This window comes from Salvia splendens, chromosome 19 (assembly GCF_004379255.2).
Source record: "Salvia splendens isolate huo1 chromosome 19, SspV2, whole genome shotgun sequence".
NCBI classification, from domain to species: domain Eukaryota; kingdom Viridiplantae; phylum Streptophyta; class Magnoliopsida; order Lamiales; family Lamiaceae; genus Salvia; species Salvia splendens.
In genome coordinates, this window is record NC_056050.1 from 3,712,691 (window position 1) to 3,784,779 (window position 72,089).

The window sequence follows — 72,089 nt, forward strand, 5'->3', positions numbered from 1 at the left end:
TAATTTTATAATTGATGTGAGAATGAACTTTTTCCAAATGAGGAAATGTGACATCTCTTGTGGGACAAACTTAAAAGGAAAGTGTGACATCTACTATGGGACGAAGGGAGTATATATATTTTGATAACCGATCTATCATAATAATTGAAACGTATGTTCTCTTTTAATATATAATTTATTATGAGTATATTCATTCTCAATTATTTTGTCAGTGGTGTTATTCTCATAAATTATTTTGTCAGTTGTGTTATTGATAGGCTAGGAAAATCTTGAATTGATTTTCCAATCTGCCTTTCAAATCGTTCAAAATTATAACCATAAACATTTTTTCATCTGCAATATCTATGTGTTAATATGGAATATTGTTGATTTGAGTAATTAGTTTTGTGGATTTGAGTAATTGGATTTGGGAGCAGTTAAAGCACATCACAGAAAGACTTTAATTGCAGCAACAGTAAATTAATGCTAAAAACTCGGTTTATATAATAGGGTAAATATGAATGAGATTCAAACTTATAATTTATGTCATAAATAGTGGTCGGTCTTCCTTATCCTTACCCATTTGACCTACATTCACCTCTTTTGTATATTTATTTAATTTTCATTAATAAGGTTGAATTGATAATTTACAATTTTTATTGATGGTTTAAATAAGTTTTAATTTAAACTAATAATTTAAAATTTTCTAATAAATTGAGCAGCTTTTTCTCATAAATGACTATATCCAGAAGAACGAAATACTATATTCCGTCTCATTAATTTTGAGACACTTCTTTTGAACATTAAAATTAACAAATAAATATTAGTAAATTAAGCGAGAGGAGAATAAGGCTAGAGATAGAATAAAGTAAATATAAAGAGAGAGGATAAAATTAGAAAAAGCAAAGCAATTCATCTGTTTGCAAATAATTGTCTTATATTTAATTTTCCAACTGTACACAAACAATGTTCTTATTACCTTATAACTATGTTTAATAGTCATAAACCACACAATCTAGTACTCTATCTCATTTCATTCACATTTACGTACTCTGTATTAATATATAAAAATATGACTCATATTCCACTATTTTTTTCACTCAATTTCCATCACTTCTTATAATCATAAACCAAATTAAAGTATATTGTTAAAAACATAACTAGTTAAGGTTAGAGTTATTAATAAATTAAATATATTATTAACACCATTTAATTATAGTGTTTACGACTTTTTAACCACCTTTTGCAACCATTAATTTCCTATGTTTTTTAATCCTACACGAGGAGCTTGGATTATTCCAGTACGCAACAACTACTTTACCCCTTTCTTCCGTATTATCATCCTCAAATCCAGTTCTTTCACTCAAGAATATTTAAATGACAATCATTGAAAAATCAAGAATAAACATAGAAATTAGCACACACATGAGTTTGACTTTACCTAAATCCATGCAAGAATTTCATGCAAATATCACATCAATTTCTTCAACGCCGGCCCCACCACTTCCTTTTTGTCTCATCTTGACATTAATTTCATAAACTTTAATTAGTAAATAAAATTTTCAATTTTTCTGTTTACTTAAATCGGACTCCATTTTCGGATTTTTGACCAAAACGACGTCACTCGCTTCTCCCTTTGACTCTCTCTCTCTCTCTCTCTTATAAAACTCGCTTGAGAAAACCAGAGAGATTTGTGCGAAAATGGCGAGAGAAAAGAGGAGGGAGGAACTGCACGTCACTGTACCGAATCTCTTCCGCTGCCCGATTTCCATGGATGTGATGAAGTCTCCGGTGAGTCTCTGCACCGGCGTCACCTACGACCGGAGCTCCATCGAGAAATGGCTGGCGCTCGGCCACAAAACCTGCCCGGCGACCATGCAAACCCTTCCGTCCACGCTCACGACTCCGAATCTCACTCTCCGCCGCCTTATCCACCTCTGGCTCTCCCACACCGACCCCGCCCAGGCGCCGCCGCCGCCGTGTGCCGTCTCCAGGCACGAAGCGGCGGTGATCATCAAAGGCGAGGTCGACGCCTCTTCCTTGCAGAAGCTCGTCGATTTCATGAAGGCGTCGCAGGGGAATCTGAAATTCGTCGCGCATTCCAGCTCCGCGATTCCGAGATTCGTCGAATTATTCTCGGAATCCGACGAGATTCGGATTCGCGAGCTGATTGTTGAGGTTTTCGATCTGATCTCGTCGGAGAACGCCGTGAGAGGGAGGCTGAACGAGCTCATTCTGAGCTCCGCCGATTGCCTATCCTCGTTCGCGACGGTTTTGCGTAAAGGAAACACCGAATCGAAGGTGAAATCAGCGAAGATTTTAGAGCTAATCGCGTTAAATCCAGAATCGGAGAAGAAAATCGCTGATAAAGCAGATCTACTTCTAAATCTATACAACCTAACCACATCAGAGAGCGATTCATCGGCGGTGGAAGCCGGATTATCAGCTCTGGCAGCGGTCGCAACCACCAGGAGGGCGAGGAAGGATCTGATCCGGTTGGGAATCATCCGAAGCGTCAGCCGAATCCTATCTGATGGATCCGCGAATTTCTGATGTTAGTAAATGCTGGTAGAGAATAAAGACTACGACACAAAGAATTTACGTGGTTCGATTTACTGAAGTAAATCTACGTCCACGGGAAGAAGGGAGGGCAAGATTGTATTGCTTGATCTGGGATTACAGCTTACAACACAGACTTGCTATATGATTTTATCTCTAGAGAGCTTAACCTTTTTCTATCTGATCTAAGTTCTATTTATACATTGAACTAGGATCGTGGTTTGCAGCCCCACTAACAAGATCGTGGGTGAGCAATAACTGCTCAATAACTGCTTCGTACCACTAAATAGATCGTGGGTATAGCGGAGGTCGTGGAGGCCTTTCATGAGTCCACTAACTCCTAGTTCGGTCGAATGCTGAGACCGAACTGCTGGACTTTACCGATCAGCTCTTGCCGATCTGAGAGGAGAGCTTGACTGGTCGGCTTTTACCGAGCTGTAGGCTGAGTCCGAACTCTTTGGTCGTGCCGAACTCTTTGGTGCCGAACAGATACTCTTTCTTGGGCTCTGGGCTGATGGGCCGTCACTGTTATTGGGCTTGCCATTAGGGTTTAGTTCGTACCCCATCACTACCCCCCCCGAAAAGCGAAGTGAATCACTTCGGCGAGGTGAGTCACTTCGGCATTCTGGATAATGGTAAGGGGGAGGCTGACGTCAGGGGACGTGCCTTGCGCGTGCCTGCATTAAATGCGACAGTAAAATCCGGCCGTTGAATCCTGAAAAGGTGGGATTCGAAACAGCGCAACGATCTCGAAATCTTTCCCGAATCTGATAAATATGCTCTTTCTTCCTCATTTGAACACCTTTGCTGTTGCGTCTTCTAAACTCTCTCTTTCTCGAGAAATTTTCTTCCGCTTTCAAGAGCTTCTTCAGACTTTCTTCACCTTCAAAAAGTAAGAAAAATGTCTTCTTCTTCTTCTTCGGAGTCGGGTAGCGGTAGGAGAGGCGGTAAGGGGTCTTCTGGCCGGAAAGAGTCCGGGGAGAAGACCGTAGAGTATTTCCATAGTATTTTGAGTAAGGATACTGTGGTATCCCTACCCGAAAAATACTTTTTTCCTGGGGGGAGGGCGGTGGTACCTGACGGTGATCATAGGGCTGACTCCCCGCCGGAGGGTTACGCCACCGTGTACGAGGCCTGCTTAGAATGCGGGCTTCGTTTCCCCCTCCCTTCTGCCTTTATAGATTTACTAGATTTTTTTCAGCTTCCTTTAGGCCAGGTGACTCCGAACTCTTGGAGGCACTTGTCGGCCTTCGCTGCCGAACTCCGTAGGTTAGGAAGGGATTTGTCTTTGAAGGCGATCCTTAAATTCTTTCAATTTAAGAGGAAGGGGTCTTGGTTTTACTTGATCCCTGTACAGCCCTTTAGGGCCTTTTGTAAAACGAAGTGGCCGAAGTGGCAAAACCGCTTCTTCTATTATGATAGGACCGCGGCTCCTAGTTTTCCTTGGAGAGGGCCGAAGTCCGTTATCCGTCATCCTCGGCCTGAACCGTTGGACGAGCTCGATGGCGAGCTCAACAAGATTCCCATAGTTAGGAAACAATACACGGAGTCTGAGCTCGTCAAGGGCGACGTCGTGTTCGACATCTCGTCTTCGGACGAAGAGGCCGAGGGTGAGGATTTCTCTTTATCTTTATGCTCTACTGCTTTAACGAAGAAAATCTGACTTTGCTTTCTTGCTTTTTGGCAGTGTACATGCTGAATAAGGCTATCCGAAAGTCCCCCGAGCTTGTGGAGCCGGAGAGGCAGAGGGTCCCTAGCTCGGCGTCTGAAGCCGAGAAGAATCCGAAGAGGCAAAAAACCTCTTCTTCGGATCCGAAAGAGCCGGAGTCGTGTTCGGCTAAAGGGAAGGGGAAATTTCACGAGTCCCCAAGAGTGCCGGGGAAAGACCTGGTCATCTCCGAGGTGGTTGCCGACATCCCGGAACACGTCCCTGAGCCTTTTCAATGGCCGACGAATTTTGTGGAGGTAAGCTTTCTGACTTGGCTTCTTTTCTACATTTTTTGATGGCCATTCTGTTGAGTTTTTTCCTTGTTCATCTTCAGAGAGCCAAGCTCGTCTCCGTGGAGCTCTCCAAAGCATCCCACGACTACGAGGAGATGCAGAAGAAGATGCATCTTGCTCGTAGTCTGGCCGAACAGGCTGAGGCCAAATTTGAGAGGGCCCGAGCTGCTAGGATCTCGGCTCAGGATGAAGCCCGGTCAGCCAAAAACCAGCTCATCATCCTGCAAGAGCAGACGAAGCACCGGGAGGCTCAGAAGGAGGCTGCCGCCGTGGCTGCCCAGGGGGAAGCTCTCCGTGTTTACACGGAGAAACTCTTTTTGAGCAGCCAGTTCTCGGCCTTTGTCGGTAGTCTGGTAAGGCTAATTACCGATAAGGGCGAGCAGGGGGCCGACGTCGTGCTGCCTCTGTACAGCCGAGAGATAGCAGCTCGGCTTCAGAATCTGCCGCTCCTTGAGGAGCTCGCTTCATCCTCGGTCCTGCTTTCTGCAGACCGAGTCCGGAGTTGTCGAGCTGATCGGGACGAGAACCTGGAGGCTATCTTTGCCTCCGTGGGACCCGTTTCACCCGCTTCGACTTACAACGGAGAGGGTGAGGCCGAGCCGCTGGAGCTGGAGGCCGAAGTCGAGCGGGCCGGGCATCCGGAGAAGGAAGCCGATCAGGAGGCGGAGGCGAGGCCGGCAGGATGCGAGGCCGAGGCTGAGGTAGCTCAGGAGAAAGAAGCTGAACCAGACCAAGGAGCCGGAGACGAAGCTGGTGGAGTATGATTTCGTCTCCCTTCTCTTAGTCTAGTTTCTTCCTTGTAAAATGGCCTTGAAGCCCTCCTAGTGTAAAAAATTTTCCTTGTGAATGAAAAATTCTCTACACTTGTCTTCGTATAGCTTTTCGTACGCGCCTTTATTCCTGTTGTATTTTACTATCTGCTCGGTACAGCTGCCGAACTAATATAGCTGCTTTGTACTCAAGGAGATGGAGATACTTCACTGGAAACGGCTGTACTCTTCGGCTTTAGACGAAGCTGAGAAAAGAGCTATAGCCGATCAGACGAAGAATGACGAGCTTCTGGCTCGTTTAGTGAAGCTGGAGGCCGATAATAAGGACTTAGAGTCCGATAAGAAGGATCTGGAGGCCGAGCTGAATACGACCATTGCTGAGAGGACTGCGTACGAGGATTACATCCGTGTGCGGGGGAGTGACCATATCAGATGTTCAGAGTCGAGTTGACGAACTGTGGGAGGAATATCATGTACTCCGGAGGAACAATGCGCTGGAGAGCTCGGCTTGCCAACAAGTTGTGAAATCATTGCGGCGCTGGGCTTCTCGGTACGACATCATTCTTTCCCGGCGTCCCTCAATCGGGAGATTCCTTAGGCATTTCCCGCCAACAGATGCTCGCACTCCAGATCAAGCCTCTGGTTCCCTTGTTCAAAATCCTACTCCCAGTCAACAACGAACTCCGGAACAGCCGGAAACGTCAAGACGAGAACGGGCTCAGGAGCAACCGGAATCGTCAAGACAGGGACGGACTGAAATTCGCCGAGGAGTTGTGACTATGAGCGAGCAAGATCAGCAGATGCTTATTGCAGAGACTCTTCATCGCCGAGGTGTTAGGACTTCTCGGGCTCGGGGAAGAGGCGTTGGGTCGAGGATAGCATCTCGTCGACCTGCTTATTCTTCATCTGCTCGGAATAACCGAACTCGGCTTCCAGAGGATTTTGCAGATAGGTGGCTTAACTTCAGCAACCCTGGACAGTAGAATAGTCCTTTGTAATAGCGTAACGCCATTTTGTAGGGTAGCGGAGTTGTATGCCGAACAAGATTTGAAAAATGAAATTTTGTTTTCGCTTCTAACACTGTATTTACAGCTTAGCGAAAAAATTTCATCGTACTTGTCCTCGGTCTTATGAAGTAAACTTCTTTGACCGGACTTGGTCCTTGGTCTTATGAAGTAAACTTCTTTGACCGGACTTGGTCCTTGGTCTGATGAAATAAACATCTTTGACCGGACTCGTCTTTTGGTCTGATGAAATAAACATCTTTGACCGGACTCGTCTTTGGTCTGATGAAATAAACATCTTTGACCGGACTCGTCTTTGGTCTGATGAAATAAACATCTTTGACCGGACTCGTCTTTGGTCTGATGAAATAAACATCTTTGACCGGACTCGTCTTTGGTTTGATGAAATAAACATCTTTGACCGGACTCGTCTTTGGTCTGATGAAATAAACATCTTTGACCGGACTTGGTTTGTGTTCTAGTTTGGCGATTTTTGTCGCCGGGATCGAACTTTCCCTTGTCCTAATTCGGCGAGTTTTATCGCGTGGATCGGACTTTCCCAGTTAACCGAAGTGGTCTTATGCAGTAAACCTCTTTGACTAGACATGGTCGTCCCCGGTCTTATGAGGTAAACTTCTTTGACCGAACTTGGTCGTCCTAATTCGGCGAGGTTTATCGCGTGGATCGGACTTTCCCTTATTGCAGTTCGTTTCAGACGAAGTGCTTATTTCTTAAGCCGAATTGTGGTCTTGTATCTTCCTGAGAAGCTTGGACTCACAATCGTTGGCTTATTGCAGTTCGTTTCAGACGAAGTGCTTGTTAAGCTGAATTGCGGTCTTGTATCCTCCTTGGAAGCTTGGACTCACAATCGTTGGCTTATTGCAGTTCGTTTCAGACGGACTGCTTGTTAAGCTGAATTGTGGTCTTATATCCTCCTTAGAAGCTTGGACTCACAATAGTCTTTAATAATCGATCTAAAAAGGGGATCAGTCTTTAAAGAACGATATACCTTGGTACCATTTGTAAGAGACGACAAGCACATAGAGACAAAACACATAGAGAAAAAATGAAAAAGATGAAGGAAAAAAACTTTAAACATTTTATAAAACGACAAGTAAAAGGTACAAGTAAGAAACAAACAAATAAAAACATATACCCCTATGACCGAACTAGACACGAGACGGACTGACCGGACTTTTGTCTCTTACAAGTGGAACTTCTTGAGGTTGGAGACGTGCCATGTTCGGGGTACTTGTTCTCCTGACATGTGAGTCAATTTATAAGACCCTTTGCCGAGGACTTCTGACACCCGATATGGACCCTCCCATGTGGGTTCGAGTTTGCCCAGCTTTTCTGCTCGGCTTACTTCGTTGTTTCTCAAGACGAGATCCCCCACTTGAAATTGAAGCTTTTTCACCCTTTGGTTATAATACCGGGCTACTTGCTCCTTATACTTGGCTGCTTTTATGCACGCCAATTCTCTTCTTTCTTCGGCGAGATCTAGTTCTGCTCTCAGTCCGTCGTCATTCATTTCTGAGGAGAAATTTAGAGTTCGGGGACTGGGTACGCCGATCTCCACCGGAATTACGGCTTCAGTGCCGTACACCAAACTATACGGAGTTTCACCGTTGGAGGTTTTGGGCGTAGTTCGGTAGGACCATAGGACTTGAGGGAGATTTTCTACCCATTGTCCTTTGGCTTGTTCTAACCGAGCTTTTAACCCTTTCACCAGAATCCGGTTCGTTACTTCCGTTTGTCCGTTTGCTTGGGGATGGGAGACCGAAGTGAACCGCTGTTGAATGTTCAGCTCTTGGCACCAATTCTTGAACGTCTTGTCGGTGAACTGAGTCCCATTATCCGAGATGAGGATGTGGGGTATGCCAAATCGGCACACTATGTTCTTCCAGACGAAGTCCAATGCCTTTGAGCTCGTTATCGTAGCTAATGGTTCAGCCTCCACCCACTTCGTGAAGTAGTCCACGGCAACGATAAGGAATTTCATTTGCCGAGGAGCTTGAGGAAGTGGTCCCACTATGTCTATGCCCCATTGCATGAAAGGCCAAGGGCTTTGCATAGTGTATAGATCGGTCTGCGGCATCCTTGGGACATTTGCATGAATTTGGCACTTCGTACACTTCTTGACGAGCTGCACTGCCTCTTGTACCATGGTTGGCCAATAATATCCCCATCTCAGAACTTTTTTAGCTAAAGCTCTGGCTCCGATGTGGCTACCGCACGATCCTTCATGAACTTCTCTGAGGATGTAGTCCGTCTCTTCTGGTCCTACGCACCGCAATAACGGCTGGAGGTAAGACTTTCTAAAGAGGACTCCTTCATGAAGTTCGTACCGAAGTGCTCGGCACGTGATCTTCCGAGCTTCTCTCTTATCCTCGGGCAATTGTCCTTGATCCAGATACTGCAAGATCGGCGTCATCCAGTTCGGCGAGCTGGATACTGAATGTACCTCGGCTTCATCAATGCTTCGATGCATTAATTCTTCCGCCTTTGAGCTCGGATCTGAGGCCAACTTACTTAAGGTATCTGCTCGGCTATTTTCCGCTCTGGGAATGCGGATTATCCGAAAATAGGAGAAACTTCGGCTGATGCTTCGCGCTTTGTCCAAATACTTCTTCATTCTCTCGTCACGAGCTTCACTTGTACCCAACATGTGATTTACTATGACTTGTGAATCACAATGGACTTTGAGAGATTTGACGAGCAGACTTTGCGCTAACTGGAGTCCGGCCAGGAGGGCTTCGTACTCGGCTTCATTATTAGTAGTGGGGAATAGGAACCGAAGTGAGTAGGTTACCTCGTGTCCGTCGGGAGCGACAAGTAGAATACCAGCTCCACTTCCCATCTTGTTTGAAGCTCCATCTACGAATCCGCTCCAGCAGTCCGGCGGCTCTACTTCGGATTCCAAGGGCTGTGCTAGTTCGGCATTGGCAGAATTCTTCTGTTCGGCAATAACAGGAATTGCTTGATCGAACTTTGCTTCTGCAAGAAAATCTGCCAAGGCTTGTCCCTTGATGGCTTTCCGAGGTAGATATTCAATTGTGTGCTCTCCCAACTCTATAGCCCACTTGGCGATTCTGCCTGATGCTTCTGGTTTGGTCAACACTTGCCGAAGTGGCAGATCAGTTAAGACGCATACCTTGTGAGCATAGAAGTATGGCCGCAGTCTCCTTGCTGCATTTACTAATGCCAGAGCAATCTTTTCCAGAGGTTGATACCTGGTTTCTGGACCTCTTAATGCTCGGCTTGTAAAATAGATGGGAAGCTGCTTTAGGCCTTCTTCTCGTACAAGCACCGCGCTGATGGTTTGATCCGATGCCGCTAAGTATAAGAATATTACTTCGGCTTCGGTTGGAGCAGAGAGAATAGGAAGCTCGGCTAGATAACTTTTGAGCTCGTCAAAGGCCTTTTTCTGCTCGGCTCCCCACTCGAACTTTGGTGCTTTTTTCAACACCTTGAAGAACGGCAGTTGCTTTTCGGCTGCTTGGGAAAGGAATCGATTCAGTGCGGCTAGACATCCGGTTAGCCTTTGCACGTCATGTATGGACTTCGGCATTGCCATGTTCTGAACGACTTGAACTTTTGAGGGGTTTGCCTTGAGTCCGTCCTTTGAAACCCAACAACCCAGAAACTTTCCCGAATCTACCAAAAAGGTACACTTTTGGGGATTAAGTTTGAGGTTGGCTTTCTTGAGTACGTTGAGAGTGGACTTGAGGTTGTGCTCGTACTCCGAAGTGCTTTTGCTTTTGACGACTATATCGTCAACATACACTTCGACCTCCTTTCCAATCAGGTGCCGAAAAAGCTTGTCTACCATCCTTTGATAAGTGGCTCCGGCATTCTTTAAACCGAATGGCATCTTTTTATAAGCGAAAATGCCGAAATCAGTAATGAAGGCCGTTTTTGAAGCGTCAATCTCATCCATTAAAACTTGATGGTATCCTTTGTACAGATCAAGAAAACAAAAAATTTCAAAGCCTATCAAAGCTTCTACTTTTTTATCTATGTTCGGAAGGGGATAGCAATCTTTGGGACAGTGCTTATTTAGATCGGTGAAATCTATGCACATCCGCCATCCTCCTTCCTTTTTCTTGATCATGACAGGATTGGCCACCCACGAAGGATACTTCACTTCGAATAACACATCCGCCTTTAATAATTGACGGACTTCGTCATGGATGACTTGACTTCGTTCTGCTGCAAAGAGTCTTTGCTTCTGTTTTATCGGCCGGACTGAAGGATCAATATTTAACCGATGAGTGATTACCTCGGGGGGCACTCCGGTCATGTCCAACGGAGACCATGCAAAGACGTCTTTATACTCCTTGAGGAGCTGGATGGTTTTTTCCCGAAGTAGGGGCGTTCCCGCGAAGCCGATCTTAACCGTTCTGGATGGATCGTCTTCGTACAGCTGAACTGTCATCGAGTTCGGCTTCGGTATGACTTCGGTCATCGCCTCTGACTCCGGCTGTTGTGATTGCTATGCTTGGTGGTGCCGATCTGACTGCTCGGCACTTCTAAGCGCAATTTGCAGACATTCCTTTGCTCTCTTTTGGTCACCTCGGATGACCGCTATCCCTCCTTTAGTAGGGATCTTGATGGTGAGGTGATAAGTGGAGCAAACGGCCCGAACTGTGTTGAGCCAGTCTCTTCCCAGGATGATGTTGTACGGGGACCGAGCTTTCACCACGAAAAACTCAATCATCGTACTGGAGCTAGTAGGCGCTTTCCCCACCGTGATCGGAAGGCTGATAATACCTTCAGGGCGGGTGTCCTCCTGGGCGAAGCTCTTTAGGGGAAGCGGAGCCGGACTGAGCCGAGCTGGGTCCACTTCTAGTTTGTCAAAGCACTCTTTAAAAAGAATGCTAACCGACGCTCCTGTATCCACAAACACCCTGTGGATCAGTTTGTTTGCCACTCCGGCTTGGATGACAATGGCGTCTTGGTGAGGAGAGATGGCCGGGACGGGATCAGCCGCCGAGATCGTAATCACTTCGTCCTGCTTCAGCCTTTTATGCGTTGGCTCCTCTCGATTGGAGCCTCTGCGCTCTGACTTTAGGGACGACTTGGTCTTCCCGGCAGGGAGCGCGTCAATAGTCTGGATTACTCCATCATATTGCGGCTCGTCATCGTCTTCGGGATCCGGCTGCCTTTTCGGATTCTGAGGAGCGCAGTTCGCACCACTCTGCTTTTTATTCTTCTTTGGCTGCTTGCTTTGGTATTTTTTCAATGTTCCTGCCTTCACAAGAACATCGATACCTGCAGCCAAGTTTCTGCACTCCTCAGTATCGTGACCGTGGTCTTGATGGTAGGAGCAGTAGCTATCCTGTGGTCGGCGCGCGGCTGATTTCGTCATCCGCTTTGGCTTTTCGAATAGGTCAGAGTGCAGTTCGAAAATTTCCGCTCTCGGCTTGTTCAGCGGTACGAACTGAGCGGGCGGCTTCTCGGGATTGAGACGAGGTCCCAATCTGTCTTGCACCGGAGCCCTTTGAATTCTTTCAAATGGAGTCCGGCGAGGATGCCCCTGATCGCTATGATCGGGCTTCCTTCTGTCTCCTCGGGTCGATGAGCTGTCTAATGACCGTTTGCGACGGTCTGCCTCATCGGCCCGGGAGTACTGGTCCGCAATGTCCCACATTTCCTGAGCTGTCTGCGGACCGCACTCAACGAGCTTCCTGTAGAGAGCTCCGGGCAGGATTCCATTTTGGAATGCCGAGATGACAAGCAGATCGTTGAGATCGTCTACTTGCAGGCATTCCTTGTGGAATCTTGTCATAAAGTCGCTGATTTTTTCGTCGCGACCTTGACGAATGGAAAGCAGCTGAGCCGAAGTGATTCGGGCTTCCGCTTTCTGAAAGAACCTCCTGTGGAAGGCATCCATTAGATCTCGGTAAGATCTGATGCTGCCCTGGGGGAGGCTATCGAACCACCTTCTCGCGTTCCCGATGAGCAGCTCGGGAAACAGCTTGCACATGTGGACCTCGTTGAGACCCTGGTTCGCCATGTTATATTGATAGCGCCCCAAGAAATCGTGAGGGTCCACGAGCCCGTCATAAGTCATCGACGGAGTTCGGTAGTTCTGTGGTAGGGGAGTTCGGGTGATGTCGTCCGAGAACGGAGTCTTCAATGCTCCGTACACGGCGAATCCGATATCTCGTCGGTATGGAGGAGATTGAGTTCTCCTGTGATTCCGGTACCGAGGAGGAACTGGAACATGTTGGGGACGGGGATTCTTTCTCCTGGGAGATGCGACACTACTGCGGTAGTGACTTTCTTGTGCGGAGGGAGAAGGAGAATCCGCCGTTTTCGTCTCCGGCTGCTTTTGGCTTTTTTGCAGGAAGGTTAAGAATTCCTCCTGCTTCGCCGCCAAAAACTGCTTGACAGCCTCATTCAAATCGGGCTGCTGGGAAGACTCAGTGGGACGATTTTTGGAGCGGCTTGTTCCTTCGCCATGAGAACTGGTGGTGGATTTATCCCTAGGCTGTTTTCCAGACCTACGGGATGGATTGGCTTCCTCCTGGTTCTCACGGGCAGGAATACGGGTACTCTGCGATCTGGTATGCATTTTTTGGGTGGAAAAAAATGGATCAAAAATTCGCTTTATCACAAATTTTGTTCTCTGTTTCCCACAGACGGCGCCAGTGATGGATCCGCGAATTTCTGATGTTAGTAAATGCTGGTAGAGAATAAAGACTACGACACAAAGAATTTACGTGGTTCGATTTACTGAAGTAAATCTACGTCCACGGGAAGAAGGGAGGGCAAGATTGTATTGCTTGATCTGGGATTACAGCTTACAACACAGACTTGCTATATGATTTTATCTCTAGAGAGCTTAACCTTTTTCTATCTGATCTAAGTTCTATTTATACATTGAACTAGGATCGTGGTTTGCAGCCCCACTAACAAGATCGTGGGTGAGCAATAACTGCTCAATAACTGCTTCGTACCACTAAATAGATCGTGGGTATAGCGGAGGTCGTGGAGGCCTTTCATGAGTCCACTAACTCCTAGTTCGGTCGAATGCTGAGACCGAACTGCTGGACTTTACCGATCAGCTCTTGCCGATCTGAGAGGAGAGCTTGACTGGTCGGCTTTTACCGAGCTGTAGGCTGAGTCCGAACTCTTTGGTCGTGCCGAACTCTTTGGTGCCGAACAGATACTCTTTCTTGGGCTCTGGGCTGATGGGCCGTCACTGTTATTGGGCTTGCCATTAGGGTTTAGTTCGTACCCCATCACTATCCAAACCGGATCTGGTGGAGAAAGCGCTGGCGCTGCTGGAATCGGTGGCGACGTGCAGGGAGGGGAGGAGCGCGATCGCGGAGGACGGCGAGTGCGTGGCGGAGATCGTGAGGAGGCTGATGAAGTGTTCGGGTACGGCGACGGAGCACGGGATCGCGGTGGTGTGGAGCGTATGCTGCTTGGCGAGGGATGAATTGGCGCAGGAAAGGGTGGCGGGAGAGAATGGGGTGACGAAGGTACTACTTGTGATGCAGAGCGAGTGCATGGGAAGTACAAGGCAGATGTGCAGGGAATTGGTCAAAGTGTTGAGGGCGAAGAGCAGTAATAACAACTCCAATTTGGCACCTTATTACGAAACCAGGACCACTCACATTGCGCCTTATTGAATTTTTAACTTTAACGCTTGATGAATTTTTTTTTCATATCTGTACATCACATTGGAGGATACAAAATCAATTTTTTTTTTTATTTTTCTTCTATTGGTTTTTTAGTATGACTGTGTTTCATTATCCTTAATTTTTGTTGTATTTTGTGTATTTTGAGAAAGAGAAAAATATAATGAATAAAATCAGATGAACTGCATAGGCGAAGAAAAATTGCGAATCGGAAGGGGAAAGAATATGCAGCTTTTACTATAACGAAGAAGAAGAAGAAGACGGCAGCGCGCATTAGGTTTCGATTAATTGGGTTTTTGGTAAATGGGTTTTTATTAATTTTGTCAAATTTTAAATAAATGATTTGGTTCATTAATTCATTATTCTTTGAAAATTTAACAAATTACTTCGTCCGTATACTATTAGGAGTTTCATTTTATTTCTGGCAAGAATAAGAATTGTAAGAAATTTTAAGAAAAATGAGTGCAAAAAGAATGAAATTTATGAGTATTAGTTTTAAATACAATTAGGAGTATTAGTTTTAATTTTTAAATGCAATGTGCGAAGAGAGAAGAAGAATGAATAAAATTGGATTAGCTACATCGGCGAAGAAAATAGAAGAAAAATTGCAAATCGGAAGGAGAAATAAGTACAACTTTTACTATAAGGAGGAAGAAGGAGATAGCGGCGTGCATTAGGTTTCGATTAATTGGGCTTTTCTTAAATGGGCTCCGATTAATTTAATCAAAATTTGAATAAAATGATTTGGTTCGTTAATTTTGTTACTCTTTGAAAAGTTACTAAATTACTTCATTCGTCTACAATTAAGAGTTTAATTTCTTTTCGGCACGAGCTTTAAAAAATGTTAAGAAATGTGGGTGAAAAAAATTAGTGGAATCACTTGTGTATGTTCCCTTCTTCTTAGACTAAGTGAGACGATTGTATTTTGGCTAACAATTTTAAGATGAAGTGTATGGCGGATTAAAATATACTGTAATTAATAAAGTATGAAAAAGAATAAAGAAACAAAGAGAAAGAGATAATAAAAGAAAGAATTAAGTAAGTGAGATAAAATGATAAAGTAAGAAAGAGAAAGGCTTTATCATTGACAATAAAGGAAATGTTTCACTTAAGATTATAAGATGAGATAATATGATAAAGTAAGAAAGAGAATGTGACATCCCAAAAAAGATTATGTTTCACTAAGTCGGGACGAATGTAGTAGTTATTAGTTTAGATACATGTAAGTGAAATGAATTGGTAAAATAGAGATCTATAACCATTTATAGTAAAAATGAACAAAACTACTAACCGCATACGAAGAGAGTAGTTTGATTATTGATATTATTAATTTAATATATTTAAATATTTGTATCACTTAATTAAAAGGCTTCTTTTAATTAATGCCTATTGAATTGAACTGGATTCACTTAAATTAAATGATACTAAAAAACTTAATCTAAAATTTAAATTATATAAAATCAAATTAAAAGATAAATCATTAAACTGGATTCACTTAAATTAAATGATACTAAAAAACTTAATCTAAAATTTAAATTATGTACAATCAAATTAAAAGATAAATAATTAAATTACAACAATTAAAATAGTGTTGATTCTGCACCTTTTTTATAGCTGCATTTTGATTATACTAATAGTTTGCATATTTTTAATTTTTGGTTCGGTCTGATTTTTAAAAGTCAACAAACAATAAATCGAATTAAATTCCAGACTTCGACTAATTTGTATATCTGGTTCCGTCTCGACCAACACATGATTTTTTGGTGAATGTAGTGGATTACCGGTTTTAAGATCTAAGGAAAATATTTGCTATGTTCTTTCGACTATCGTTTTTCTTTAAAATTGTATTTATGTTTTCTATTTATATTGTAATACTTCCCCCATCCCACAATAAGATGCACATTTTGTCATTTTGGTATGTCCCACAATAAGATATACATTTCACGTTTACCATAAATGATAAGTAGGTCACACATTTCACTAACTCACTTTACTCACATTCTATTATAAAATCAATACTCCTTCCGTATTCAAAAAATAGAAACATTTGAAATGACAGAGTTTTAATACATAATTGGTAAAGTAAGTGTGAAAAATTGGTAAAGTAAGAGAGATGAAAAGAAAAATGAGTAAAGTAAGAGAAAGGAAGAGAAAAAGTAGTGAGAGTAGAGTTAGTGGATTGTGGGGTTCATGTCTTAAAATAGAAAGATTCTAAAGTTTCTATTTTTAAGGAACGACCCAAAATGAAAATAGTTGCTATGTTTAAAAAACAGTGAGAGTATAAAAAAGTGGACCACATATTTCATTAACTTTCCAACCCACTAAAACTCGTGCTCACACCAAACGTGACTCCTATTGTGGGACGGAGGGAGTAATGTACTAGACAATAAAGCACAGGATGTTTAAAGTGTGTTGAAAAAGCTAAATTAATCAAGATCACATGGATCACTTAAAGTTAAAAGAAGACACCAAACAATCCATAGTTATATATTTGAGATAAGATCACATATGGCTTATAAGTCTATAGATGCGTTGAGAGCGGAAATTTGTCTTTTTGTTTTTGTTAGTTGATGGAAGAATAGGAATCAATTTGTAATGGTTAGTTTCACTATGGAACAAATTACCAAACTTGTGGCAATACTTTGAGGCCACAATTTATCATGTGGCTTTAGAGCATCCACATCCGTGCTTTTGCCAACGAGCACGGATGTGGGCCCAACCTCACTTTTTCTGCCTGCTTTTAGGCAAGAGCACAACACTCACATCTGTGCTCTTCCGCAAGGACGAGCACAAGGGTCCACCATTCCATTATTCAATTTAAATAAAGACATTTCCACAAAATTAAAATACATTAAAAATACCTGAAATAATATTACAAATTACAAAAAAAATTAAAAATTACATAATTAAATTCCTAAAAAATAAAAATTGCATAATTAAAATACTAAAAAATAAAATTTACATACTTAAAATTCTAAAAAATAAAAATTACATAATTAAACTCCTAAAAAATAAAAATTACGTAATTTAAGCGTAAAAATTCCCCCGGGGAAAACTAGTCATCATCCGGCAATACCCCCAACATTCTTTGGAGACCCCGTATCATCGCCACATGTGATCGAAGTGCTCGGGGGTCATATTTGACCTATCGGCCAAATTGAGTTGGGCCAAAACCCCCCACAACGAGTTGGTGGGGGGTTGAGGTGGCACTTAGGGAGCGGGAGCGGGGGCGGATGAAGTTACGGTGCGATGGCGGTTGGCCGCCGCCTTCTTCCTTCCTTGCGGTCGGTATTGGGAACCGCTCGGGCCGGCGTCGGGGCTACCCAAGTTAGCTCCGGCAAGTTGGCTAGGCACGTCTTCGAAGCCGGCGTCGGATAGGGATACCGACCTTGACCGTTTGGAGGATCTGCTAGAGGAGGATGTTTCTCCTCCCCTATACTTCGGATGCGACCGCATCTCCTGCCAAATGTTGAGGTACTTGAACGGCTTGTAGTTCATGGATTGGTAGGTCGACAAGGCGGAACTGATGATGTCGACCTCGCTTCGGCCGCTCCCCGCTGACCGCTCTTCCTAGAGGTAATACCCATGGAACTTTTGGATTTCTTCGTTGGCTCTGTATATGGCGTTGCGCACCATACTCTCGTTGCGCTCGATTGTTCCAGCTGGCCGGTTTTTATTGTACCGGTGACAGATGCGCCACCAATAATGATCGCCGGATTGGTTCGTGCCAACCTCCGGATCTTCAGAGATTGACAAAAACGCTTTGAACAATTGCTCCATCTCCACTGGAGTGTACGGTGTGCGGACACCGCGAGTAGGAGGAGTCGGAGTTTGAGAGGGGCCGCTCGACCTCGCTCTAGGCTCGGGTGTCCACCCGTATTGCCCTTCGGGGGCATCTTGGTCGTCGATCGGGTAAGGTCGGTAGCCATCCGGAACTTCCGAACCTTGGGTTTGAGGAGGGGCCGAATATTCCATTTTCGGACTAGGAAACGGTTGTGAACCGAACCAATCGGGGTTCCAACCGTGGGAGCCAGAGGGTGATCGCCGTGGCCGGACATTGTTTTGTTGTAAGAGTAAAAGTGAAAGAAAGATTGAGAATTGAGAATGGAAATGAGAGAATTTAGATGAGAATTGTGTAGTGTAGTGTGAATTTTTGGTGTGGAAGTGGGAGTATTTATAGATGCAAATGTGTATTTTTGGGAAAAAAATTGAAAAATAAATTAAAAGTGGGTAGAAAACGGATATAATTTTTTGGGAAGTGGGAAAATATTTTTTTTAATCGGATTTTTTAATTAAAATCCGATTTTTGAAAAAAATAATTAAATTGCCAACGGCATAGCCGTTGGCCAATAGGAAGCTGCCACGTCGCCTGCTCGCTGGCACGGACGTGCTCGATGCATCGAGCAGCGCCGTGCCAGTGGCAAGAGCGCAGCGGCGGACATCTCATCCGCGCCGCTGGCACGGACGGACGCACTAGCTTGTGCTCCCCGATGTAGATGCTCTTACACTCAACACTATATTCGTTTAGGGCTTGTTTTGAAGATAGAATATAGAAGGATTAACAACATTATTAGTCTTCTACTTCCATTGTTCTGTACGGATATTTTATCCTTTTGACTGGATTACAATTATTTTTAGTCCACCAAATTTTGTGGGTTTGTTGGGTAAAGAAACAATTTTCCTAATTACTCTTCCAAAAAAGTAGATTACAATTAGATGGCATGGAATTACTGGAGTCGACACAAGAAAGGTGATACAGCTCTCGGAGAATTCAATGGCGACTAGTGACTACCGTTTCTATCAGCCTCGAAGCCTCACGCACCTCCAATCATTTACACTAAACTCAAACTTATTTTAGTATAAATATTACCAGAAAATATTTCCTAGTCTAGGCTAGGCATACTAAGTTAGCAATATGACTTGGTATGTCCAACTAATTGTTTTTGACAAGTGTAATATAATATGGAAAGTACATACACCTAATATATTAAAATTTTCTTCAACTTTATGGCCTTTATTTCTTTTATATAAAACTTTGAGGCATGTAAAATTAAAGTTCTGTTCTACTGTTTTATTTTTTATTTTAAATTTTTCTTTAATTTTTTATATACTATTCAAAATTGAAATTAATTAATAAATATACTAATAAAATCAGCATAATTTAAACTTATTAGTTACAACTATATTTTATTTTATTTTTAAAATTTAAAATTTTATTTTTATTTTGAAATTTATTTTATATTAGAATTTTTTTATAGCAAACTAAAAAATTATCTTTTCTTTGTTAGCATATTTCTGAACAACGTTTGGAATTAAATAAATTAGTATACGTTTAAATTATGTTAACTTACTTATCATATTTATTGATTAATTTTAATTTATAATACTTTTAATAGTATATAAAAAATTAAAGAAATTTTATAAATAGAAAATAAAACAGTGGAAGAAAACTCTAATTTTATACGCAACAAAAATTTCAAATGAAAGAAATAAAGGCTAAAAAATTGAGTAAAATTTCCATATATTAGGTGTCTATAGTTTCCATATTTTATATGATTATTGGTCATTATTAAAAAACTATTAGTTGGCCATATCAAGTCATATTGCCAATTTGGTATGTCTAGACTAGGAAATATTTTCTCAAATATTACATTAAATTGTGAGATTTTACTACAGCCATTTATACTAAACTCAATCTTGAAAGAATATTGTTTATATTATACTTTTTTACTCACAAATTTGAAATAGTGATTTGGGTTTGTTTTAGTATAAGGGTGCGTTCACTATAGGAGATTCCCCTTTCTAACATTTGGAAGAATTAAATTTTCCAAGAATTGAGCCATAATTAGCCACATATATAAATTTCCCCCCATTGTTTAGTATCCTAGAATTGGTCCAAATATTTACCCAAAATAAAGACTTTGACCTAATAGAATTATGGATTGACAAATATATCCCTCCAAGTGGAAAGGTGGAAAGGTGGGGCAAATGTGTAAAACCAAGTCCATTTCTTGATGCACTTTTCAATGCACAAACAAATCTTACTACCCATTAGTCAAGATTTCAATTCTTCCTCGATTAACATGAATAGTGCGGACCCTACCCCAATTGTAAGGCCCCAACAATTAATTAGTGGAAGGTGAACAACCATAATTCCCCAATTGGGCCAAGAATTGCCCAATTCTTACATAGTGAACACGCTCTAAATAGATAGGTACTCCCTCTGTCCGTGAAATATTGTTCATGTTTGAAGAAATTTGAAGAAAAGTGGGTGGAAAAAATTAGTAGAATGTAGGTCTCACATTTATATATTAGCTTTATAATAGAATGCAAGTGTAATGAGCTAGTGGAAAGTGAGTTCAATTTACCAAAAATAGAAAAAGCAAAGTGGACAACATTTCACGGACGGGCCGAAATGGCAAAACAGGACAATATTTCACGGACGAATTATATTTTACTCAAAAATCAAAAATTGAATTAGTTTTGGAATTAGCACACAATCTTGAAACTGAAACAATTACAACTAAAAATTGATTTAGAAAAATTTTACCCCACTAATAAGATGATTAAGAGAAACTGATATAGAGACATTTTTACCCCACTATTAATTTATGTTATCGAATTGACAATCGTTGCATTTCCACCGTACAAATTTAATGATGAGAAAAAAGGACTCCACAAACATTTTGGATAATTTATCTTTAATATTTTTATTTTTATATAACGATGAATGATAAATATTTATATAAAATAAAAATATTAAATCTTCTTTCGAACTGGTTGAGTCAAGAGCAATCAACCAATGCTTTTAAATCTATTTCGATTAAACTAAGTATCATCACTCAATCACAGAGCAAGCAAGAGATGCAATTGCAAAGAGACAATAAAATAAATCTTCTTATCGCAAAAAAGGAAGAGAGATTCTAAGCAAAGATGAGTAAGATTTATAACAAGGCAAATGAAAAGACTCAAGTAAAGGTTGCTGCTTCAGCAAATTGAATCAGTTGGAAATTTGGAATGAAGAGCTCTTTTAACAAAGTACTGGAAAACAGTAAGATCACATAATATTAATTAATCCCTTAACCCATATAAGGATATCAACATAACCAAGGAAGAAATTCAAACAAAACAAAACAAAACTAATCTTTAAATGGGCAACAATCCAAAATGTAAAATTCCATGACATAATTCCACAAACTAAACGAAAATAGAAGTCAGATAGCATGAGAACCCTTTAGTGACAAAAGCCTCATATAGCTAAAAGTGCTTCAGTTGAAATGACCAAATCAAGAAAGGATTGATCTCGAACATGCCATCCAAACTGGCAAACTGCAGTACAGTAGCTGCAACGAAAAATGACATGGATAAGTGATCGAACGTAACAAGGGCTATCACAAGGTGACATGATTTGGTGTTTATGTTAAATATGATTTAAAGGTGTTGACCATAGCTGATCAAGGTATGTTATTCGTGCACATAAAAGACACATGCCCATTATAAATGAGAGGAAATGTGACATACCAATCATGAGCGAAAGCTGCCTGATGCAGGACGCTCATAAGGTCCAGATCGATCACGACTATATTTGTCACTTCCTGATCCGCCACGATCTCTGCCAGAGTCTCGCCCAGAGTCCCGACCAGAGTCCCGACCAGAGTCTCGCCCAGAGTCGCGACCAGAGTCTCTGCTACGCCCACTATACTTATCGCCATTACGGTCAGGGCCATAGCGACTTCCACCTCCATACTTATCATCCCTTCCACCATATCTACCACCCCCTCCTCTAGCCCCTTCACCAGAAGGGCATTCTCGAGCAAAATGGCCCGGCTTTCCACATTTGAAACAGTCTCCACCTGATCCACGCCCTCCCCCACTGTCACGATTCCTACCCCTATCACGATCACGCCCCCTGTCACGATCCTGGTCTCTGTATCCATCCCTGTCTCTACCTCCCTGGTTGGGTTGAGCTTTATCAACAGTAATGTCCCGCCCATCCAAATCCATTCCATTCATTGCTTTGATGGCTTCTTCCATAGCTCTCTCTTCTTCGAATGAAACAAACCCAAAACCACGAGAGCGACCAGAAACTTTGTCAAGCACAACCTGGAAAAGAACCATATAAATTTACGGAGCTTACTATTCCAAAAATGAAAAGTTTAATAGGTGAGATATATTGCATGAAATAGAAGGATGGACCTTATGATGCATCTCATTCCAGCTTACTCACAAGTCACATCCCAGTTCACTGAACATAATCTTTTTAAAAGGAACCTCTTTTCGAAATATACATGTTACGAACTTCAATAGTCAGCAATATTTAACACACGGTCATCATCGATACCAGTACACTTCCTTTTCCTTCCCTCAGTAAATTCAATAAATAATTTTGTCATGAACAGTGATCAGACATTCCCATTTTTTCCTGCACCCAGCTTTCAAGAAATAAACAAACTTTAAGATGGGAGCAACACTATAGTCAACTAAAAGCTGGTAAACGGTTCACCAGGTAAGTTGACGACTAATTGCTTGCAATATCTGACATAAATTTACAAAAATATTCAGGTCACAGTCAAAATGCAAGCCCACTAAACCTCATAAACAAATATACGGGTCACTATGTTCTCACGGAGGGCTGTCAAATACTTGTATAAGTAGTAAACAAGAAGACCTATAATATATTGCAATCAAGAACTGTATCATAAACAAAGACAAGTAAGAGATGTAAATATAATAACATATAGTACCAATAATTAAGTATAAAATCTATGTTTGTCATTCAGAATTCCAAGGATATATTATATTAGAAAAGGAAGCAAAAGTTGTAACAAGAAAACACTAATCGGCCGTATGAGGGAACGATCCCCAATAAAACACAAAGAAAAACTGATTTTCATACCTTCGCCTCCACAAGATGACCAAACTTCTCAAATGCCTGCTTCAATCCCCTATCTGAAGTTGACCATGCTAAATTACCAATAAAGCAGCGAAATTCATCCTGATCCCCCATATTTCACTGATCATAAAAGAAACTAAACACTGTAAAAACTAATAACAGCCCAAGCAAATAGTATAACAAATTTTAATACTTTCTTCAAGTTAAGAGATAAACAAACTGACCACATAACCCAAAATATGCAGAAATATGCACACATACATAATCACTTATTGTACATACTAAGGAGTAGCTAATCTGAAATCGAGATGAGTAAACTGTAAACCAGCTAAGATGTGGTTCATGTTTTGCATATTCATGGATGGTTACATTCTACATTTTGAAACTCGTGTTAATATAGTAAAAGGAAAACAAATATAGAAAAGGCAGCAGGTAAAATCAATCCAACACTTTTTTTTACTCAGGATAGCATTGCCTAAAACCGGAGCAAAGAAAAATCTTTCCAGATACAGAAAAATTGAATTCACTCACAAGCACAGGGATAAAAATAAAAATAAAAACCGAATTCTCGACATCAACTTCGGCCGAAGGGGTGAATTAACCCCCAAAATAAACAGCTATAACAATAAAATGGAACCAGGGCGCAGATTTCGCAATTATTTGTTTATCTTCGACACAATACAGTCATGAATCAAAATTACTGTGACGAATCAAAAATTGAAATCGATTAAACAAACATACAAGCACGGTCGAAATACAATCGAAAGTACGGTTGAAATACAAACGATGGGAAAATCGAACAGAGCAGAGTAAGAGCAGCATTGAAAGAGTAGAGCGAAATCAAACCTTCGCGGCTGCGATTTGGTGTTGGAGTGAAGCAGCTTCTGGGCTGAGGAAGTGAGGATTAATCGATTCAAAAAACCCTATATTCTTCTTTGGTCTTCCAATTATTCTAAATTACATGCGTACCCTTCAGATATTTTACCATTCCACGTCACCAAAATAGAAGAATGTTTCTTTTCTTTTAAGAGCATCTCCAAAAAGAATAGTTAGTCATAGTACACCCACAAACTCCTCCTGGCACATCATTAGTACTAAAATTCCTCCTGTCACATCATCAGGACAAGCAATAGCCCAGTCATAACCCAGTCACAATGAAAAAAAAAAACTCAGTCACAATAAACAAAATTATTAAAAACAAATAATTAACAATCACACAAAATACGGAATTAAATTTACGACACAGATACGGAAAAATTCAATAATAATATTAAAAATTAAAAAAATACATTAATTAAAAAAAATTGCATTAACAAAAAAAAGTTACATTAATTTAAAAAAAAAACTCCTACTCCACGCACGAGCCCCCCCGCCTCCGCCTCACTCCTCGCCGTCGTCGTCGCCCGGAGGTCGATGTGTGCGAAGCAGCAGTAGCAAAATCAAGGCTAGGGCGATAGACGTTGTCCCCCCCCCCCGCGTCCCCTGCATCCCCAGGTACCCCGGCGTCCCCTGCATCCCCGGGTACCCTGGCGTCATCTGCATCCCGGGTGTCCACCCCGGCATCATCGGCATAGGGGTTGCATCCCCGGTCCCCCCTGCCCGCCCAGACCCCCCGGCATCCCCTGCCATCCCGGCATACCACCCCCCGGATGCCACCCCGGGCATCATCTGCTGCCAAGGGTAGTAGTACCCGGGCATCGGACCCCATCCACCTCCCGCGGATACCGTCAGAGTTTGAGACCCGCTCGTCCCTGGAGTAGGCTCGTTGTTGTGCTCCATTTCGCGTTGTTGAGATCGCATATATATAGTGTTTCGAAAATTAAAAAAAAATCCCGCTCCCCGATCGCTCGCTGATCTAGCGCCAGCAATGGCGGCCAGGAGATCGACGAGCACATCGCCGAGCGCTCGGGAATCGGCATGCGCTCGCCGTTTTTCTCGCCGATTTGGCGCTCGCCGGCTGCAATGGTTCGGCGAGCGGACCGGTGAGCACCAAGAATCGGCTAGCCGGTGCGTTCGCCGCTATTGGAGATGCTCTTATGTTTCAATGTTCTATAGTTATTTTATTTTATTTTTCTCTCAAACTAAAATCTAGTTAGAGCATTAGCAGTAGTGACTGATCACAAAGACCGAGCGATCGGTCACCATATAGGCACTCAAAGGTCGCCATTGTGGAGAGAGAGCCTATCTCCATGCCCAGCGGCGGACGCAGGTGGAGGAGGTGAGGGGCTTAAGCCCCTCCCAAACCATTTTTTTTATATAAATTTCTGCTGCAAAATTTTTAAAAAAATTTCGAACCTATAGTCAGCCCTCGCCAAGTTAATAGCTTTGATGTCTATATTATTAGAGGTTTAATGGAAAGGAGGGGCTGAAAATTAAAATTACAGATAAAAACTTCACAACAACGGCGCTGAGTTGAGAAGAGGAAGACGATGATTAATTAAGAGCCATTAAACTTAAATGAATAAAATAATAAAAGTAGAAAAAGTCTATGCCTACTGCCCTACTCCCTATTTAAACGGCACGTGTTAGACGTGTTAGGTTTACAAATAATAATAAAAGTGTCACCCATTTTAAAGTTATTAAATAACACTTTTAAATATTGATTCCTAAATTTTACCTAACACTTTTGTCACTAAAAGTAATTAATTAAAAACTTAAAAGGATTTGTCTTTGTCCAGCCCTACCCCATTCAAATTTTTCCAAACGACGGAACCAAAAAAATGAAACTTCTCCCACAAATTCCAAACGAAAATTACTTGTCTTCTTCACAACTTTAATTGGTAAAATAAGGTCAGCTTTTCCTTTTCTTTTGTCGTAGTTTACACAATCACAATGTGTTAGATACTTTAGATTAATAACTTTTATTTACATAGTATTTTGTGATTTATTGAACTATTTTGCTAAATTGCTAATACAGAAGATGGAACGTTACTTTAAAAAATGCAAAGTGGTGGTTCTTCATCTTCTTCAAGTGCTAGAATTGTTGAATCAGTAGAAAATCAGTCTGAAATAGAAGTTGAATTGGATTGGAATATTGATGCTGATCCAGGAAAACGAAAGTGAATAGAGGCTTTTGATATTGCTATTCGGGATAGAGTACGGAGAGAATATTTGGTTAAAGGTCCTTGCCAACCAATTGGGAATACATATCCGAAAAAGAAATATGGTATTCAAGAAAGAAGTTTACAAGATGCTTGGTTTATAAAATTTCCATGGTTAGATTATAGTGCATCAAAAAATGCAGCCTTTTGCTTTTGGTGCTATCTTTTCAAACAATCAAATAAAGGAGGTCGATATGCAGAAGATGCTTTTACAAAGACAGGCTTTAACAATTGAAAAAATGCACTAGAAAAATTTAATCAACATGTTGGGGCTGCAAATAGTTGTCACAATAATGCTCTCATTCAGTTTGAAGCTTTACAAGATCAAAGACAGTGTGGCAAATATATTTCGATCAAATACTCGTAAGGGGAAGTTGCATATCGTGTTTGGTTGACTGCTTCATTGGATGTGACTCGTTTTCTTTTAAAACAGGGATTGCCTTTTCGTGGACACGATGAATCAAGTATTTCTTCAAATTTAGGTAATTTTCTTGAGTTGCTTCAATGACTTAGTCAACATAATGGCGATGTTTCCAAAGTGTTGGCACAAATGCTACTGCTAATAATCAGATGATTTCTCCACGAATTCAAAAGGAATTAGCAAATGCTTGTGCTTCAGAAGTCACACTTGCCATAGTCAAAGATATTGGGATAGAGTTTTCACTATCTTCGTTGATGAGGCTCGAGATGTTTAATTGAAGAAACAAATGGGTGTTGTTTTAAGATACGTGAATAGTGAAGGATATGTGATTGAGCGATTTCTTGGGATCGTACATGTAACTGACACTTGTTCTCGTTCTTTGGATCAAGAAACTACTTTGGTAAGACCAGGAGACACTCGTTGGGGCTCACATTACTGTACATTGCTTCGTTTATGCTCTATGTGGCCAGTGGTTGAGAAAGTGTTGGAAATTGTTAGAGATGATGCCACTATCCTTGATAAAAAAAACTACTGAAGGCTTGATCGAAAGGATGGATAATTATGAGTTTGTTTTTACTTTGCACTTGATGAAACACTTACTAGGAACTACAAATGAATTGTCTCATGCCCTACAACGGAAAGATCAAAACATTGTACAAGCTATATCATTGATCCAAAGTGTGAAACATCAATTGCAAAGTTCTAGGGAGGATGGATGGAAAGCCTTGTTAGACCAAACAAATAGATTTTGTGAGTTGCACAATATTTCACAAGTTAATATGGAGGACATCATACCACGCCCTGGTCGAAAAAAGCATGGAGCAGAGTTGATCACAAACTTACATCATTATCGGGTAGAGATTTTTTATCAGGTAATCTAATATTTTTATTCATGTTTTTATCGATATATTTACTTGTCATTAACTTATTGTGGCTGCAATATTAAGGTTGTTGATTTAATTATACAAGAGATGAATAATCGGTTTTCTGAAGCTAGCACCGACTTCCTAAAATGCATAGCGTGTCTTCAGTGGCGGATCCATAACTTTTGATTTGGGGGTGCGATAATTTTTTACATGAAATAATACGGTTACTCAGAAATCATCTTTTACATTATTTTGGGAAAATATTATTCAATGGTTACAGTTCTAGACACCAATTTGTTTTAACAAAATAAGAAAATTAAATTGGTGTCCAAATAGAATTGAACACATGATCTAAGCAATGAGATATGAGTGCAACACCATTGGACCATTGTAATAGTTTTGACATTGGTTACTCTCAAATAACAATAATTACATAATTTTGGGGGTACTACCGTCCCCCTTTGTCTTTAATTGGCTCCGCCAATGCGTGTCTTGATCCAAGAAATTCTTTCTCTGAATTCAATGAGCATCAAGTCATTCATATTGCTACTTTATATCCCGAGGACTTCTCTGCGAGCGAATGTTTACATCTTCCACGGTAAGTTAGTAATTTTATTGCTAATGTGCGGCGTGATACTCAATTTGTTGCGCTTAGTGATTTGGGAAGTTTTGCTATGAAAATGGTCAAAACTAAGAAGCATTTGGTTTTTCCATTGGTCTATCGGATTATTGAGCTGGCCTTGGTTTTACCTGTTTCTACTGCTTCTGTTGAGAGAGCATTTTCTGCAATGAAAACTATCAAGACTGATTTACGAAATCGAATGGGAGACGAGTGGATGAATGACAGTCTAGTTGTGTATATTGATAAGGATATTTTTTCAACGATTGATAATGAGCCGATCCTGCAGCGTTTTCAATCGATGAAAACACGTAGAATTCAGTTGCCGCCGCTTTAGCAAACTGTATTGTTCTTTTTGTCAAACTTGTTTTGGATTAATTTTATGTATTAGATATTTATGCATTTTTTATTATTGTTTTTTATAATATATATATATATATATATATATAATATGTGTGCGTCCCTGTCAAGATTTTTTAGTGAAGCCCCTGTCAAGATATATTCCTGCGTTCGCCACTGTCCATGCCCCATGGCCTCCGCCATAGAGCCGCTGCATCGGCTGAATCGATGCTCATATCGGCCCTCATCGCCCCTGCTATAGGCCTCCATTGCGGGGGTTCGTGCCGATGATGGAGCTGATATCCCCTTTTTTATTTTTTTTTTAAATTTAATTCAATTTTTAATCCACTATATATACCTCATTCCCCATCAATTCACATTTTTCCATTTTCAATCTCAATTTCAATTTTATTACTTATCTCAATTTCAATTTTACTTCTTTCCAATCTCAATTTCAAATTTCTATCTTTATCTTATTATTATATTTTTTAATGTGGGATGTTTTATTTTGTTTTTAAATGAAATTTGTTTTTTTTGTCATATATTAATTAAAAGTGAAATATTAAAAATAATGATGATGTGGAAATGTGATGGGCTCTGAGATAGGCTTTGAGATGAGCTCTCATTGCAAGGAGATAAGCTCTCAGATAGACCAGCTGACGTGGCAGGAGAAAATGGAGATAGACCCTGGGATGGGCTCCGAAGAAGGGTCACCACTGCTAATGCTATTATATAATGAAATTCCAGGTTTGCATGACATACAATTAGTCTTGAACATTAGGTTTTCGGTTCGAATTTTTGCAAAATCCAAATTAAAAAATCGAATGCTCTTAAATATGAGCATCACCGTGTGTTGGGCGGCGTGCACCGTAGACTTAGATTTGAAATTGGTCTTTGGGATATTATTCGGCTGATAGGTAGCTCACAGTCGAACCTCCTCCAACGCAAGTCTTAGCCATTGTGTTGAGGTCAATTTTTGGGTTTCACGTGCCTACCAATTTTGAGTGATTTATTTATACTAGTTTTTAGTTTATTATGCAGAAAAATAATTACAACGTATATAATATATACTTCTTTTCCTGAACACATAACTTTAAAAACATAATATGCCTTTATTTAAATTTAAAAACTTGTATAAATCAGAATTATGAAAGAGTACAAGATTTTGAGAAATTTAGAATAATGCGTGTTTCTTCCAGTCCAAAAGTATGCCCCTTTTATTTCTAACCAAAAGCATTAATGAATTTTTACCACACACGCCCCAATCCCCCATCTTCCTATCATCACCAACGTGCTTTGAATAAACAAGCAACGCACGCTGCAAATTTCCGAAAAAAATCAAACTTTATTCTCAATGGAAACTTCGACCGGCAATGCTCTCATCCTTCTCTCCCCAAATCCACACACTCTCACCGATTTCAATTCATCATTTAACCATCTCAACACTCTCATTTCCTCCTCACCTACCTACTCGCACACCACTCCCAATCCAACCGCAGCCGCACGCAAGGTGTTTGCTAAAATGCCCAAACCAAAATTGACCTTCTCATCCACCACACTTTCCAGCCAGGACCTCTCTCAAAACCCACAAAAACGTAATTGGTTCAAGCCGGCTGCTAGAGGATCGCCGGCGGCCCAAACCCTGTTTAAGAATCTCTCCACTCTTGAGCGGGCGGTCATCGGCGCGGCTGCTGGTGGGATCGCTGGTGCATTCACTTATGTTTGTCTGCATCCCCTCGATACGGTCAAAACCAGGCTGCAGACAAAGGGGGCATCCGAAATTTACAAAGGTGCATTCGATGTGATTGTCAAGACTTTCCAGAGTAAGGGGATTTTAGGATTCTACAGTGGCGTTTCGGCGGTTATTGTTGGCTCGACGTTCTCCTCTGCAGTTTATTTCGGAACTTGTGAATTTGGGAAGTCGTTTTTGTCGAGAATTGGGAGCTATCCGCCTCTGTTGACCCCCCCAACAGCTGGCGCAATGGGGAACATCGTGTCGTCTGCGATCATGGTGCCGAAGGAATTGATCACGCAGAGGATGCAGGCGGGCGCCAAGGGGCGATCGTGGGAGGTTTTGTTGAGGATTTTGGAGAAAGATGGAATCTTGGGGCTGTATGCTGGATATAGTGCCACATTGCTTAGAAATCTGCCTGCTGGTGTTCTGAGTTATTCCTCGTTTGAGTATCTGAAAGCTGCGGTCTTGAGGGAGACAAAGCAGGCGAATTTGGAGCCGTATCAGAGTGTTGGCTGTGGGGCTTTGGCCGGGGCAATATCCGCCTCTTTGACAACTCCTTTGGATGTAGTGAAGACTAGGTTGATGACACAGGGCCACGGGGAGGCTGTGAACAAGGTTTCTGCTGCCATGTATTCGGGAGTGAGGGATACAGTCAAGCAGATACTTAAGGAAGAGGGGTGGGTTGGATTCACTCGTGGGATGGGGCCTCGAGTTTTCTATAGTGCTTGCTTTTCTGCTATAGGGTACTTTGCGTTTGAGACAGCTCGGCTTACAATTTTGAATGAGTATTTAAGGAGAAAGGAGCTTGAAGTTGCTGCCGTCCCTGCTGATGCAGTAGCTGATCAAAGTGGCTGAGATATTGAGTGCATTAGAGCTTACAAACTTGATCAAATTAGTTGAAAATGAGGCTGCATTGCTGCAGGTTATCTCACCTTCTAATGTGATGGTGTTTGTTTAAGAAGGGTTCCAGTTATTCAGCCTTTGAGTCACTTCAACTAATTTTTGTACTTTATATTTCTTATATCTTGTCTATTTGTCACGCCCACATTATGGATTTTCTTCCCAATACTGCCTTATGGATTTACCTAATATGTTATGATACATAGATAGGAATGTTGTATGGAAACTTTTGTTTTTTACTGGACGTTGTTAGAGTAAACTCAGTTTAGTTAATTGGCAAATGAAATGGATGTGTAGAAATCATAGTTGAATGCTTATGAGCTGCATTTGTAAGGTAAATCAAATTCTCTGCAGTGAGATGAGATCTGTTAGCAACCTCTGGATAGAAGAATCTTTTTTAAAATAGAACCTTTCTTTTATAACATGAGCGATTCTTTATTCTATTTGAAATATCATGTTTTTACACAACAAATCAAATTACAATCTTTATCCTGATTGGAAAGATTAAGATCATGTTCTTAAACAACATATCTAATGACAAGCATGGTGTGAAAAATATGGAGTAATTGATATGCTGCACTCTTAAATTTCTCATTCTACCAAAAGTAAATGTAAACAACAAAATCTTAATTACCTCACACCAATTACATTATATTTATTTAATAATTTTTTCGTAATAAATTAATAGCAACGACAGTAGAAATTAAGAGGGAAGTGGAATTTTGGGCCTCAATTTCTCCACTATTTACTTCTCAAGCTTCACACCAAAAAAACCACCTGAAAAAAGAATTCAAAAATTAGCCACAGCCTATTCCGTATTCCACTCCAAGAAAAAACCCTTCAAATCTGGATGATTTTCCCTCCAAAAGTCACACCGGAATTTCAAGAATGCCGCCGTCTTCTCTCAATCTCCTCCGCGCCCTCTCCCTCTTCCTCCTCCTCACCCCATCCATCTCCACCGCCCACAACGTCACCTTCTTCGAAGACGCATTCTGGAGCAACCCCCACCTGGACTCCTTCTCCCTCACTAAACACAAGGACTGCACCGCCCCCCCTCCGCCCTCCCCCCCCTTCGGCGTCGGCCGAGCATTCTTCTCCAAGCAAGTCCGCTTCCTCGACCGCTCCATCAACGCCACCGCCTCCTTCTCCTGCCGCTTCTCCTTCACCTCCTCCACCTCCCCCCCCTCCTGCCCCTCCGGCGACGCCCTCGCCTTCCTCATCGCCTCCTCCACCGCCGACTTCATCCCCCAAGACTCCTACCTCGCCGTCGAATTCAACTCCAACACTAGCCGCGTCGCCATCGCCGTCGACAACACCACCCCCGCCTCCTCCGCCGCCGCCGGAATCGACCTCCACGGCGGCCGGGAGGTCACCTCATGGATTGAATACCGCCACTCCGACACCACGATCCGCGTCTGGATCAGCCACTCCAACCGAATCAGGCCCCGCCACCCAATCCTCTCATCCAAGATCGATCTCTCCACCCGGTTTAAGGACCTCATGAGCGTCGGCTTCACCGCTGCAAACGTCAGGGGCTCCTCCGCCTACACCGTGGAGCGGTGGCGATTCAAGACCTTTCTTGGAATCGTCCCTCCCACAATTGCCATGGACGGCCTCAAAACAGGGGATTGCTCTGTTTGCTCCCAAATTGACACCACCATCGAATTCGGCTCATTTCAGCGTCATCGAATGCGGAAAGAGATTCTCATCTTAATCGTAGTTCTCACCACCTTCGCCGCGCTCACTGTCATGTTTGGAGCAGCTGTAGTCGCCTGCGTCTGCGCTGTCAGGCGCCACGGGTGCAAGTGGGCGCAGAAACAGAGGCGGGCTTATCGTTTCCACGAGGGGAGGACCGTGCCGATGATGCTATCCCTGAGTGAGATCAGATCCGCCACCAATGGATTCAGCCATGATAGGATCATAGGGGAAGGAGGCTCGGCTGTGGTGTATGTCGGAAAAATCCCGCATTGCGGGACCGTGGCGATCAAGCGTTTCAACCACGAGAGCCACTACAATGAGTCATCGTTCTCCCGTGTCCCTTTCAACACCGAGTTTGCCACAATGGCGGGGTGCTTGAGGCACAAGAATCTCGTGCAGATGCAGGGGTGGTGCTGTGAGATGAATGAGCTTGTCCTTGTGTATGAATACATGGCTAATGGCAGCCTTGACAAGATCCTCCACGGGCGAACGCCATGCTCGAGGCTCCTCACGTGGGAGAAGAGGCGCAACATCGTCCTTGGCGTCGCATCTGCGTTGATCTACCTTCACGAGGAGTGTGACAGCCAGATCATCCACAGAGACGTCAAGACTTGCAACATATTGCTTGATGTAGAGCTGAATCCGAAGCTCGGTGATTTCGGGCTGGCTGAGGTTTTCAGGCAGAGTTTGAGGGGTTTGGAAGGGGGGAGGGATGGGGCAATGGGGTACCTAGCGCCCGAGTATGCCTTCTCAGGCATCCCCACGGTGAAGACGGATGTCTACAGCTTCGGGGTGGTGGTGCTGGAGGTGGCCTCAGGGAGGCGCCCGGTCGATAAAGGGGGGTGTCTCCTGAGTGAGCAAGTGTGGGGGATGTGGGAGAGAGGGGGGTTGGTCGAGGCAGCTGATCCGAAGCTCGTGGGGAGGTTTAGCCGCGGGGAGATGGAGAGGATGCTCGTGGTGGGGTTGGCTTGCGTGCACCCTAACGGAGAGATGAGGCCGAGGATGAGGGAGGCTGCGCGGATGCTGAGAGGGGAGGCGCCGCTCCCGGCCTTGCCTACGAAGAGGCCTGTTGTGATGATTCAGTCAGTTGTGCCTCAGATAGCTGAGGAAATGGTGTTGAGTTGTGATGATACAGATACACAATGGTCTACTCCTAGAACACATTTTAGCAAGAACCAATACCACCCTGATTTTAGTGCTTGAGTTTAGTCACTATCTACCAACTCTTTGCTTGCTTTGTAGTTGAAAAGAAGGTGTACTAATCCCAATTTCTCAGTTTGTTAAGGCAAATTTGGGTCAAGTGCTGTTGTATTCAGTGAGAAGATTAATGATAGTACATTTTTTCTTCTCAGACAGTTACAATTGTTGATTAAATTATAAATTTATTATTGTTTCTATTTTGAGAGCAAGAGCAATAAATCTGGGCTGGGCTGGGCTGTATTTAATACGGATCAGCCCATTTTAATCAGGCCCGAGGTCTAAATAAAAAAGCCCCAATTTAAGGAAAAACCCTAGCGTTGAACCCTAATTCAATAAACACATGAATCAACGATGCGTGTGCATTTTTTTTTCAGATTTGTTTCCGGCTTCATTTCAAATTAGCAATTTTGTGTGAATTTTTCTTCAATCCATGCAAATTTTCATTTCTGATTTTGAAGAAAGTTCCCGATGATGGAAAATTTTAAACATTGAAAAGGTGTGATGATGGTTCTGGATTCATCACTGGCCTTGGTGCATTACCTGGATAATCTGCCGCCACTACCACCGCCACCTAAAAATTTAACACATTCACACACGTGCACGCGGAGGTTGGTAGATTGTCCTTGGTGGCGCGTGAGACCTTTGATGAATCTGTCCCGTTCTTCTAAGCCGCTTATGATTCATAAGCTATGAGATCTGAGGGCTGAGTTTTATGGATCTGAAAATTTTAATATTTTATAGAGCATGACTGTGTATTTGTTTTCTATTTGAGCAATGTTGTTTTCATAATTTATAAGGCTTGGTGTAAATTGTTTGTGTTTTTTGTTAGTGCCCTGTGATGTTTAATCCGATATGCGGAATGGTTGCTCTGTTTGCCATCAGTAGCCTCCACTCGCCTTCAATGTTCACCATCACCATCACCATCACCATCACCATCATTGTGAGTTAGCAGCACACCATCACCATCACCATCATTGTGAGTTAGCAGCTGTTGCTGTTACTCTGATTATTATTAGTATTGGTAACAAATTTGAAGCGGGCTATGACTTTATGAATCCAGTGAATCTATGTGACCAAATTATGGATAGGGTCGATGGACTGGCTTTGTTGGTATCAGCAGCGACCATTTACGCATATTTAGGGCATGGAATTATTTGATGACTGCATTTTCATTTGGAATGTTTTCTATAATTTCAAATGCATATTTGGATTCTGAGGGCATGGAATTATTTGATGACTGCATTTTCATTTGGAATGTTTTCTATAATTTCAAATGCACTAGGTACCTTTCTTTACAATTCAAATGCACTTATAATTCAATAATAAAAATAGGAACGCTATTTAAATAAGTTAATCATCGTATATCAATACCAAATATTAGCTACAAACCCAGCTCTCTAATTCCCATTTCTTTATTTAATTAAAAATGCACTCGGCCAATTTAACTTTATTTCATTGAGTAGCTATTAAAATTTTATGTAAGATTTTTTTAGTATTTTGTTTTACAATCATAATATACAAATGCCACTTTTACATACCTGTTAAAAAATATTAAGTAACACACTCAAGAACTAACTAATAATAGACATATTATAAGTAATACTCCCATTCAATAGCATTTGTATAATTATTAATTAATTTTCTAGGGCATACTCATTTTTCACAAGCTATAAAAAACAGCGTGCAAATTTTTTATTTTGCAATATTTCTTTTATTCAAATGTATATACGATAAAATTCTATTAACTTTATCAATTAAAACATTTATATATTTTGATCATGATATAATAAATTAGAAAGTCCCACTTTATTAGAGAAAAATATTTATTAAATTAAAAAAAGTTAATTTTAAGGAACAAACTTGTACGAAAAGTATTTTATGTTTTTAATGGAGGAAGGGGGGATTACAATTAAAATTTTTATTCTTCACCTATTCAAAGCTCATCATTTATTTTAGAAGATATACAAATAATTTATTAGGGAGGTGTTCGTAAGATTGTATTCCGGGATTAAATATGTAATGTGTTTAATTCATGATATTCAATCTCACAACTTAATTTAAATGAAATAATTAGTTATAACTAACTTCCTTCAACTAAAATAATTTTACAATTCAATTCTAAATTATATCTTAATATTATTTTTTTAATAGATATGTAAAATTGGTATTGGTCGTAAAGCATAATACTAAAAAAGTTTTCCAAAAATTTTAATAACTACTCAATGAAATAAAGTTAAATTGGCCGACTGCATTTTTAATTAACTAAAGAAATGAGTAAAAAAAGAGTGAACAAAAGAATTAGGAGTATGTTTATTATATTCTTCCGTCCCACAATTTCTCTCTCTTACCCCTACGCTGCGTTTCATTTGTAATTGTCTGCCATTTAAACCACAACATCCTCTGCTGTGATTTTGAACACAACAGGGAATCCTCCCCTCTTCTAACCCTTTTGCCGAGTTAATTATTTGTGCTATAATTCCTTCGGGGCTTAACCTAACATATTGTTGGTTTCTGGGGATTACAAGAGATAACAAAACCGGGCGTAATACAACCCAAAAGAAAGGAAAAGAAGGAACTGAACTTTAGAAATTACAACGTAGAATCGAAACTACTAAACCAGTATGATTAGCCGAGTCGAGGAGGCCTCTTCCCGCAAGACGAGATACGCCCCGGTAGTGCTCTTCGGTTTGGCGTATCGTCCCCAAAGGTAAAACGGCTACGTCTCTATTGATGCAGCACCGCAATCAGTAGAGCTCCGGCGAACGGGATGAAGGAGAGGGCAGAGCTTCGACAGAAAACAATGCAGAGAGAGGGAGAGAGCTTATGATGCAGAATGCTTGTATGTGTGTCCTAATGCAGTGGTATGGCTAGCCTATTTATAGGCCAAGCCACCATGCAGGGTCAACCAGCCATTGAAGGCTCATCATGGCAATTCGTAACCGACGTCGGTTACATGCGTGTGGCTGGAGTGTGCCTCCAAGTCCAAGTCCAAGTCCAAGTCCAAGTCCAAGATCAAGATCGGGATCGGGCGGGCGGCGGCGGCGGCGCGCGCGTGTGGGCTCTTTCACCCATCTTGGTCCACTATAATTATTAAGTAACATAAAGTCACTTAATTTATACACATTAAAAGATGTGTTAATCCTCCAATGTGGGATAATTAACACTAGTTAATTATTCCCTAAGCTCCAACTCCAAGCTTTAATTAAAAGCTAATTATGCCCAACTTTAATCCACTATTTCTCACTCACCGGAAATCGGATTTGAGAAAGTGAATATACTACATTTATCCACGTAAAATGTAGATCGACGCTATGTCATTTAATTTCACAAAATTAAATGTCTCGTCACATTTATTATTTGGTCAAAATCCATTGACCGGGCATATTTAATCCATGATTTTTACACATATTAAAAGATAAATCCATATCTCTTTTTTGCCGATATGCCAACATCTAATCCCAAAAAGTCAACACCATTCGAGACCACTCCTAATTAATTTTGGAGCTAAGAGCATCTCCAGTGGCGGACGTCCGGTCGGACATCCGGTCGGACGTCGCGACGGGCGACCCGGACGTCCGCCATTGTGGCGTTTGGGGTCAGATACGGACGTCCCGTGAGGACTTCGGGTGTCCTCGGACGTCCCTGCGACGGGCGGGCGGACGTCCGCCACTGTGGCAAGGGTCGGACGTCCCGCTCGGACGTCCGAAATTTTTTTATTTTTTTTAAACCCTATATATACGGCTCGTTGAACTTCATTTCATTTGCACCACTTGTTGTTAACAAGTTTCTCTCTTCTTTTACTACAAATTTCATTTCTACTTTTAATGGAGAACGATAGGAACTCCCCGGCCACGAGCGAGTCGCAGACTCCGGCGTTTCCCATCGACCTGGAGGGAAACGCCAGCGGAAATGCGACAACAGTACCGGGAATGGGACAGATGGGTGGGATGGGTGGGATGATGTCCCCTTATATGTACAATTGGATGGGACAGATGGGCGGTATGGGTGGTATGATGCCCAGGGCAGCCGGGATGGGGGGGCATGACCCCAAATATGATGATGCCGGGGATGGGGATGGGGGGCATGACCCCAAATATGATGGGACAGATGGGTGGGATGATGCCGGGGATGATGGCGGGGATGATGCCGGGGATGATGCATGTGGGAGGGGGTGGCAGGGGCCCTGAACCACTAGCGGACGATGTCTATCGGCCGGTTGTGGATATGCAGTCTACTGATACCCCTTCCACTTATGTTCCGGATACTCAGTTCACCGGCATAGACACTTTCTCTTTTGAGGAGTTGGGGATATCTCTAGTCAGGCAGACGCCAGATGATATGAGCGGGGGCAGGGGGAAGGGACGTGGCAAGGGCAAGGGGAAAGCCCCAGGGTCTTCCTCACGAACGGTGGCAGAGGAGGAGAATGAGGAGACGGGAAAGAGGACGATCTGGAGCCAGTGGGAAAACGTCGCGCTTGCGAAGGCTTGGATTGCAATTGTCGAGGATCCCTATGTCGGTGCCAACCAGCATATTGACAGACTATGGCATCGGATCGCTGAAGCCTACCACACACACAAACCGGCTAGTGCGAAGCGTCGCCTTCCCGAACAGTGCCGGAAACAGTGGGAGCGGTTGAGGCCTAAGCTTAGTCGATTTGCTGGCCTCTACCAAAACAACCTCCGCCAGGCAAGCAGCGGTATGTCCGAGGAGGATGTCCGGAACCGTGCCTTTGCTCAGTACCCTGACAGAGCCTTGAAATTCAAACAATTCGACCAGTGGGAGGCCTTTCTCGTGGTGAAGGATTCCCCAAAGTTTTGTGGGGGAGTCGAATCGGGCTGGGCGAAGCGGACGAAGATCAACGCTTCCGGTGAATACAGCAGCAGTGCTGGTTCGCACGAGCTCCCGGAAGCCGATGAAGTGTCCCCGCTACAGCAATCAGACTCTCGCCGTCGTCGTCGCCCGGTTGGGCAAAAGGCTGCGCAACGGAGGGCTAGGGGAACCAGCAGCGGTAGCGGGTCGTTCGAGGTTGAATCGGAGGCCCCTGCTCCCCAAGAAGATATCGACCGCCTCGCCCGCGCGCAGTTAACGACAAGCTTGGTCCGGACCATGCATAGGTGGCATAGCACGACCGATCCGCTGTACAAGAGGATGCTGAAGGATGTCATCGATGGATGTCGGCGCGATTTGGGGATGCCCCCCATTGGAGATGATGGCGCCGAGCTTAGCGGAGGGGACGACGGGGGCGGCACGGGTGACGGGGGCGGCACGGGCGACGAGGACAGCGCGGAGTGAGCCGGGCCCATTGGATTATGTATTTTTCTTTTTTTGAATGACTATGTATTTTGCTTTTTTTCTAACTATGTTTTTTTTATGTTTTATGAATATGTATTTTTGCCCGTATTTTGCTTTCCCGTATTCCGTGTCAAAATTATATTTCCGTTTTTACGTAATTAAATTATTGTGATTTTTTTTATTGCGGGATGTCCTAGTGGGAAGGGCGGACATAGGAGGGGATGTCCTAGTGACGTGGTAGTTGGATGGGAAGTCCTAGTGACGTGGCAGGAGGTGTTTTTGGGATGTCCTAGTGGATGTCCTAGTGGGATGTCCGCCCACTGAAGATGCTCTAATATTCAGAGTGACCTAATCAGTCAAATCAATAAACTATCAAAGAAATCATCATCCCCTCCATAATGCAACATTCCTTCTCATGTTCTCCTAGCATTAAGACAATCTCACAACACGTGCAAACCACACCATCGCACATGTTGTGATTGTGTAGCAAAATGAGGTTGAGTTTTGATATCTACACACTGCTCGGAACATAAATTAATTGAAAAAAATCTATCGTCTTAGTTGCTATTCTGGATTGTCGGAGTGGATGTGAAATTTTTGAATAACCTAAAGACTTTAATACTATTTGCAAATTTGGATTCATTTATAAAAAAATACAAATTTTGGGATTAACTCTGTAATTAACTAATATTAGCAGGTGTCAATGAAAAAAATGTAATTCCATCAAGGTCAGGTCGATTTTATGAATAAATAAGAAAAAGAGAAAATAGTAAATCGGAATTCAGTGGTGGCGCCGCTACCTTCGCCGACGCAGCGCGCGGTGAAATTGAGTAGACAAATGAGTATGTTGGAACCAAAGAGGCTGAATAAAGCAGTGGTTTCTGAATCCCTTATCCCTCACCCTTCTCCAGCTAGCCTCCAGCCCACCCGTCTTGCCCTCCATGTATCTCCTTCTCTCACTGCAATCATTCTCCTCATACATTTACATTTGTTGTTGTTGTTGTTGCAGGCCAATGGCGACGCCTCATCTTGCTCTGTTTATATCGCTTCCGGCTCCCACATTTACAAACTCCGGGTTAATTCATCAACTCTCTATCTAATTTTGTGTTTCCCCCAAAAATTAGAGACCAAACGCTTATTTTCTCGTGCCCTAAATATTATCTACACCACTGACTTCCTTTTTTTTCATTAATTAAATAAAAAATGGATATGTTTATGTGAATATGTTATGAAGGCTTGCATATGGTAATATAATTGGAATGAGTTTGTGGTGTTTGCATATCTTTCATGTATGGTAGATTGCATTGGAGGATTCAGTTGTTGGTCAAGGAAAGCAGAATCTCCTAATCCCGGAACGAACTGAGGTACTTCTTGTGAGGGATCAATGAGAAAATGTGTTATAGTAATAAAAAATTTTGATTGAGCTGATTAAAAGTGATGTTGCTCAAGGTATTGGAGTCATTCGTGGTGGATCGATGTCCTCATAGGTCAGAAATCCAGAGTATTGCGCTTGCTGAAACGGAAAGTGAGGACTTTTTTTCCTCTATGCTTACTTGTGTTGTTTTTTATTTGGTTCTTGTAACACTTTTCTCCCTTTTCAGTTCTAGTTACTGTTTTAAAACTTGTGCTAAACATAACAATTTCTCTTTACATTCAAAAGAAACTTTACATGCATGTTTGGAATGCCTAATTGCCAATTACTCTATGATTTATGCATAACATAAACTCTTTTAAAATATTGAATACTGTCTGAAAAACATGAAACCTACAATTCATAGTATGTACTACCTCCAACTTGATTTCTACCGATAATTTGAGCGGACTATAGTTTGGCGTACGTTTCTTTGCTCATAAGTCATACTTAATTGATGTATACAAGGTGCAATTCCTGGAAATAGTTTTTGGAGGCAATGCTGCATCTGTAGGTTTTGTTAGTGACTTAGTGTAATGTTTCCATGCTTTCAGATAAGGGCTGCTCACTCTTGGGAAGTGTAGACTCTCATGGTGACCTTATTGTTTCTCAACTGGATGCTTGCAATACAGGTCACAATCCATAATACTTTTTCTAAAGTAACTTTTTTTCCACCATTGTTTACTGGTTCTGTATATAATTTTTTATGTGAACACGGTATAATGCACTGTTTTCCTTCTCTTATGTACTCTTGTTGATTATAGTAGAGAAACCTGGTCAATATGAAATTATGGTAAAGCTGAGGTATAACCGAGTCGAGCCCGGCCAAGTAGTGATAAGCACGAGCTTGAGCTTTATTTATTAACAATTAACAGCCATGAATGAGCCTTAATGAGCTTAAATGGGCTCTCTAAACTTAAACATGAATCATTTAAAATATATAAATTACAAATTCTAAGAAATTATTCTCCCTCAATCCCATCAAAACACAAACGATTTCCTTTATCGTCCATCCAATAAAACATGAACAATTTCAATTCTTTTTCGTACACTACCTACCACAAATTGCTATAATAATGCCATTACTATCACGATTTGTGTACAGTTACTTTACATAAAAATACCCTTAAAGTGGAACCCCTTTCTTCACTATTAATCACAATACATATGATACCCTTTCTCTATTCACTATTCACAATACAAACAACTCTAGATTCCTTAAAAACTGTACCCCATTTGTATGTTTATGCTTTCATCATGTGACGGAGGGAGCAATATTCTACTGACATAAGTCACTTTATGTTAAAAATAAAGTTAATTAGGCATTTATTACAATTATTACTAATTATAGGGAAAAAGAATAAGCTTTACCAGTTTAATAATTTTATATTTTCAAGTTAGTTTACATATCGAGATTTTTCATATGCTAACAAATCGAGTAGTTTCATGCCCAAGCTCAACGCATCAACAGCAATAAAGTTGATAGTCAATAGTAGTTTCAAGAGCTCATCATTTCCTGATCATACTGTATAATTCCTTTTGAAGCACAGAGTTGTAATAATTTAAATTCCCTTGAACTTTTCTCAACGGAGGGCTGCTAAGCCTATTAGTTACTTCATGTTTTAACTAAGATATGCTAAAATTCCACTTAACTGAAATCGATATTTTTCCACTGCCAGGTAAAGTTAGGGGCATAATATTGCATCCAGGAAATTTTCAGCTGGGACTTACTAATATAGACATATTGGTCCAGATATAGACGGGTCTACATATTCAGTATCTCCCCGAGATTGTGGTGTTGGAGAAGGAAGTTGGGCAGGCCTTTGCTTTAATCCAAGTCAATTGTCTATGGTAATAATTTCTTCAATCGTATCGCTATCAAGTTCTCAGTATAGTTATATCTGCACTTGGCCTCTTGCTGATATTGAAGCTTTTCTTCCTTCAGAAAGGTGTACTTTTGTGTGTCTCAACCATTCAAATTCTTTTCTCAACTGATGTCTTGGTTAAAATGAGATATTGCTTGTTAGTAGAGTATTGATTTCTTGACACCTGTAACCTTAAAGTACACTTGTCCTGTAAGTACTAATTTACCACTAAAGGTAAAAATACATGCTGTAGACATGAGAATCTAAGGCCATTTGGGTGCACCCCATACTGGCAGGTTCAAAATTGATAAACAAGTATCGTGCTGGTGCTGATAAACCTAAATGATTCCTTTTGAGCATATAGATTTTCAGAGTTGGGTGGCACATTTATATTTCCAGGTCTTTGTTAGGCTTGTTATATGTAGAACAATAAAACATAGACATTTGCGGAGATTCGGAGAAGTATATACACATAGTAGAGAGAAATAGTAGGTAGATATAAGTATTTTTCATTACTTTCATAAAGCACATATTTATAGTACAAGTGATGAAGCCAGACTAGGTCTCATAACCGATGTGGGATACTTAAATTCTATAACATTATGCATCTTGCTGCAAATAAAACAGCATAAATTGGTCTGCTTATTCTTTTTTCTCCCCCTCCCCTTTCTTTTGGACAGTCACTGTTGGGGTTCAGTGCTTTTTATGATATTTTCAGAGTGCTTGTCTTTGAACTTACTAGGAATATTGTTGTATAATCTTCTTTGGACTGTCTAATTAACTTTACCTATATTGTTTCAGGCAGCTACTGCCCGCAGCTTTTGCAAGAGCATTGATGTTTATGATCACGATATTCACCTTCGCACTTTACGTACGTGAGTAACTCATTTCCATTTTTATTTTTCATTTATTTTGTTGCTCCCCTTATCTTTTCAGAATTTATAGTATTTTAGTGAAATGGTGTCCCTATAAATATTGATAGGTAATCAAGAAATAAACAATATTCTGGATGTTATGCTATATTGCAATTTACTGTAAAGAATCCTATCTAAAATTTCAAACTGTAATCGTGCAGCAGAAAAAAACTGCATAGTTGTTACCTTCTACAAAGTTTGTACCAATGTCGAGGAAATCGAAAGAAAACTTCATGGAGGTGTCATTTTTTGACTTTCGAGGTGGAACTATTCTTAAAATAGCAAATGTGTTTCAAGATCCAGATTTTTTCCAGAATTTGGATCAACTGTGGTCATTCTTTAGCTATGATTATCAAAGATTAGAAAGGATTTAAACATATTAGAGCAACATCATTACACTTTAGGTCCATTGTTTTTCTAGATTTTGCTACATTCATCTGCTTTTGCCGCTGAATTTTCTGTTAACATTTCAGGTATGAAATTAAATATTTGTTTTATTTGTCACTTATATAATAGTCATGTTGCAGATTGGGGTTCCCAACCTCACTAATTTTCATGGACAGTTTTAAGGAGAGTGGAGGTTCAATGTTAGCCACCACAGAAGGTTCCCAGGTACTTATTTTAAGGTTTTCCATGTAGAACGGGTTTAACTAGCTATGAAATGAATGAAGTTCCTGTTATCCTATGATGACATATTGTTTCAATCTTATTTGAACTGCTGCAGCTAAGTGTATGGGATTTACGAGTGAAAGAAAATGGGGGCTGTGTGCAAAGAATCATGGGATCTGTTGGAAACATGTTATATACAGTCAGTATATCTTCATCTGGTAATATCGCTGTTGGTGGTGAAGACCGCACTGTGACTGTCTATGATCCACGCAGGTTAGAACTTTGAAGGCTTCTATTTTTACGCACACTTGTACCATAAAGTGCATTTGGAAGGCTTATGTAGTTACCCTAAGATAGAAAACTTATTCCTCATCATTTCTGATGAGGAATGAATTTTAATACTACAAGCTTTTGAGAGACATTATGGATTATGATAGAACTAATTTTGCCAAACTCTGTATTATTGCAGATGGTGTGCAACATCTAGATGGCTGAACTGTTCAAAATATGAGGTAAGTTGTGATGCAATTATTCATAGTCAAATCGGCAGAGTAGTTATGTACCCAGAGTATCGGTAACCTGGCCAAGATCGCCAGATTTTTTAATCTCTCGAATCCATCTTTTGTAAAAACAATTATCATGTGCTTCTTCGGTGGCATGGTGTGGAGCAGAAAGATTTGTATCATGTGATTGAATGTGTAGCACTTACTTTGCTCAAATACTCAGCTTGGATTCTTCTTTAACATTACTTGTTGTCTGCAGATAACCGGACTTTGTTTTTCTTCTGTTGATCCGAATTATCTATATGTACAAGGAGTTGATTATGAGGTAAATGCCTTCGCCAAATTTTTTTAGCAATGTGTGTGCTCTTGTTTGTTTTCAGTTATTAAATTACATTAAAATTTCTTGCCACTCCAATTATTTTTCAATAACTTAAGTCTTAATATTTGCAGATTATGTGTGGACAATGGAGAGAAAGTGAGAAGGCATTTTCATTTAGAGGGGACTCAAACTGGCTTGGATTTAGCAAGGTTCATTTCTATCTTCATCAAATAAGGCATACAATTTTGTTGAGTAATATCAAATGGCAAGTATGGTTATTTGCACTTCTTGTAAATTTGTAATACATATTTCATTGTCACCCCGTGCAGTGTTCCGATAGGGATATTTTGGCTGGATGGTGCGACTCGGGGAGCATATTTGTTGCTGATGCGTCTGAGAAGAACGTTGAAATGCATGTCTGAGCGCAGCTGGAAAATTATCAGCCTGAATCGCGAATCATGTATCGTCGTCTGAGTTAAGAGTAGTGTCGGCCATGGAAGAGTGGGGGAAGTTTGTCATAGTTTTGTGACTTTTACCTAACACAAACGTTTAAGGATTCTGATGAGTCAAGATCACCCAAATGTCTGAATTTAAAGACATTTTTGTATTTCTGAATGTCTAGTTAGTAGTATTTGGATTCCCTAATCAAGATTCCCGCTTCCCATAAAACGATATTTGTCGTGTGAAACACTCCCTCCTTCGCAAGTTAATCGAAATGTTTTTTTGTTGTAAGGTTTAAATAAATGGTACTTCGGAGATTAAGTGATGAGAAAATAAAAAATAATCTGGAACATTGTCATATTTCGAATATTATAAAGAATAAATGTCAAAATTGGTCCTAAACATATAGTTAAAATACGAAGTTGGTCCAAAACATTCACTTTTTTGAAAATCGGGTCCATAACAAACAAAATCATTTTCGATTCGGTCCTTTTTTTACGGTTCCGTCAATTTCATGATCAACCATGAATTAGTGATTTTTTTACTAGATTAGCCGATTTTAATTACCGTAGCTAATTTATAATTTTTTTTATTTCTGAAATAACAAAAATGCAAAATAAAAATCCAAAAATTGGTAAGTATAAAAGTTCAAGAATTGTAAAATGTTGGGGACGATTGGTTTCTGGTTTTGGAATAGGAATAGGAAGAAAGATATTTTATTACAATTTAAAATCAGAAAAACAATTTATTTAGTAAAATAATTAGAAAAAATCGCTAATTCACGGTTGACCGTCAGAAATTGACGGAACCATAAAATAAGGACCGGATCGACAACGATTTTGTTTGTTATGGATCTGATTTTCAAAAATTAAATATTTTGGACCAATTTCATATTTTGGTAATATGTTTAGGACCAATTTTGACCTTTATTCTATTCTAAATTGACCATGTGAATATTGTCATCCACAATTCTTATACTTAGATTTTTAAAAAATATAGTTTAAATTTTAATTTTGATAATAAAATGCTACTCCATTTAGTTAGTAGTAAGATATTTTCCATTTAGTTAATAAGTTGAAGATTCGAATCCTACAAAAGAAAAGGAAAACGAAGAACATCACATTAAGAAAAGAGAATAAAAACATAGTAGTATTATTTGATAATTACTTTAGTCAATTTATGAAGTGGAGTTTTAGATGTTTCAATCCATGACCGAATCAAAGAATTCGTTAGTTGTTTTGCTAGATTGACCAGTTCGGATGAGTTCATAAAATAATGAAATAAACATTTCCAAAAAGTAAATTAACAAATTTGTAGAGTGTAAAACGTCATTGTTTTCTTTTGACAATGAATAATTTTGAAAATGACATATTTCCTTTTTGTATAGTTAATTAAAAATATTCGAAACTTATTTGATAATTAACTCATCGTAACATATATCATAGCCTCAAATTATGATAGCGGTTAAGAACATCCACATCCATGTTCTTTGGAAAGAGTATGGAAGTGGGCTCGGACCTACTTTTACTCTCTATTCTTCCGCAAGAGCACAACACCCACATCCATGCTCTTCCGCAAGAGCATACTCAAAGGTCTCACCATTCTATTATTTAATTTAAATACTTCAATTACTAAAAACATTTTCACAATATTAAAATGCATTAAAAATACCCGAAATACTATTACAAATTACTAAAAATTTAAAAATTACATAATTAAAATTTTAAAAATTAAAAGTTATATAATTAAAATCCTAAAAATTAAAAATTACATAATTAAAATCCTAAAAATTGAAGTTGAGAGAGTTGTTTTGTGTAATGTGATTTTTTGTGTTGAAATGGAGGTATTTATAGATGAAAGTGTGAATTTTGGGATAAAAATAATGAAAAAATAAATTAAAAATATGGAAAAAATGATATATTTTATTGGGAAGTGTGAAAATATTTTTTTTTATTAAATCTGAATTTTTCATATTTTACCAAATTAAAAATAAATAAATAAATAAATGATAAACCAACGGCCAATTAGAGCATGCCACGTCGCAACTCGTGCTCTTGCCGTTGACCTGCTCTTGCTAGAGCACCGATGTGCATGCTCTCCTTATGCAATGGAAGTTCATTCCATTGCAAAGGCAGCATTGAATGTTACACAACAAGTTCAATAGTGCTTATCTATTTTTACATATTTTAATATTCAAATACTAAAACAAGTGATATAGTATATGAATTGACTATATTATGAACACGAGAAACAAGTTCAATAGTGCTTATAAATTATATTTTTGAATTGGCAATACTAGTGATGTATATGAATTGACTAAAACAAATTAATCAAACGAGTTGCAATGTTTTATTTTAACAAAAAAAAATACTAAATGAGAAAGAATGTGTTCACACTAGATACAGGAAGTGCATTCTCTATCGAAAGTGCTTATCTATTTTTACATATTTTAATATTTAAATATAATTATATACTAGTATTACATTTTAACTAATACTCTTTTTGAATTGGCAATGCAAGTGATATATATGAATTGACTAAAACAAATTAATTAAACGAGTTGCAGTGTTCTATTTTAACGTGAATATGTGAAGTCCACGGAGGACTCGAACCTGAGACCTTTGGCCTCAGACATTAACTTCTCTACCGCGACCAACTCACGCACACCAAGTACAATCTATTTCTACATGCTAATAGGAGTATATAAAGGGGAATAAATAATGCAACACTTCTGCTTTTTGTTATCTATTCTTTATAAAAGGGAATAAATAATGCAACACTTCTGCTTTTTGTTATTTATTCTGTAGTTTCAAGGTATATATATTTTGTGTTCACACCAAAAACAAGAAAATTCTTACACCCAATGGGAAATTACAATGCTAATCTCCCCCATATGTGTGGGAAAGTGCTAAACACACACGTTTATGAGAATTCTGAAGCGATTTATTTGTAAGCACTACTCTCATTTAATCTATATTATTTGTCATCACTTGTTTTAATTTATTTTAGTTTGATTTAAATACTATAAAAATAATTATACACTTAATTAATTTTACAAATTAAAAAATCAAAAGTTGATTAGTTATTTTAAAATTTTATTGTTAATTCACATAAAATGAATATCAATAATATAGTTATATTTGAGGTAATAGAATAAAAATATTTATATAACATAAAATAAATAATGCTAACATAGACTAAACGTGAGCAAAGCTCATAAATGATACTCACTTAAGATGCGTAGCTTGATTTTATTGTCCTTTTTTATGTGGTGTTGGGATTGCTCTCGTCTTTTGGTTTCGTCATTGTTTCCCTTCTTTCTTGGTTTTTAATATTCTTTTAAAATTCGTTTTAGTTGAATTGAACTTTGTACTTTATTGCTCACTATTTTTCAATATTTTCAGAGCCTTTTATCTAATAAAAAAATTACTAGTAGGAGTATAACATTTAGTATAGGTTATTAATGATAATATTGACAAAAGTTGATTAAAGCAAACAGGTTATCTGACCAATTTTATCCATTTTGTTCATCAATTATGAGAAATGCATTTGTAGCCAAGATAAATTTGCTTGTGATTTTAATGATTTTCTTGTTGAATCATTAATGAAAGTTTTCTCTTCTTAGAAAAAAGTGATCTTGTTTTACTTCTCCTTTCAAGACACTCAAGTAGCAAAACTTTATAATATACTCTAAAAAAGTGTCGATTTCAATATCTCACCTCTAGATAATTTTTCGTTCAAAATAAATAATTCTTGTGGATTAAAAGATTGGACCAAGTAAACGTAATTGTTTATGGGTGAGACCCAGTTCTTAGGCTTTTGGTTGGTCACGTTTCATGATCAAATATTAATTGTGGTCCAGGAAATTTTATTTAACAAATGCCAATTAAATATTATTTCTAGGCCACATAGTTAGTTGCCAAGAATTTGTGGATAATGTTTGTTTATTATATGATGTTTCCATATTAACATCTAACCTACCCCACACCCCTTCAGCCCTACCCCACACCCCTTCAGCCTCACCATTGTTATAAATATAAAATTTTGAGGGCCCATTAAGATAAAGAAAAAACTACTACTACAACAGCATTTAAAGAAAAGGTATCATTGGGAAAATTACATAATTTATATTCTTCATTTGTATAGATTGAGGAAATGAAAGGCCTACCAGTTCATAGCATGATAGTGCGACCGCCACAAATATTTCAATTTTTTATTATTTTTTATTATTTTAAATGGATTAAATCTAGTTTATCCTAGAGGCAATTTTAAAACCAGCCATTTTCTATAATAGAAATAAAAATAAGCCATAATTTTAATTATACTATAAATAATTAGTTAATTTTAATTAAATACCCTTCGATATACAATTAATCCAAATTTGCAAAGTTAATACGATGTACTCTCTGTCGTACTGAAAATGACCAACTTTTCTTTTTGATTTGTCATAATCAGGATGAGTCATTATTAAAAATAAAAATATATTTATCTCTATTTTATTCCCTACTCTTATTTTGTTTTACTCTCTCCACTTTAGATCCATGCCACTCAAGGAAAATATCATCTTCATTAGAACGAAGGGATAACAAAGAATGAAAGAATCGTGAATCAGAAATATACTGTTACATGACTTCGCGCGAGATTAAAGAATTACTCCTTATGTAAAAGTCTTACTATTAGAATTTGGGAAATATAATGCTTACTTTGGTGCAATTACAATATTAAACTAATACACCAAAAAGTTATGAGTTTACTTTACTACACGAGTCATGAGTTTGCATAAAAAAGTCATTGATTAGTAAAAAAGTTATTGTTTACAAAATCAAATCAAATCAAATTGGATCAAATCGTTATCAAGTTCGAATCTGGTCTGGTCTGATTGGCCTCAGTGTGACTTGCATGTAGCTTTATTAGAGTGCATCCAAATGCGCCTTAAATTTGTAAATAGAATAAAAAATAAATCAATGTCAAGTCTCAAATTTGTTAACGATGAATCCCAGTTTAGGAGGTAATAATCACTTTCTGTTTTCTTTCATCCAAGAAGTCATGGATTGTGTTACTATGATAAGAAGCACAATTTAGATGGTAAAAAGTTTCTTTCTCCGTTCAAGAAATAACTAGATTCTGAGTACTATTTCCGTCCCACAATAAGAGTCACATTTTATCATTTTGGTTCATCCAACAATAAGAGTCATATTTCACTTTTATCAAGTAGGACCCATATTCTACAAACCACTTCACTTACATTTTATTATAAAACTAATATAAAAAAGTGGGTATCATATTCCACTAACTTTCCAATCCACTATTTTTCATATTTCTTAAAATCCGTGCCCACACTAAATGTGACTTCTATTGTAGGACGGGGATAGTAATAAAGAAGGAATACTTCATCCGTCCATGAAAAATAGACCACATTTGTCATATTTATTTATCCACAAAAAATAGACCAAATTTGAAAAAATGACCTCACATTTGCTACCTAACACAATTAAACACTACAAATAATATGAACCTCATATTTCACTAGTATTACTTTTCTCTTACTTTTTTTCCTTCTCTCTTACTTTATCAATTCCACGTTAAAATCCGTGTCATTTAGAATGTGGTCTATTTTTCGTGGACGGAGGGAGTATAATTAATCATACTCCGTCTGTCCCAAGTTACTTGAGTCGTATTCTATTTTGGGTTGTCCCAAGTTACTTGAGTCATTTATCTTTTTTGGCTAAAAAACAAAATATCTAATCATACTTACTTTATTTTTATTTTTTTTACTTTATCCTCTCTCATCTCTCTTACTTTATTCTTTTTTTAACTTTATTTTACTTTATTTAACTCATTAAACACAATTTTCTTAAATCTCGTGTCGAAAAGAAACGCCTCAAGTAATGTAGGACGAAACATGTCAAAAAAACTATTGTCAAATTTGTCAATAATTTAAGTATATTTCCAATTAGAAAGGGTAAGCGAAATTCAACGCGTGCGGAGAAAAGATGATATCATTCCATGTCTTTGCATACGACAATAATGACGCTTAGTTATGTGTATCAACGTACTATTAATTGATGGCATCTTTACCTCTCGATATAATAATAATAATAATAATCCATCCGTCCCATAAAAATATACATTTTGGATTATATACGAGTTTTAATGCACAATTGAAAAGGTAGAAGAGATAGAAAGAAAAAATAATTAAAATATTGTCAGTGGAGAATGAGTCTCACCTCAATAGAGAGAAGTGAATTTTCAAATTGAAAAGTGCATATTCTTGTGAGACGGGCTAAAAAAGAAATAATGTATATTTTTGTGGACGGATGGAGTAATTAATTAACGGTAGCTACACCTTCGATTATTAAATCATTTGGGCCAACCTAATATAAACTCCTTTGACCATATTAACGCGATAAATGAACATTATTTTATTGTGGAGAGTTCCACGCCACCAAGAATTAATGTATTTATATATTTAAATAAACAAAATCACCAAGTTCGTGTCTCTAAAAGGACAGTAAAAATATTTTTTATTTTTAAAAGGGGTTGTAACGTGAAATAATTAGTGATTTTCAAGAATAGAATTAGTAATTAATTAGAGTGTTTGTTTTTTAGTAGGACTTCGTCAGTGCCAGTGGGAATAAGCCCACACGTTATGCTCCAACTAAAATCCACCTCATCCTTGCTCCACGTATGCACCTCTCTCAATAATTCCAATTAGAACGTTTTTCAATTAATGTTTTGACAAAAATAAAATAAAAATTCGACCTTTAAATAATTTAGTGTTTTCTCAACTGAACAGAACGAAAACATCGAATTTCAGTGAATATACATAGTATATAACACATTAACAATAATGGCCTATTATATTAGTTGTACAAAGAGTTTTTAAAAAAATGAAAAATCAGGAAAACCTAATTCCAATTAACAAATCTAATAAAGTTGTCGATTTTTCAAACAAATCAGATATCTCCCTCGCGTCCGGAAAGAAATATGCACTTTGAGTTCGGCATAAGTGTTAATGCAAAATTAGTAAAATAAGATAGAGATAAAGAGAAAAAGTAATTTAAGCATTGTTAGGGGAGAATGAGTCTCACTCATTAGAGAGAGAAAAATTTTCAAAATTAGAAAATGCATATTTTTGTGGGACGTACTAAAGGGGAAAGAATGCATATTCTTGTGGAACGGATGGAGTATCTGACACCGATAAATGCATTTCGAATATTGTTTTTGTTTTCAAATGAACATTTAATTTTTTTAATCACCACATCTAGTTAAATCTTTTTAGATAATAGTTGTTCTCCCAAATCAAATAATTTTATACATTCTATAATATAGTCGTATTTTTTTGTAGATCATGCGGTCTAATGACTCTAATTAAATGATTCGTTGGGATCTTTTCGTTTTGTCAACTATGTTGTCGAGTCATGATGATATGAAATGCAAAATATTAATATGATAAACATTAATCGTGCTTATGTGTAGTGTAGTGACAATGCAGAATATTTTTATTATTGTCTTATATATGTTCCAACTGTTTAGCCATTGTTTATGGAGTATTAGGATTAGGATAGTGATATGTGTAATGACGTTGGATTTGTTTTTTTCTTTAATTTAATGAGAAAGCTTTTTCGTATTAAAATATATTGTATTAGACTAAAGTCCCAAAATGGTCCCTAACATTTGGTGTTTTTTTTATTTTGGTTCAAAACATTATCTTTTGAATTATTCGGTCCCTCACATTTGAAATCGGACCACATTTAGTCCTAAATTGACGGAATGGTTAAAATTTGACGGAATATAACAGTCAACGCTATTTTAATCAATTTTGACCAGATTAATATTTATAAAAATTCGATTTTTTTTCTTTTTCTAATAAATGCAAATTTGGGGTGGTTGGTATTCAGCTTCGCCTTGGGGTCGCCGGTGGTGAGCCGACAGCTCTTCAATTCCATATTCCTGCACAAAGACGACGGTGCCTGCCCGGCCAAAGATTTCTACACCTACGACTCATTCAAGCCACTAGATGCTTCCCAAGATTCGGCCGCACAGGCAGCCTCTCCATGCGGAGGCGCGAGGTGGCCGTATTTCTAGCTCAGATCTCCCACGAGACCACCGGCGGGTGAGCCACTGCCCCCGAAGGCCCCTACTCTTGGGGGCTCTGCTTCAAGGAGGATGAAAGGTCTCAGGATGCGTAGGTGTCGTTCAAGCAAGGATTTATCCTACTGGTCAGGATAGAGATCCTAAGACTAAGTTTATCAGCAACCAACTAACTCAACCCAACCAGCCACCTTTTCAATATTTAATTCATTTCTATCTCTTCCACATCATCTTCCACATCATCAATATCCATCCAACCCAACCACCCACATTTTCATGGTTTATCAATGACCACCCAACCACACTATATATATTTATTTTTATATTATTTTTTAATAATATTATTAATATATGAAATACTTATTATTGTAAATTTATAGAAAAACGTAATAAATGACAAACTAAAAATTATAAAAACAATACAGTTTGTTGAGCGGTTTTCTCAATGTCATCATTAGACTGGCCACTCGTAGCTCGATCATGTGCTTTTTTGTATGCACCAACCCACTTTGTGACATTTGTGTTGAGTCGTTTGTAGCGTTGTCTCAATGACTCCGAACTTCTTTGTTGGCCCATTCCCGGATTTTCTTTTCTTGTTTCCTCATATTGATCAAGAACATTTTGCCATAGATGGGCATTAGTTTGGTTGGTGCCAACAACTGCATCCCTACTCACGAAACACCAAGCAGACATTAATGCCATATCTTCTTGCTCACTCCAATCATGTGGAGTGTTTGAAGCACTCAAGTTGGTTGGTGATATGTTTTGGCTTGAATGTTGGTTTTGAAATGAACTTTGGAATTGATCAGAATTTGGAAAATCATCAAAACTAGGAATATAATCTTGAGAATGATTAAAATTTTGGGAAGGGTTGTAGTTTTGGGACGGATAGAAATTTGGGGAATTGGAGAATATATTATTCTCATCATCCTCCATAGTTAGCAACAAAGTAAACTAAAAAATATGAAATTTTATCAAACAAGAAGGATTATAGGAGGAGAAAAGATGATATTTTTTTTATGCAAAACTATACCAAATGTGGTCTCTATTTATAGAGGAAGAAAAATTATGAATTTTGATATATTTTTTATAATTTTATAATATTTTATATTAAAGATATATTAATTTAAAAAAATATATATATCAACCAATGAGATTGTGCCATTTGGCACAATCTCATTGGATGATGGAATTGAGACCAGGCGGTTGGTGTTTGGGTGTTGGGCGACCGCGGTTGGCATCTGGGAGGGAGATTGATTTCAATTTAATTTTTTTTTTTAATGTGGGGTGAGGTGGAGGTCGACCAACCCCACCCGATAAACATAGTCTAACTAAGCCTAGACCCTGGTTTCAAAGATTCCTCAACCCACTCCTACTGATCAGTATAGTGGTGGTAAGGGTCGAATCCCACAGAGATGGTGCGTTAAAACTATTGTGGTGATATTCTGGATGGTTTGGTTAGCTACCTCGCTCGGGTTGAGTCTCTACCTAGGCAAGAACTTAAAGGTAATCTCCTACCGACTAGAATGGGGAAAGAAGTGTAGAGGTGCAGCTGTGTACGTGGAAAGGGGGAGACATTTTTGTAACAGAAAATATTTAGAAGGTACGGGTTTCTATTTTGGACTAGACAGAATATTCAGAGGGTAGTGGTGGTTATGGTGACTAGGCTGACAGATCTGTAGGGTACAAACTAAAGGTGAAGGACAAAAGGCAAAAACATCTAAAAAGCAAAAGTGGTCCCCAACTATTGACATGGACATCATCTTCTTTAACAAACATATCCAACATTCAGATAATAATTCCAGATTCAACACGGAAACACAGATTATTAACTCGCGAACACAGATCCACAAATAAGAACACCAAATCTGAAATCAAAACACAGAAACTGCAACTCCGCATACTGGTCAACAGGAAAACGAAACGAACTCAAACTAGACTTCACATGCAGCGATTCACTCACGATCAAACAGTTCCACGTTTAACTAAAGGAATTGTGACGGAAACAAGGACCAATAATTTCACGCTGAAAACAACCAGAAACACTAGATCTAAGCTAACTAGGCGGAATAGGAAGGAAAAGAAATCAACACAAATAACGAACGGAAATCAACTTCATAGCATAAACACGTTCGAATCTTCAACAAGTACTTCAAAAGCAGGAAATATCTAAAAGCAACAAAGATCCAACGTAAAGAAAGCAAGTAAATTAAACTACGAAAGCGAATAAAAGTGTTTTGCCACTCCGGGCAATGGAATCTCTAACTACGGTCTTGCTGGCTAGAACGGACGATTTGGAACTCCAGGAACATCTAGATTCTTCAAGTGACCATGGCAGTGGCGAGGAACGAGATTCAGGACTGGGCTGAAGGACTGAACTCCGAGAGAATTCTACCTAAGAGTGATGATGATGAATCTCTTCTCTCTCCAAGTGGCTTCCTTTTATAGGGAGGCTTACCCTTGATTTTTAGGGTAAGACCTTGCGGTGAGATGACTTCTTTGCCCTTAATTGTGATTGATCAGTCCCAGCTATCCTCCATCTCCATCTCGAGCCATTTTTGCATGTATACTGGTCAGTACGTGATCGTCCTGACGCCCTTTTTACTTGAAGTATCTGAAACTCTGCCTACTGGCTAGAACGCTTACCCTGCACGCTTAAGCAACTAATTTTGCAGATATAATTCAATTATGCACATCATACTGACCTGTAACCTAGGCCTAGAATACGACTTATCAGAGGAGGTGTCTTCACAGTTCATTTACTGCGACCCGGCCAACACCCAGTGGCCTTGCGCTCCCGGCAAGTCTTACCAAGGACGAGGCCCGATCCAGCTATCGTGGAACTACAACTATGGACCTGCCGGAAGAGCCTTGGGATTCCCAGAGATAGTCTCCAACAACTCAGTGATCTCCTGGAAAACTGCCCTCTGGTTTTGGATGACGGAGCAGAAGCCGAAGCCCTCGTGCCACAACGTCATGGTCGGACGCTACGTCCCCTCTGAGCTGGATCTGGCGGCCAACCGCACAGCCGGTTTTGGGCTAGTGACCAACATCATCAACGGATGGATCGAGTGTGGGGTCCCGACCAGTGCCTCCGTCTTGGACCGGATTGGATACTTCCAACGATATGCTGCCATCTTCAATGTCACAACCGGACCTAACCTGGATTGCCAATATAAAATTTGCATTTATTTCAAAATGAAAAAAAAAATCGAATTTTTACAAATATTAATCTGGTCAAAATTGATTAAAATAGCGTTGACTGTCACATTCCGTCAAATTTTAACCATTCCGTCAATTTAGGACTAAATGTGGTCTGATTTCAAATGTGAGAGACCGAATAATTCAAAAGATAATGTTTTGGACCAAAATAAAAAAACACCAAATGTTAGGGACCATTTTGAGACTTTAGTCATTGTTATTATATGTGAAACATTTCAGATATTATTAGCATTAACTACTGATCATATTCTTATAGTCAAATACAAAATATATTTGTCTCTATCTTTGTCTACTAAGATTATTATTAGGACCAACTATGAATACAATATAAATAAATTTTGCTAAGTAGGTGGACGACGTGGGGAATATCCACTACTAACCAAATGATACTTGGTTTGCAAAAAAAAACTTCATCTATTGACAATTTAAAATAGTGCATAACTAATGTCGAACATCTAGTAAAATATACTCCATCCGTCCCTTATATTTTGTCATATTTTTTCATTTCCGTCCGTCCCACAAAATTTGTCACATTCACTTTTTATTTTTTGTAGTAGATCTTATATTTCACTAACTCATTCTAACTCATATTTTATCATAAAACTAATATATAAAAATAGGATCTACTATCCACTAACTTTTTCAACTTAATTTTTATTATATTTCTTAAAATCCGTGTTCAGGCGTAATAATATTTAAGAGTACTTTATTGAGAATAATAATCATTGAACCTTTGTTGGTAATCTTACCCAACATAAATCATAGCGTGAATCTTTTCGGTTCACGTGTCATTTGCCAATCCGAAAAATTAGACGACTTTTCTTAGATGTTGCAATCGTTAGTCCAATAGGTTGTCCGCAATCAAGAGCGGACCCTCTTGAAGAGCTAAAGGGCAAATGTTCATTTATTATTTCGTTCTTTATTTTTTAAAATTTTTTAATTTCTTTCTATATGACCGTCTTAAACGTACAAAGTTCATTTTTACTATAGTATACTATATCCGTCTTTAAAAAATAGAAATTTTTGAAACGGTACGGATTTTAATACACAAGTGATAAAATAAGATAGAAGTATTGGTAAAGTAAAAGAGGGGGAGAGACAAATGAGTAAAGCAAGAAAGATGAAGAGAAAAAAATAGTGGAAATAGAGTTAGTGGATCGTAGGATTCACTTTCTAAAATAAATGATTTAGAAATTTTTATTTTTAAGAGATAGCTTAAAATAGAAATTGTTTTTACTTTCAAGAGACGAAAATAGGATATTTTTTCTTCTTTAAAATTGAATATTTGGCTACACCTCTATCCACAATATAAATTTAAATTTCAGTTAGGAACTCAAATTCATCACTCTTAAGTCTTAAGTCTTAAGTAACACTTACTATTATTAATCTTATAAAATTAATTACTCGAAGCTCTAGGATTCCGCGGGCCCACCGCTCATGCTTTTCTCATATTGTCAATCCATTGCCTTTTGCAGCTGCATGCATATTTTAAAAAAATTAGTAACTTTTAGTAAATGAATATAATTCTATTACTCAAATAATCATATGGGTTGATCTTCTAAGCACTATTTGTGGAAATATCTATAATCCAAGGACCAAAGTGTGAAAAAGGCAAATAAAAATAAGCCGTGTCATTTTTGCCGTGGAAGAAAATATTGGTTCCGCCCAATCACATCCATTTGGGGTTTCAATTATTGTCATTTTAAACCATTATTCCCTCAGTCAGCGAATAAGAGTTTCATTCATTTTTTGCACGAGTTTTAACAAATATTAAGAAAAATGGGCGGAGGAAAGTTAGTGAAATATGAGCTTCACTTGTATATATTAGTTTTAAATGATATGTGAGTGGAATGAGTTGGTGGGATGTAGAGTCTTTTTATCATTTATAGTAATTATGAATCAGGATTCCTATTTGCGGACGGCCCAAAATGAAAAAACAAGACTCCTATTCGCGGACAAGGGGAGTATTTTTCAGTCGCACACATTATAAAACAAAAATATTACTAAGATCACATTTCACGGACTTTTCCACTCACTTTCTTTCTATTAGTCAAAACACGCACAAAAGTTGTCAAAGTAGTAGTACTCTCTCAATCTCATAATAAATGTTCACTTTCCTTTATAGTTTATCTCACAAAAACTGACACATTTTCTCTTTTTAAAAAATTATTCCTTACACTATTATAAATATGAGTATTATTTTTTTTCACTTAACATACAAAACAATGACTCATAAAATTCCGTGTCATTATTAAGTATGACATCTATTTGAAATGGAGAGAGTGTTTAAATTGTGGATACGGGAGGTATTTATTTACATTTATTTTATTATTAGCAATTATTTGTCGGCAATAAATTATTTTCATTTCCGAATGAATCAGTTGTGGAAATATCAATAATCCAAGGACGAATATGCAAAGAAAGCAAACAAAGATAAGGCGCGTCATTTTGTAGCGTGGAAAAAACATTCGTTCCGCCCAATCACAGCCCACTTCAGTTTACAATATTATTTGAATTTATAATAATCACTTCTTCACCCACTATTTAATTAACACTAATCACTCAACAGTATGTTCTTATAATCACTTCTTCACCCACTATTTAAACAGACTTTTGAATGTCTGAATATTCTCCCCCATCCAAATCGCCCCAATCTCCCTCTCAGGAATGATATCAGTTCAATTCTACTCTGCTTCTCTGCTATTATGGATTAAAAATTTAAATCTGAGTTTTCTTATTTGAAAAAGCAGTTTTTTCGTCTAATCCGAGCTGTTCTTTCTTCCTTTTTTTTTGACGATTTTCGTATTTGCGTTGTTGATATTGCCTTTTTTTTCTGGCTAATTTGGATTTGGATTCATAAATTTCTGCAATTTTCTGTTTTCTATGCGGTAGAATCGTGTTCCTGATGCTATAGCTCGTCACTGTTTGCAGTTATTCATTTTCCCCCAATTTCGAATTTCGATAGATATTTATTTTCCCCCAATTTTGAAATTCAATAACCTAACATCTGTTTGAAATCGAGAAATGCCATCAACAGATTACCAGGAATCATCGTCATCCCCATCCCAATCCCCCTTCAGTTTCTCCATCCTGAGCCGCCGCCGCGATCAGGTCCACTCGATGGAGGAATCCAACGGCGGCCACGACTCCGACCTGGAAGCCTTCCAGCGCACCGTGGCGGATCTCTTCCACGACGTGGCTGCGGCGCCTTCCGACGAGCTCCTCTCAATTCCATGGATCCGCAAGCTCCTCGACGCATTCCTCTCCGTCCAGGAAGAATTCAGAGTCATCGTGTTCAACCACCGCAGCAGCCTCTCCAAACCCCCAATCGACAAGCAAATTGCCGATTTCTTCGAGCGCAGCGTCAAAGCCCTCGACGTCTGCAACGCCATCCGCGACGGCATCGATCAGATCCGCCACTGGCAGAAGCAGCTCGAGATCGTCCTCTCCGCCCTCGACAACCAGCGCAGCATCGGCGAGGGCCAATTCCGCCGCGCTAAGAAGGCCTTAATCGATCTCACCATCGCAATGCTCGACGACAACAGAGACTCCACCACCGCCGTTTCCTCCCACCGCAATCGCTCCTTCGGCCGCCAGAGCAACCAGCCCCGCTCCATGGCTAGCTTCCGGTCCCTCTCCTGGAGCGTCTCCCGGACCTGGTCGGCGGCCAGGCAGCTGCAGGCGATCAGCAGCAACCTCGCCCCGCCCCGAGCTAACGAGACCTCCGCCACCAACGGCCTCAATATCGCCGTCTACACCATGAGCTACGTCCTCCTCTTCACGATGTGGGCGCTCGTGGCGGCCATACCCTGCCAGGACCGGGGCCTGCCCGCGCAATTCTTGACCAGGCAGTTCGCGTGGGCGGCCCCCATCGCCTCCCTCTACGAGCGGATCACGGAGGAGTCGAAGAGGAGGGACCGGAGGAACACGTGTGGGCTGATGAAGGAGATTCGCGAGATCGAGAAATGCGTGAGGCTTATGAATGAGCTAACGGACAGCGTTGGATTCCCGTTGAATGAGGAGAGGGAGAATCAGGTGAAGCAGAGGGTGGACGAGATCGGGAAAATATACGGGGCGATCAAGGAAGGTTTGGACCCGTTGGAGCGCCTCGTGAGGGAGGCGTTTCGAAGGATTGTGAGGAGCAGGACCGAGGGGCTCGACTCCATCGCTCGAGCTAACGCCCACGAGTGATCGGAGAGGGCAGGGCAATCTCCTTTGTATGTATTAGAGAAAATGTGATTATGTAATAGTAGTTTGGAGCCATCTTGTGTTTTTGATTTTGTGTAATGGATTTGTGCTTCACATTGTAATCATTTTGTGTATATTCTCAGAGAAAATAGCTAAGTTTGGGAACTTTGATATTGCATATTCATGTGTCTTTGGCATAAGTGAAGAATGCTTGTGAAATGAGGTGTAATGCCAAAAATTTCCATTGAAAGAGAGATGTAGTAGACAGTAGTAATCTCTTCACTTCACATGGTTTTGTGATAATTACTGGTAACTATAATTGAATCTTAATTGCCTGCACGTTTTCATGTTTTATATTGGATAAAAGAAGGTATTATGATTGAGCCTTATCAACAACACACCATTTTAAGTTCAAGGATATTTTTGTCACAAAAATTTAGAAAAAACAAGTGGAATTTTAAGTAGGGGTATCATTTAATTGCAATTAATTTGATTTAATAACGGCTGTAGCTGCAGGGAGTGGAAATTGGGCTCAAGAAAGATTAAAATTAACTTTTACTCCATCCATCTTAGATGATTAATTGACATCAATTTCCTTTTTTCATCCATCCACATTACCTGCCACTCTTATTTTTTTACTACTTTTGATAATGAACCCACGTTACACTAACTTATCATACTCATATTTTATTACAAAACTAATATTTAAAGTAAGGTACACGTTCCACAGACTTTTTCAACTCACTTTTCACTATATTTCTTTAAACTCGTGCTAAGTCAAAAGAGTTCAATTAATTGTGGACGGAGGGAGTAGTTTCTTAGGCCTAATATTTTTGTAATTTGTTTTATTTGTATTAGGCTTAAATGATTGTAAATTCAATTTAAATCATTTTGGTTGTTGTAAACAAGGATTATAATTCATTTATTTAGACTTTATTATATTTTCCATTAAATCTTTTAATTTATTTATGAAGGATGGCCTCAAATGTATTTTAATTTCTTTAACGTAAATTCCTGATTGTGCTTGCTTTAATATCTTTTATTATAGCCCAAGAGAATATACATTGATTATGATCTATTACTTTTGTATACCTGATGCCCAAGAATATTATTCAGAGGGAACATTTTTTTTCCACAAATTTTGGTAAATTATATTTTAGGTTCGTGAACTTTGAAAATATTATTTAAGGTCCGTCAATTATGAGTTAATATTAATCGAAGTACTTTTTTTTTTACTATTTTCAAGTTTATCGGACGAAAATACCCTCAGTACCTTGAAGGATTGATATACTCATAGTTTAGGATGTTTAGATGGGTGATTAACACATGTTGAATCTTTTGAGGTATAAAGTCTAGGTTTCATCCACTTATTTTATATTTTTAGAGTTAACGAGTTTGTCGGAGTTTTGATGCAAAAACAGGTTTAAAACGGGCAAAACGGAGCTAGCGAGCTGATTCCAAAGAGTTCGCCCGGCCGGGCGTTTTCCATCCGACGAAACACCTGGTTGGGCGTTTGAAGACTACATCGCGATTGTCTCAGAACGCCCGGCCGGGCATTTTCCCACTTACAAATCGCCCGGCCAGGCGATACCTACTGATGCCCACTTTTGCCCATTTCTCACTCCGGATATAAAAGGGTTCTCACTCATTTTCGAACCCTAACCTCCCACACTGCAAAATCAAGAGAGAAATCGAGAGATTCAAGAGGATTGAAGGCAATGAGGCTTCCATCTTCAAGAGATTGAAGAAGAAGACTCTCCCCAACATCAAAATTTTTTTTTTTACACACACGTCGGAGTTCGAGATACATTCGGCAAGCGACCAAACCCATTCACAGCTCCTCATGGCTTGAAGACAAGCCCCTCCCCCCCCGAGCTGAGCACCAGCCAGTGTCCAAGCCTTGTTCAGGCTCGATCTCTAGCCCCCCGTTCGACCGGTCCGGGTCAGCCGGGTCCGGGACCGTAAACTCTCGCTACCCTCAAGCGCGTCCAGGCTCGAAAGCTTGCCAAGCCCCAAGGCAACAAGCCTTGTAAAGGCCCACACAGCTCCTCATGGCTTGAAGACAAGCCCCCCCGAGCCGAGCACCAGCCTGTGTCCAAGCCTTGTTCAGGCTCGTTCTCTAGCCCCCCGTTCGACGGGTCCGGGTCAGCCGGGTCCGGGACCGTAAACTCTCGCCACCCTCAAGCGCGTCCAGGCTCGAAAGCTTGCCAAGCCCCAAGGCAACAAGCCTTGTAAAGGCCCACAGGGGAAATTAATCCCAAGTTGCACCATCCAGGATTCGAACTCAAGACCTCCTGGATGGTGCGGTATCCTTGCCACCCTCCTCAACCAGTTGAGCTAGGGGGCTTGGATAGCTAGATTTCACCTATAGGGAGTTCTAGTTTCCATTTCATCATGTTTTCCTTTGTTTCACTTGTATTTGCTTTTGTTTTGTGTTTGACTATGAATAGCTAGATTTCCTTTAGGGATTTGGTGAAGTTTGAATGGATTGTATGGATTGAATCTATGGTTTAATGCTTATCTATCTCATTTTGTTGATTTTGTTGATTCTTGAGTTTTTTACTATCTAGTTGCTTAGCTACCAATTGATACATCCTTTTTGCCTAATTGTTGTCATTGAGAAATGCATGATTAGCATAGATGTGTAATCAACAACTCCGTGCATTATATGTGATCGAGAGATGCATGAGCTAAAGAGAGTGCTTGGGTCCGTTGCTTTAGGGAGTCAATCTCGAATTGTATGGATGAGACTCCTACTCTATAGATTGATCCACGTGTTAGATGCACCCGAGAGGGGGTCTAACCAACCTTCCCAACTTTCCTAACCACAATTGAGGCCCAATAGATGAGCATGACCCTTAGATGACATCCTTGATCCGTTCTAACGGATCCATTTCCCTATCCTTTCCCAATTTGTGTGAAAAATCATCTTTTACTTGCTTTACTTAGTTAATTATCTTTACTAGATTGTTTACTCTTTGTTCTTAGTTTAAGAAAACTAAAAACCCCCTTTTATTAGTCTAGATAGTGTTCAAAGTTGCATCGTAGTACTCAAACCGGCTTTTAGTCTTTGTGGATAGATAATTTTAACTTGCCTCGTGCTACATACCCCATACACTTGTGGGTGACATTTTGATTGCAAAAATAGCATGAGCCAAGGATACATATTTTTAATAAACTTATTACATACGCATATTTTTTTTATAAATATCGTTACTATATATTTTTGGCGAATTTTCTAAATGTAATTTGACCTTCAATATTATCACTTAATTTTGTGATGTGCAAGAAAAGTTCATTCTTCAATTTTTTATAATTAAAGAATTTGAAAATATTTTTGAGGTATGGATACTTGTAAAAATTAATGTCACAGTCAATAGACGATACTTGAATATTAATAAATATCTTTATAGTAAAGATATATATAAAAATATGAGTATGTGATAAGTTTATTAATATAAAGTACCCTTCAAGGTATTGGGGGTATTTTCGTCAGAAAAATCTGAAAATAGTAAAAAAAAACTTCGATTGATATTAACTCATACTTGACTGACCTCAAATGATATTTTCAAAGTTCACAAATTTAAAATAATAGTTTGACAAATTTCATGGATAAAAAAGGATGTTCCCTCTATTATTTATTTACGTATTGTACTTTAATTTATTATCTTGGGCTTTAAAAATATAGGCCCAAAGTAATTTATGAAATTACTAACCTTTCGTTTACTTATGAAATTGACAGGTCCAATGTTTAGGCATAATGTTGTATGCACAAAAATGTTTACGAGATTATTAATTACTAGTTAGCAACTAAAAACTATAATTAAGTAATCCTAAACTAAATGTTTTATGCCTCATTTTTGTTCTTCTCCATATTCACATTGGTTCTTCTTCCTCGCGCAGATATTAAGTTTTTTTAACTTCTTATCTTCAATATACCTTTTTAAAAATGAATCTATCATAGAAAAAGGGCAGTGTGCAAATTTTACAGAACATCCAAATCATAATTGTAACGCCCTCAGAATAGTATTAGAAGGAATAAATTATTATTATAATAAAAGAATAATTATAGAACAATTTTGATAAATTTGACAAGAATTTAATATAATACATGTATTCCAAGATAAATGAAATTGTCGTGTATATGGAAAAATAAGAGAATTGGACCAAGCATTTAATTGGTCAAACTCCTTTATGTTAATAAACATAGAAATTAATGCAACTATGATATAATGACATTTATTCCAAGGAAAAAAAAGAATATAAAAAAGGAAAGAAAGAGGGAGAGACACAGATTTTTTTTGAGTTCCCTAAAATCTAGAAGTGCCGAGAATTATGAAGAGTTAGGATAGAGATATTTTATCTTAAACAAATATATAGTGTGTAGAATAATCTAGAAATAAATTTAGCATGTGTATTATTGATAGGGAGGTAAATGTGGTAGCACATATGGACTATGATGATGTTGAAGTTATTGATTGATATAAACTACTTTGATGTTGCTAAGAATATTTGTCAATATGCCTTCTGTGCTGCAATAGCCGCATCATCGAGCTTTAATGCTGAGCTGTTGGCTCTGATTCGGGGGTTCGAGATGGCTATGGAGCTTTCCACACACATCTGGATTGAGCTTGACTCAGCGGCTCTGGTTACCTTGTTGTCATCTGGACAGCTTGGCGCTGCGGATTTCAGACATCACATGGCTTTGATCCGGAGTATGACTGCTCAGCGGCATGTTCGGTTCTCACACATCTACAGAGAAGGGAACCGAGCTGGTGACTTTCTTGCAGGTAGGGTGAACCCCCCTGACCTTATTTATTATGATCCAATCTTTGCGCCTCGGTATCTGCAGGCGCTGGTTAGGATGGACCAGCTGGGATATCCTAACTTCCGTTTCCGACGTAGAGATATGGGTTGACCCAGCTTCTTTGGTGGTTGGTTTTGATAATTTTTCGTTTCTCACTCGTAGGTATTTAGTCAGCTTTTTTCCACTTGATTGCACAGAGGATCCCGACTTGTGGGACCTCTATTTGGCTTCTTCATGTTCTTGTTTAGATCCTAGTCACTTTTGGGCGAAGATCATGTAGTTAGAACATTTTATTTTGATATTATTTACGGGTTGGAGGTCTGCCTAATGTGGGCGATTTTGATTTAAAAAAAAAGTTAAAAATGATTATGGATCGAGTTATAAATATTAAATATTTTTTGAAATGGTCTTGATTAAAATATATCCTTATCGTATTGCCATATGACGCCGTAACAAAAATCGAGTTTTTGTTGTTCTGTAAATATAGTCAAATTATAAGAAAGTCTAATTAATACTTAATGAATATTAGAAAATTAATGGTATGAAATAAGTAGGAGTAACAAGTAAAACTGCAAGCTCAATAGAAAGTAGTTGAATTGTAATTGAGATTTTGTTGTCTTTCGATTTTTGGATACCAGTTATTTATATTACATTAATATAAATGATATACAGATATTATATCTATATAAAACTTTATTAAAGCTATTAAGACTAAGTTGAATTGTACTGGTACATAATTGCATACATGCAATGTGTATAACTGAACCAGAAGTAAATTTAGATTAAAACTAACACATTCACACATGGCGGATGCATAAACAAATTATGGTAGGAGCTTAATGGCAAAAAAAATTATTCACAGAAAAATAAATTTATAGTTAATAACTCTCCTTCATCATTTACTGTTTTATAGTGATGTATCATACATTTATTGCTAAAATATGCCATTATCTCTTGTTCACTATTTTTGCTTGAATCAATGATAGACCATAACCAAATCATTATTGCTTCTAACTTTTACTAATAAGATTGACCAAACCAAATCATTATTGCTTCTACCGTTTGGTTGGCGTGAAACAATCTCATATTTACTATTTTCATACACAATGATTTAGTACAATTCAATTTATTGTATGATTCACTCACATTAACTTTTATTAATAAGATTTACTCCCTCTGTCCACCAATATGAGGCTAGGTTGACTTAGTCCATCCACCATTAAGAAATGGAGCTCTGATTCTAGGATAAAGGAAGTACTCTCTGTTTGCATCTTTTAGGTCATTAAACTTGAAAATAGGGATGAGCAAAATAACCGGAAACCGAATATCCGAACCGAATCAAACCGAAATTTTGAAATTCGGTTTGGTTTTTTCGGTTTTTCGGTTCAGTTCGGTTTTAAAAATAAAAAAATTTCGGCTTTTCGGTTCGGTTCGGTTTGGGCGAAGAAAAAAACCGAAAAACCGAATTATCTATATATATATTCTATTAATTTATATATTATATTATATATATATATATTCTTTTAATATATTCTACTATATAATATATATTATATGTATTATTAATTTTATATTATATATAAATATTCTATTAGTATATATAAAATAAAATAAAATACACATATATAAATATATATTTATATTATATTTATTTTTTTTCAGGTTTTTCGGTTTTTTTTTCGGGTTTTTCGGTTTTGTTCGGGTTTTTCGGTTTTTTAAGTTCGGTTTTCGGTTTTTCGGTTTCGATTTTTCAGGTTCGGTTCGGTTTAGATTTTGAACTAAACTCTGTTTTTCGGTTTGGGTTCGGTTTTGGCAAAAAACCGAACCGAAACCCGAATGCACACCCCTACTTGAAAAACTCACATTATAAATCTTTGAAAAATATACTCCCTCTGTCAACAAAAAAATAAACTAGTTTTATCATTTTGGACCTTCCATCAAAATTAGACAATTTTCAAATATGAAAAGTTTAAAATAATTAAATAATAATTAATAATGTGGATTCTACAATATACTAACACTACCAATTAAGCATTAAAATATAACTTCAGAATATAATAAAAATATTCTATTGCATAATGAAATTGAAATATACTGTATCTATATATGTGATTAATAGTGGACGTATGGTTAATATACGAGAAAAATAGTATAGAATCAAAGTAATCCTCCAATTGGAAGATGAACATTGTAATTTTCATAAAAATATCATGTCTAAAAATTAAAATATGATGGACATTATCATTCAGTATATTGGACAAATTACTGTAATGGATCCACACAATAAAAGTTAAATATTAAATGAAATTCAGTTAATATGTAACTGAGATATCATATAACGAAATCAAGATTTGAGATATCAAGTACTACGAGAAAATAATCCCTAGACCGGACATACCACATGTCAAGATGAGTTGGCATGCTCAACCACTAATATTTTGACAAATGGATCCACAAAGGATCACTTGCATATGGAAATTCAAGTAAATATAGAAATTCTCCTAAAATTGTGATCCTCACTAATATTTATACAATTAAAAATTTAAACATATATTAAGGGATTATTTATTAAAATTCGTGAGGTTTAACCTCATTCACTCATCTAAAACATCTAATGGTGTAGATTCGTTCTTAGTTTTGGATTATGATACTATAAGCAATATAAGAGTACCCTCATTTATATATATATATATATATATATATATAGGGGTGCGTTATATTGATAACCCCTAAATATCGTAATAACCCTATAACTAAATCTGGACCGCACATTTTTAAAATCACGCGGTTGAGATTCAAACTTAGATTTACTTCATAAAAAAAGGCGGAGGGGTAAAACTGTCATTTCGCGCATTTAATTTCGCAGCCGATAAAATGATACTTCGACCTAAAAAATGACGAAACTGTCATTATAAGCCAAAAGTATAATTTTATCAACTCAGAGTATAATTCTATCAGGCAAACCTATCATTCTATGCAATAAACCTAACATATATCATTTTATCATTTTATCAGTCAGTCAAAAGTATCATTTTATCAACTCGGAGTATCATTCTATCCGGCAAAACTATCATTCTATGCAATAAACCTAATATAATCGGCACAATACATAATATACAAACTTACAAAGCAGTAAACGTATCATTTTATCAACTTAGGGTATCATTTTTATAAGGTTACTGTCATTTTATCCGCTTAGATTATCATTTTATCATGTAAAAGTATCATTTTATTAAACAAAAATGTCATTTTATACACAAAAAACACCTATCATTCTATCGGCTGAAAGTATCATTCTATCCGGCAAAATTATCATTCTATCGGCTGAAAGTATCATTCTATCCGGCAAAACTATCATTCTATCCGGCAAACCTATCATTCTATGCAATAAACCTAACATATATCATTTTATCATTTTATCACTCAGTCAAAAGTATCATTTTATCAACTCAGAGTATCATTCTATCCGGCAAACCTATCATTCTATGCAATAAACCTAACATATATCATTTTATCATTTTATCACTCAGTCAAAAGTATCATTTTATAAACTCAGAGTATCATTCTATCCGGCAAAACTATCATTCTATGCAATAAACCTATCATTTTATCATTTTACGTGATATTTGGCGAAATTCAGAGTATAATTTTATCATTCAGAGTATCATTTTATCAACTCAGAGTATCATTCTATCCGGCAAAACTATCATTCTATGCAATAAACCTATCATTTTATCATTTTACGTGATATTTGGCGAAATTCAGAGTATCATTTTATCATTCAGAGTATCATTTTATCAACTCAGAGTATCATTCTATCCGGCAAAACTATCATTCTATGCAATAAACCTATCATTTTATCATTTTATTATTTTACGTGATATTTGGCGAAATTCAGAGTATCATTTTATCATTCAGATTATCATTTTATCAACTCAGAGTATCATTCTATCCGGCAAAACTATCATTCTATGCAATAGACCTATCATTTTATCATTTTATCAGTCAGTCAAAAGTATCATTTTATCAACTCAGAGTATCATTCTATTTGGCAAAACTATCATTCTATGCAATAAACCTATCATTTTATCATTTTATCATTTTACGTGATATTTGGCGAAATTCAGAGTATCATTTTATCATTCAGAGAATCATTTTTTCAACTCAGAGTATCATTCTATCCGGTAAAACTATCATTCTATGCAATAAACCTATCATTTTATCATTTTATTATTTTACGTGATATTTGGCGAAATTCAGAGTATCATTTTATCATTCAGATTATCATTTTATCAACTCAGAGTATCATTCTATTAGGCAAACCTATCATTCTATGCAATAAACCTAACATATATCATTTTATCATTTTATCAGTCAGTCAAAAGTATCATTTTATCAACTCAGAGTATCATTCTATCCGGCAAAACTATCATTCTATGCAATAAACCTAATATAATCGGCACAATACATAATATACAAACTTACAAAGCAGTAAACGTATCATTTTATCAACTTAGAGTATCATTTTTATAAGGTTACTGTCATTTTATCCGCTTAGATTATCATTTTATCATGTAAAAGTATCATTTTATTAAACAAAAATGTCATTTTATACACAAAAAATACCTATCATTCTATCGGCTGAAAGTATCATTCTATCCGGCAAAATTATCATTCTATCGGCTGAAAGTATCATTCTATCCGGCAAAACTATCATTCTATCCGGCAAACCTATCATTCTATGCAATAAACCTAACATATATCATTTTATCATTTTATCACTCAGTCAAAAGTATCATTTTATCAACTCAGAGTATCATTCTATCCGGCAAAACTATCATTCTATGCAATAAACCTATCATTTTATCATTTTACGTGATATTTGGCGAAATTCAGAGTATAATTTTATCATTCAGAGTATCATTTTATCAACTCAGAGTATCATTCTATCCGGCAAAACTATCATTCTATGCAATAAACCTATCATTTTATCATTTTACGTGATATTTGGCGAAATTCAGAGTATCATTTTATCATTCAGAGTATCATTTTATCAACTCAGAGTATCATTCTATCCGGCAAAACTATCATTCTATGCAATAAACCTATCATTTTATCATTTTATTATTTTACGTGATATTTGACGAAATTCAGAGTATCATTTTATCATTCAGATTATCATTTTATCAACTCAGAGTATCATTCTATCCGGCAAAACTATCATTCTATGCAATAGACCTATCATTTTATCATTTTATCAGTCAGTCAAAAGTATCATTTTATCAACTCAGAGTATCATTCTATCCGGCAAAACTATCATTCTATGCAATAAACCTATCATTTTATCATTTTACGTGATATTTGGCGAAATTCAGAGTATCATTTTATCATTCAGAGTATCATTTTATCAACTCAGATTATCATTCTATCCGGTAAAACTATCATTCTATGCAATAAACCTAATATAATCGGCACAATACATAATATACAAACTTACAAAGCAGTAAACGTATCATTTTATCAACTTAGAGTATCATTTTTATAAGGTTACTGTCATTTTATCCTTTTAGATTATCATTTTATCATGTAAAAGTATCATTTTATTAAACAAAAATGTCATTTTATACACAAAAAATACCTATCATTCTATCGGCTGAAAGTATCATTCTATCCGGCAAAACTATCATTCTATCGGCTGAGAGTATCATTCTATCCGGCAAAACTATCATTCTATCGGCTGAAAGTATCATTCTATCCGGCAAACCTATCATTCTATGCAATAAACCTAACATATATCATTTTATCATTTTATCACTCAGTCAAAAGTATCATTTTATCAACTCAGAGTATCATTCTATCCGGCAAAACTATCATTCTATGCAATAAACCTATCATTTTATCATTTTACGTGATATTTGGCGAAATTCAGAGTATCATTTTATCATTCAGAGTATCATTTTATCAACTCAGAGTATCATTCTATCCGGCAAAACTATCATTCTATGCAATAAACCTATCATTTTATCATTTTACGTGATATTTGGCGAAATTTAGAGTATCATTTTATCATTCAGAGTATCATTTTATCAACTCAGAGTATCATTCTATCCGGCAAAACTATCATTCTATGCAATAAACCTATCATTTTATCATTTTACGTGATATTTGGCGAAATTCAGAGTATCATTTTATTATTCAGATTATCATTTTATCAACTCAGAGTATCATTCTATCCGGCAAAACTATCATTCTATGCAATAGACCTATCATTTTATCATTTTATCAGTCAGTCAAAAGTATCATTTTATCAACTCAGTGTATCATTCTATCCGGCAAAACTATCATTCTATGCAATAAACCTATCATTTTATCATTTTACGTGATATTTGGTGAAATTCAGAAATTAAATGAGCGAAATGACATATTTACCCCTCCGCCTTTTTTTATGAAGTAGAGTATCATTCTATCCGGCAAAACTATCATTCTATGCAATACACCTAACATATATCATTTTATCATTTTACGTGATATTTGGCTAAATTCAGAAATTAAATGAGGAAATTGACATATTTACCTCTCCGCCTTTTTTTATGAAGTAAATCTAACTTTGAATCTTAGCCACAAGATTAGAAATATGTGCGGTCCAGATTTGGTTATAGGGTTATTACGAGATTTAGGGGTTATCAT

The 72,089-nt window shown here is 38.4% G+C and overlaps 6 protein-coding genes and 1 pseudogene across 10 annotated transcripts; 6 read left to right on the forward strand and 1 right to left on the reverse strand.

Annotated features, from left to right (window-relative positions):
- The first annotated feature begins 1,680 nt into the window (after positions 1-1,680).
- On the forward strand, positions 1,681-13,956 carry LOC121778851 (U-box domain-containing protein 28-like). The gene is made up of 2 exons (XM_042176252.1): positions 1,681-2,524; positions 13,568-13,956. Exons 1-2 carry the CDS (start codon positions 1,681-1,683, stop codon positions 13,954-13,956), a joined length of 1,233 nt encoding a protein of 410 aa, XP_042032186.1.
- Positions 13,957-20,993: 7,037 nt separating this feature from the next.
- LOC121778157 (glycine-rich RNA-binding protein RZ1A-like) lies at positions 20,994-23,821 on the reverse strand. 4 transcript variants are annotated; one of them, XM_042175459.1, is made up of 5 exons: positions 23,705-23,729; positions 22,862-22,978; positions 22,162-22,397; positions 21,487-22,068; positions 20,994-21,308 (listed from the first exon to the last, which is right to left on the reverse strand). In XM_042175459.1, the coding sequence occupies exons 3-4, from the start codon at positions 22,171-22,173 to the stop codon at positions 21,490-21,492; spliced, it is 591 nt and encodes a 196-aa protein (XP_042031393.1). In that variant the 5' UTR covers positions 22,174-22,397; positions 22,862-22,978; positions 23,705-23,729; the 3' UTR covers positions 20,994-21,308; positions 21,487-21,489. The 4 variants fall into 4 exon arrangements, with proteins under 4 accessions (XP_042031393.1, XP_042031390.1, XP_042031391.1 ...); XM_042175456.1 differs by lacking the exon at positions 22,162-22,397 and having other exon boundaries at positions 23,705-23,821; XM_042175457.1 differs by having other exon boundaries at positions 21,487-22,397.
- A 5,560-nt stretch (positions 23,822-29,381) lies between these two features.
- On the forward strand, positions 29,382-31,078 carry LOC121780310 (protein MITOFERRINLIKE 1, chloroplastic-like). The gene has a single exon (XM_042177870.1). It carries the CDS (start codon positions 29,559-29,561, stop codon positions 30,792-30,794), a length of 1,236 nt encoding a protein of 411 aa, XP_042033804.1. The 5' UTR covers positions 29,382-29,558; the 3' UTR covers positions 30,795-31,078.
- A 239-nt stretch (positions 31,079-31,317) lies between these two features.
- LOC121778264 (L-type lectin-domain containing receptor kinase S.6-like) lies at positions 31,318-34,992 on the forward strand. Its single transcript, XM_042175583.1, has one exon. The coding sequence runs from the start codon at positions 31,728-31,730 to the stop codon at positions 33,738-33,740; it is 2,013 nt and encodes a 670-aa protein (XP_042031517.1). The 5' UTR covers positions 31,318-31,727; the 3' UTR covers positions 33,741-34,992.
- A 4,716-nt stretch (positions 34,993-39,708) lies between these two features.
- On the forward strand, positions 39,709-45,390 carry LOC121779907. 2 transcript variants are annotated; one of them, XM_042177370.1, is made up of 13 exons: positions 39,714-39,972; positions 40,039-40,104; positions 40,328-40,393; positions 40,479-40,554; positions 40,995-41,072; positions 42,194-42,291; positions 43,107-43,180; positions 43,747-43,831; positions 43,944-44,101; positions 44,298-44,340; positions 44,591-44,656; positions 44,782-44,859; positions 44,980-45,390. In XM_042177370.1, exons 1-13 carry the CDS (start codon positions 39,868-39,870, stop codon positions 45,070-45,072), a joined length of 1,086 nt encoding a protein of 361 aa, XP_042033304.1. In that variant the 5' UTR covers positions 39,714-39,867; the 3' UTR covers positions 45,073-45,390. The 2 variants fall into 2 exon arrangements, with proteins under 2 accessions (XP_042033303.1, XP_042033304.1); XM_042177369.1 differs by having other exon boundaries at positions 39,709-40,104.
- Positions 45,391-50,055: 4,665 nt separating this feature from the next.
- Positions 50,056-56,649, forward strand: LOC121778863 (annotated as a pseudogene).
- A 2,307-nt stretch (positions 56,650-58,956) lies between these two features.
- LOC121779854 (protein ROH1-like) lies at positions 58,957-60,773 on the forward strand. Its single transcript, XM_042177310.1, has one exon. The coding sequence runs from the start codon at positions 59,432-59,434 to the stop codon at positions 60,596-60,598; it is 1,167 nt and encodes a 388-aa protein (XP_042033244.1). The 5' UTR covers positions 58,957-59,431; the 3' UTR covers positions 60,599-60,773.
- The last annotated feature ends 11,316 nt before the right edge of the window (positions 60,774-72,089 follow it).

Coding starts and splice junctions, on each gene's coding strand:
- LOC121778851 (XM_042176252.1), top strand. CDS start 1,681: ATGGCGAGAGAAAAGAGGAGGGAGGAACTGCACGTCACTGTACCGAAT. Junction 2,525..13,567: donor CCTATCTGATGGATCCGCGA/ATTTCTGATGTT, acceptor GTACCCCATCAC/TATCCAAACCGGATCTGGTG.
- LOC121778157 (XM_042175456.1), bottom strand. CDS start 22,972: ATGGGGGATCAGGATGAATTTCGCTGCTTTATTGGTAATTTAGCATGG. Junction 22,069..22,861: donor GTCATCTTGTGGAGGCGAAG/GTATGAAAATCA, acceptor GTTCTTTTCCAG/GTTGTGCTTGACAAAGTTTC.
- LOC121780310 (XM_042177870.1), top strand. CDS start 29,559: ATGGAAACTTCGACCGGCAATGCTCTCATCCTTCTCTCCCCAAATCCA.
- LOC121778264 (XM_042175583.1), top strand. CDS start 31,728: ATGCCGCCGTCTTCTCTCAATCTCCTCCGCGCCCTCTCCCTCTTCCTC.
- LOC121779907 (XM_042177369.1), top strand. CDS start 39,868: ATGAGTATGTTGGAACCAAAGAGGCTGAATAAAGCAGTGGTTTCTGAA. Junction 43,181..43,746: donor CACCTTCGCACTTTACGTAC/GTGAGTAACTCA, acceptor GTCATGTTGCAG/ATTGGGGTTCCCAACCTCAC. Junction 44,102..44,297: donor ACTGTCTATGATCCACGCAG/GTTAGAACTTTG, acceptor GTATTATTGCAG/ATGGTGTGCAACATCTAGAT.
- LOC121779854 (XM_042177310.1), top strand. CDS start 59,432: ATGCCATCAACAGATTACCAGGAATCATCGTCATCCCCATCCCAATCC.